Raw genomic sequence first — 72,089 nt, forward strand, 5'->3', positions numbered from 1 at the left:
TTTGCAAAGTTCTCATGTTGACATGGGCCAAGCGGCGATGCCACAAACAACCCACATCCGCCTTTACGAATAGGCACATCGCACTTGACGTGGTTTTCCCCGAAAAGTCCACCACATACAAGTTGTGTTCGCGATACCCAACGAAAGCGACTTTTAGAGTCTTGCTCCACAAGAGGACCACAATATCATTATCAATAAAGACGGCGAAACCCATCTTGCCAAGGGCGGAAACGGAAAGTAAATTGTAACCAAGGGTTTTGACAAGCATGACATCCACAAGAGTAATGTTGTGTGCAACCACAACCTTGCCAAAACCCAATACCTCGGATGTAGAATTATCTCCAAAGGAGACGGTGATATTGTTTATGTTAGGCCTCAACTCCTTGACGAGGTTCTTGCCACCGGTCATATGACTTGTACATCCACTATCAAGTACCCATTTTGAACCTCCGGCGGCATAGTCCTACATGAGATCAATTCTTGGATTTAGGTACCCATTTCTCAATGGGTCCTCTTTTGTTAGCAACAAGGGTCTTTGGGACCCAAATAGACCAAGCAAGATAACCATCATATGGGCCAACATATTTAGCATAAACATCACCATAATAATCTTTAAATAAAACATAGTGAGGGTTAGCAATTCCCGCATCATCATCATTTATGGTTTTGCCCTTGGAGGCTTCACCATTAGTGATGGCTTTCTTCTTCTCTTGTGCGGGCTTGGCCTTTTGCTTGTTTGCCTTCTTTGCCTTGGCATTATAACCAAGGCCCTCCTTCCCATTGTTTGATCTTTGCTTACTCAAAAGATCATCCAAAGAAAGTTTACTTTGGGGAGAGGAGGCCTTAGCAAGTTCATCCTTCAACCTAGCATTTTCCTCAATAATATTTGCATGATCACATGAAGGAGTAGAGGTGCTAGGTATGTCATATGAAGCGAGCCTAATTTGAAGTTGCTCATAAGACTTGGAGAGGATAGAGTATTCACTCTTCAAGGCTTTGTGTGCCTTGTCTAGATCATCTAGATCTCTCACAAGTTTCTCATGATCAACACCAAATTTGGCCTTTTCCTTTGAAAGCACTTTAGCCTTAGCTCTAGCAAGATCTCTAGCTTTAGTGAGCTTGTTAATTTTATCTTGAGGATCTCCAAGATTTTCTAACCTCTCTTCAAAAGAAGCTATGGTTTCTTGGCTTTCCTCAAGGGCATTTCTAAGAGCATGTAGTTCAAGAGCATCTTCTCTCTCTATTTGGCATTTTTTCTCAAGAGTACCATTTAGTTGAGCCATACGAACCATGAGATTTGAAACATGCTTTTTAGTATTACCTTGTAGGTTAAGAATGAAATCATCAAACTCTAGCATTTCTTGTTTCACTTTTAGAATAGCAAGATCAACCCCTAGATCACTTCAAATGATAGGCATAGAGGGGTTAGGAGATGATACCTCGGAGGATTTAGCCATGAGGCAACTTTCTTCCTCCACATGAATGACCTCATTGGGGGATTCACTTGGTGATGAAGAGTTAGTGGAGAGGGAGGCAAGAGCGACCAATCCATTAGAGGTTGCATCTTCTTCATCATCAACATCATCATCTCCGGAGGTATATTATTCTTGAGTTGATAGCACAATAGATGTGTCCAAGGAGGACCTTGCCATGAAGCAATGTGCATTCTTGATGTGAGGATTCTCATTGGGAGATTCAAAGAGGGATGAAGAGGGAATGTTGGTGGTGACAATGGCGGCCACTTCCTTTGAGCTTTCTTTATCTTCATCATCACTAGAGCTTTCAACTTCATCGGAAGAATATTCTTCCTAGTTACTAGCACAATTTTTGAGGGCCTCTTGCCCTTCTTGGTCTTGTTGTTGTAGAATTTCTTCTTGGGGGCTTTTGAATATTTGCCCTTTGAATCTTTGCTCTTGTCCTTGGGGATGAGCCTTCCACCATGAGTTTCCCTATTCTCATAGGGGCACTCGGCAATGAAATGGCGCTTGTCATCACAATTGTAGCAAGATCTTGTCCTTGGGCCCGAACTTGTGAACCCCCTTGAGTTGTTTCTCTTGATGTTGTCTTCCTTGGCCTTGGATGGGTCAACCCAAAAGGAGTTAGCATGGAATGCCATGTGGTCATGGTAGTGGTGTTCCAAGTCTTCCGGATAGGACATACTCCAAGATGCCCTATAAGATTCTTGAGGAATCACTTCTTCAACGGAGTTGACCGCCAAGGCAAGGTTGGACCCTTTTGTCATCCCAAGAGCTCGATTGCGAGAATCATGAGAGTTTTACTCAAGCACCTTGAGAGCTTGCATCTCGTGCACGACTTGTTGAGAGGTGAGAGAGGAATAGCATTCTCTCCCGACAAGAGTCTTGACATCAATGGGTACAAATGGCATCATGCATTCAATGTACTTCTCCTTGATCCAAGAGTCATTGATGTGGGTGGCACCAATAAGCCGGAAGGCATCGGCAACGGTGAGAAGTCTTCCATACATGACTTCATGATCTTCATCCGGTAGCCTCATGAATCCTTCGGCTTTATTCTTAAGAGCATTATACTTGTTCCTTCTCGTGCTCTCACTTCCAATGTAACTAGCGGCCAAACCATCCCAAGCTTCCTTGGCGGTGGTGTAGTTCTGAACACGAGACAAGTCCTTTGTCCCCACACTAGTTTGAATCATGTGCAAGGCGGTGTTGTTGAGTTGACTATCAACCGCTTCTCTTCTAGTCAACTTGTCGGGGTTGTATGGCTTGAAGCCTTCCATGATGATTCTCCAAAGTTCATTGGAGGCACTCGCAAACATGAGAGCGAAACTCAAATTGCCAAGTATCGAAATTCTCAACGGAAAACTTAGGTGGGTCGCCCCGAATGTTCATATGGGGATGGGGAACCGGTATATCGGGAGATAGAAAAGGTGGAGCTACTCGATTGTAGCTCTCACCTCCACTAGTTCCCCTAGGAGATGCAATGGGAGCTTTGATAGTGTTTAAGTTATCACCTTCCACGGGTTTGGTAGAGAAGGGTAATTCCGAAGCATCTCCCTCTTCTAATGCACCCGTGTCCTTTACCTCGGCAATCATCTTTTTCATGCTTTCCATTTGGGCTTCCATGGAGGACTTCAACGAATTGAAGTCTTCCATGGAGACCGTCTTAGCGGCCCCTTCCGAGGGCTCCTTGTTCGGCATACTCTTAGGCGGTTAAGCCCGAAATAAGAGCCGAGGCTCTGATACCAATTGAAAGGATCGTATGCCGCACCTAGAGGGGGGGGTGAATAGGTGCTAACCAATTTTTAGTTCTTTTTCAATTTAGGCTTGACACAAAGGTAAATTCTCTAGATATGCAACTAAGTGAATTTACCTATATGACAAGATAAGCAACTAAGCAAGATATAGCTACGCAATATAAGAGATAGAATAGGATAGAGGTAACCGAGAGTGGAGCACGCGATGACACGGAGATGATTCCCGTAGTTCCCTTCCTTTGCAAGAAGGTACGTCTACGTTTGGAGGAGTGTGGTTGCTACGAAAGCCAAACCAACAACCACGAAGGCTTCACTCAGATCTCCGGTGAGCAACGCCACGAAGGCCTAGCCCACTTCCACTAAGGCATTTCCTCGAGGCGGAAACCGGGCCTTTACAAGGTTCTTGGGGCACACATCCACAACTGAATTGGAGGCTCCCAAATCTGTAACAATACAACAATCAACAACAACACATCAACACAAATCAACTAGGGAACCAAATAGGAACACTAGCATGAGATCCCTCAAACAAATGAGGGGGAAATGAAAAACGCTTCGGTGAGGATGTACGAATCTCCAAAGATCAAGAGCTTTGGTTGGGGGAGGAAGGAGATCTTGCAAATCTTGTGTTCTTGAGGTGGCTCTAATGGAGGTGAAGCTTGGCAGATTTCTTGTGCAATGATTGAGCAAAGGAGGAAGGAAGAAGAAGAGGGGTATAAATACCCCTCCCCAAAATCCAGCCGTTGGGGCTTCCGGGGGGCCGGATATTCCGGCCTAAGTAAGGGCCGGATAATCCCCCCCCCGTATAATCCGGCCTCAGGTACAAAACCGGGACAATGTCCGTCCAAATATCCGGCCTCTATCCAGACAAGCTTTTCTTCAGGTCCTTAGCCATTTTCGAGGGGGGCCGGATATTTCCGAAATGTCCGGCCCGGATAATCCGGCCTTGGGACAAAACCGGGACAATATCCGGGCAAATGACTGGCCCCTATCCAGAAGTGTACTGAGCTGCAATTCCTCTAGTCCTTAGCCGAAAAACTGGGGGCCGAATATTTTGGAAATATCCGGCCCGGATTATCCGGCCTGATGATCTTTTTTGCTGTTTCTTTTTGACAGAACTGACCACATCCAACACACATACAAATGTATCTATATAATCCCTGTACCACTTAAACAAATATTAGTGTATCACATACATTGACATCAAACACACAAAACATAATATGAGAGATGTTCTTTCAAAGGTGCTTTAAACAAGGAAGTTTTTTCCCCACAACTTTATGCCTCATTTAGATTTTCGAATTTGGCATTAATTATTTTTGCACTGTCAGTGAAACCAACATGAATGTTCCAAGCATTCCGCACAATGTTTTTGAAATGACAATGTTCTAGCCAATAATTTTTAAATCTAAAGACTTGAGCTCTCGGGATTTTGGGTTCCAATAGAGATTACACAAGGAAGATGATCTGAAGTAGGTTTCACTAAAGGATACACAAAGGTTGAAGGCGAGGAGGCAGTCCAGGAAGAAGAGGTGAAGAACCAGTCTAATCTTTCCAACAAAGGATCATGTTGCATATTACTCCAAGCGAATTTTCTTCCTTTTAGAGGTTATTCCACAAGACCAAGGTGAATAATTGCTTTAATAAAAAGGAGCATATCATTGACATACCCACTTGATTTATTTCTATCAGAAGGTTGTCTTATAAAATCGAAATCCCCCATAATAATGTAGTCCTTGTCATCTAGCATGTCAAAGTTTGAGAACCAGTCAATAAAAACAACCTTTCTGTCAGCTTGACATGGACCATACACATTTTTTAACACCCAGGCTTCATTGGTCAAATTGCCGATAAAAGTAATGGAAATGGAAAAATCGTTCTGGAAGCAAGTTCATGAGTAAAAAATGGCTCCATTCCAAATAATTATGAGACCCCCAGAAGCACCAACATAAGGTAGGAATTCAATTTTGGTAAATTTCATAGGGCAGAAGTTCCTTATATATTCGAGGTGAAAAGCTTCTCCCTTGGTTTCCCGGAGACAAATGATGTCACATCCAAACTCATCAATTTTACTAGCTAAATTAAGCCATATTTTCTCAGTATTAATTCCTCTAAGGTTCCAGTTCATTATTTTCCAGGTTCTGTGACTATCCATAGGGAAACAATGGATGATGTTTGATTTTTCCAGGAGCAAGAAGTACACCAGGTAGCAGAAGAGTATGAAAAAGAATAATGCATCTCATATGCCAACTCAACACTATATGCAAAGCACACTCTGAACATAATATATTAAGCAAAAGCAACATCCAACCATCATGGTTCATTAGGTACTCATTACATACAACAATTTGCTCTTACAGACACCAAAAGCGAACTTGTTTTACAACATTGGAAACCTATTTGGGTGGCTTTTTCTTGGGTATATGATCCATCTCAGTAGCCTTTCTTGAAATCTTGGGCTTTGCAGTGTTGCTTGTAGTAGCATCAGCCTTACCTCTTCCCTCTTTATGACTAGTGACCTTCATGGAGCCTCCTTCCCATCAGTAGCTACTTTTCTTCTTTTAAGAAGCTTCTTCTCCACATTTTCCTCATCCACCTTACAAAGGGAGGTAGCCAAATTCATGACAATTTTAGAATTTATTATGGCAGGAGCTATTTTATAGAATCTGTCAACGTCAACCAAAATAGAGTCGTGTCCATGTTTAGTTCTAGGCAAGCCTAATACAGAATCCATCCCAATTTCCAACCATGGTGCATGTGGAATTGGTAAGGGAGTATAAAGGCCGAAAGAATTTGAAGTGAACTTGGCTTGCAAACATGTCGAGCATCAGCCACGAAGGCGTTCCATATGGGGCCAATAGTAGTGTGTGGAGAGCATGACATATGTCTTCTCACATCCGAAGTGAACCATGAGTTTCTACCTTCATGTGATTCTTGCAAAATAAAATGACGAAGCGAAGACTTGAGTATGCAAAGTTGGATAGTCTTAAACAAAAACCTTAATGCAGGTAGAAGTCATCAAAACCTTTCTCAAGTTAGCATTTGGCATAAATTGTTCCATTTTTTCGGAAGCTTATACGTCCTTTATCTCATGGGGACTCAAAACATGAAAATCCAAGCACATAAGTAAGGTTGTGTTCTTGCGGGAAAAAAACATATGCGTCAAGTTTCCTTTATCCTTCTTGTATTTTATACGTACGGAAAATACTCAATGCACTCAACCTGTTTTGTGTGTATTTTGTTCAAATATGATTGGATTTTCAAATATTTCTAAGATTCGTGGTCCGATTGTATAGCAAATTGTTTTGGCCAAAGGTAGTCTTGCCAAACCTCAAGAACATGAGTAACAACAATAGTTCTTTGTCATAAATGGAATAAGGGAGACCACACTGTCTAATGTTTCTCTATGATATGTGACGGGTCGTTCGTCTTGCATAAGCACACCTCTGATCATGATGTCACTTGAATCACATTTGATCTCAAAAGTTCTCGAGAAATCCGGTAAAACAAGGAGGAGTTCTCAACCACTTAGTTATTGTATGCGGCTCGGTTTGGGAGTGGTGCGTCGACGATAGGGTCGATGTGGTATTCAATCCCACGTAGAGGAGGAAGCCCGAAAGGACTTCGTAACGTCCTTATATTCCTTCAAAAGAGATATCAAAGAAATGGAATATTGGTCAAGTCATTACTGCTGGACACTTCTCCTTTGCATGTGAGCACACAGTGCATCACATTCGGGTTTTGTTGCACCTCTCGCAACTCACGTTTGTGGCAATTAGAACACTATTATTTTTCTGCCCATATTTTGTGTGTGGACCTCACTCTCGTTTTGGTGGATCTCTCTCACCACTCTTCTCACTATTTTATTTTTCTTCCCGTGCACTCGCTAAAGCCTTTGAATTATCCGCGATGATTTGGCTAGGAGTCCTTGGATGCAAGACAAACATCCTCTCGTTGACCTTGAAGCTATAGACATTGGTATGTCCACCATACTTGGCCTTGCTGTCATATTGTCAAGGTCTTACAACTAGCATATGACGAACCGTAACTAGGACGATGTCACATTCAATCATTTCTTCATAGGGTCCAATCTTGAATGATACAGACAAGGTGAGTTGGGTCTCCACATTCCCATTGTCACTCAACCAATATTGCAAATGATAGGGGTGTCGGTGCGTACATAGAGTAAGGTTAAGTTTTTAGCACAATTCAGTGTTATGAAGGTAGTGGAAACCTTCTTCCATCAATAATTACCTTTATTGACTTCCATTCAATGCTAACTCGGGTTTGGAAGATATTGCACCATTGGTTTCCAATGGATTATGCTTGGGTTGTCAAGACTCATGTGGCAACAAGTGAAGGACATGCATCATGCATACATAGGATGGGCTCTTCCTCTTCATCATAATCATCCTCAATTGCAACGGCCGCTTCCAAAAGGGCTATATATATGGATCCTCACTCAAATAGTCGATGCCGCATTATCCTTGGTTATTATGACTCTTTGTGTATTTTTAGTTTTTCACTCGAAGGATTTATGTTCTTGGGCGTCACACTTGAAGCAAGTAGTATTTCTATTTCCCGTGGAAGCCTTTGATGAATTTTTGGACATGACTGGTTGCTTCATGCAATTTTTACTAGGCATTTGCTTCATAGGGGTTGATTTCGTACAAGGATTGACACTTGTTGGCGAAGTGTTAGAGACAAGCTTGGAGGCATAGTATTCTTTTGCAGTTTTTTACTTGATGTGTTGGAGACCTTGTCGTTCAACCCTTGTCGCTTGATGTACTAGGTCCACAATGGTGGCATATGGGAGGAAGTCCACAATCTTATTTATTTGGTAAGTGGGACCATTGTAGAATGTTGCAACTGTTTTTCATTCGAACACCTCAATGTGTGCTCTCTTCATGGTCACTTCTATTTCCTTGTAGAACTCCTCTACGGTTCTTGTACCTTTTTGGAGTTGTCATTGCAACTTTTTTAAGAGGTACGTCAAATAGTGTGATGCCACAAAATGTGCATGCATCTTAGCCTTCATATCTTCCCATGTTGCAATGGGTGGTTGCCTCTAATCACGCCTTGTAGTCGGTAGATTCGAGTGGAAATATAATACCGAAGATAGCTGAAGTTGCCATTATCGCTGCTCAAACCTACATGATGGCTACACGGCCAACATCCGATGATCCACAAGATGCTCTGCACCGTTCGAACTTAGAGGGTCTCGGCATCATAGGAGAAGCACTGGCAGGAAGAGCTCCAATACAACCCGATACAATACCACGCCGTAGCAACAACCCTCGGCAGGAAGGAGCGGCTCATCGGACCAGTCCACCAAGACAGGGACATAGCTGACAGGAAGGAGATGCGATGAACATCATCACTCAGAGGCGAATCGATAGATCTCGTGGAGAACGCCGAGAGGCGGATGGTGACGGCGAGCCGCGTGGCGCGACCTGCTTTACCCAAAGGGTTTGCAGAACTTCCATGCCGAAAGAATTCAAGGTTCCCAATGAGCGCCAAAAGTTCTATGGACTAAAGGAACCCAAATCCTGGCTAGCTGATTATCTCCAAACTATTCAAATAGTAGGAGGGAACAGCCTGTAACTCTTTCTTGGAGGACCCACAAGATCATGGCTTAGAAAGATACCGGAGAACGCCATCGGCTGATGAGGGGAGTCGGCATATCAGTTTATCAAGAATTTCAGATCCACATACAAGCGACCAACGTCAATCGAGGAAGTGAGAGCTTGTGTGCAGAACTCCAGCGAGTCAATGCGATCATACATTCAGTGTTGGAACATCAAAAAAATTCAGCTAAGAACGTCTCTGATGAAAGGGAAATCGACGCTTTCAGTAATGGATTACGAAGGAAAGATTTCATAAAGGAGTTGGGTCGGTGATGACGTTGGGACTCCAAGTGTAGATTGTTGTGTCAGCAGAGTATTTTCCCCACAAGGGTGACTCGAGGGTTTATATCGAACTCTCGGGGAACTGAGCAAAGAGTGTTCTCTTCTCTCTTCTTCTAGCAATCCTACAATGTAGAATAAAGCCTTGTGTCCCCAACTCCACCGTGTGGTTGTCAAGCACAATGTTTCGTGTAAGTAAACAAAACACAAGCAATAATAAAGCGTGTAAAAGAAGATAAAATAAAGTAACTAAGTAAAAAATAGTAAAGGGGTTGATAGTTTTGGGTGTTTTGGATGCAAATAAAAAAAGTTAATTTTTTTATTTTCAGGTTAAAATAGTGCAGCAAATAGAAAACAATATAAAAGCAAGATAAATGTGCTTCTTATGATAAAAAGTGGACCGGGGTTCATGGGTTCACTTGAATATTCTCTCTTTTAAGTTGCAGTGGACAAATATCAATTCATCAATGAGATATGAGGATGCAAAATAATAACATGTGAAAGATACACATTCATATGGGCATCACGTCGTAACATAGAGATGATGCAACACATATCTTATACTCCACAAGAAAGGAAAACTTCATGCAATCTTGTATTAAGAATTAACAGAGCATAGCCATAAGTACTTTGACATGATGTTTGAATATCAAATATGCTATATTGAACAAACAAGATCATCACTTTTGTCACGTGACGACTATAGCACATGCATCCACTTTAACCCTAGTGAGGTAGCAAAAGAAAAGGTAAAAACCATAATAGATCATGAATTTGTTGTCACTATTCAATCGCTAAAACCATGATACTCCATCTAATACACACATCATCCCACACACGCTCTTGCATAGATGTTGGATCAGAACAAATACTTAAGAATGGGGTACATAATATGCATCTATCAATACATCTTGCACATAATATGATCAGATATCATAGCATAATATCATAGAATAAGGATCCACCACATAGGTATTACAAATATGACCATAATCATGTAGGGCAACTCTTATGGCACTAAGAACTATGAAGAACATGAGAGAAATAGATCAAGCTACTGCCATAAACCCGTAGTCCAGAGGTGTCTTACTCCCCCTTGATCATGGTGATGATGAAGACGTTGGAGAAGGTGGAGATCCCTCGAGCGGTGATACCGGCGGAGTTTCCCCCTCCAATCTTCGTTTGCATGCCTCTATTTTTGTGTTTTGTCTTATGCGGAGCTCTCCTCCAGAGAACTCTTCGTGGACATATATATAGTGATTTTTAGGTCAAAATATGTCGGTGAGCGAAACAATCAGGTCAACTGGACGATCGACGGCTGAAAGAGGTTGGGTGGCGCGCCCAACATGTTTGGGTGCGCCACCTCCCTCTTTTGGGCCTCAGGACCAAGCTAGGTAGCGGCGGTTTTTCCCAATAGTGACAATCATAGGGATGAATACCGAAGTGGAGGGTATCGTGGTAACAATCGAGACGTGCCCGGTCCTAGCAAGTCGAATTTTCAACCTAGACCCCCGCGTGATTTCAATCAGTCATCCGATGACTTCCTCAATGCACCAAGTGGCATGCACTATTACATAGATGCAGAAAGGAGAAGGAGATCCAACCACGCGACGAAGGATTGTCGAACGTTTTTACAGCTGCATGGTGTAGTCAACAGAAGGCAAGTCGAGTATGCTAGACAAGGGCATAACGGAACAGAGCGGAGCGGCGACACCCCCAATGCACTGCCACCACCTCCATTGCCAACAAATGGAGGGCAGTAGCACCAAGCGGGCAATATGGGAACCAAAACAAGCAGTACCCGCCCGCCAAAGGAGCACTCAACATGATCCAGAAGGGAAGACCAACCAACAGAACAAAAAAGTTGATCACCCAATAGGTCAATCTCGCAGTCAAGTCACCTCCACCAACCCCTGAGTAGCTGAACTAGTCCGACCATAGGGCGGAGTTCAGCACGGACGATCACCCTCCAAGTGTTCCCCGGACTGGTCACTCACCGTTGGTTTTGAGTGTACAAATTGTAGGATTCAAAATGAACCGATTTTTCATGGATGCCGGCAACGGCATTAACCTAATGTATGCTGACACCCTGCGAGCAATGAATATATAATTAACCAATCTAGCACCATCGGATAGTTGCTTCCATGGCATGGCTCCGGGAAGGGCAAACATCCCTTTGGGTTAGATTGCGTTAGATGTTGTCTTTGGTACTCGAGAGAATTTCCGTAGAGATAAGACCGAGTTCGAAGTCATGGATTGGCCATCCCAGTACAATGTAATCATCAGAAGACCTGTATACGCACGGTTCATGGCAATCCCCCATTACACATATCTCTTGTTAAAGATCCCAGGACCCAACGGGATCATCACAGTAAGGGGAAATTTTGATCGATCCGACAAGTGTGATCGCGAGTTCCACAAACTCTCAGAATCTTTCGGCATGCCAAGCACGCAGAACTCAAAGGTTCCACCAGTGGCGGGTCAATCCTTGCCTGATCAAGCCTTTGACTCCGATAAAGATACATGGGAAGTATAGATCCATCCCACCAACCCAGTGAAGAAGACTTCCATAGAGGTCAACCTCAACTTCCCATAGGAAAGTGATAGCTCCAAAATTCGATGCATTTTACTACGGATTTTCCATCACCTATCTATTGGTTTCATTGAGTTTTCATTGGATTTTGTGTTTCAACTAACGCTAATATCGCGATCCAAGCGAAACCTTGTTTTTAAATATGCATTTCAGGAAACCATCATATCTGGAGGATCCAGGGACATTTATGGGCTATTTGCAACGAAATAAAGACATTTCCTTTTGAGGCCAAATAGATCATGGCGACACAGGAGCTTTAACGGGCATCGGTACGGGCGGGGCTTGCCCGTACCGTCCGCATGTACTTGCCGGCGCCGCCTTCTCCTTATCAAACCAAACCCTTTCTGTGAAGGGACATCGACGAAAAATACAATACAACAGCCATCATTCACACCAGAAGAGAGGAGATCGGATCTGAAGAAGGAGAAGACCAACCTCGGCTCCATCGATGATCAATCTCATCAATCTCATCACCTCATCCACTACATCCCACTTGTACTAAGAGAGAGAGAGAGAGAGAGAATCATACTTTCAAGATTAGGGATTGAAACCTCTATTCCATCTTGATTTGTATTTGAATTGATCTTCAACTATTATGGCTTGCTACTGTAATATCAAGATGAACTCCATTTACTTTGCTATGATATTGTTATGCTATTCTCCTCTCATATGTGAGTAGATCCCATTGGCGTGGGAGATGTAGGGGGTTGGTGAGATGTGATGTGCCAATTTTATTCCATCTATTTGTGAACTTATGTTTGAGATTATTACATATATGAGTAGGAATGTTTATATGCACCTAATGATGTTATCTAATTTAAGGGCCCATATAGCATGATCTCAAGAACTCATAAACATGAATTTGTTTGCTAGTGAATCGGCGACCCCCGAGTGACACGACGGATATCAAATAGGATCTAGCAATACTTGAGGAATCACAAGGAACCACCGAGTTTAAAGCTTTATTCTGGTCTAACCACCTTAATAGATACGCTGACCATGGCTTTGGTAACATGCAGAAGGATTATTGGAGGAGGATGAAATCTACCAAGAGAAATTAGAGAAACTATTGGTAGCCAAGAAGTGTTTGAATGCTAAGAAGCCAAAAGTCACGTACCCAGAAGTGGCGGCAACCCGCTCTTGCATGTTGTTGTACTTGCCGCTAGGATCTTCCGCGTAGCTGTAGTGCTTCCAAGTCCAAGCCACATCACGGCCACCACTAGGGAGATGGACAATCCCAGGGAAATGCTTTCTAATTAGGCCTCCAAGGATGTTCGAGTACTCACGTGTCGGCTTCCTCGCCGGGTCGCCATTCTTGAACATGCTGCACAATGAAATGCCAAAATCAGCATGTATGTGATAAAAAAATTGGTAATGATAAAATTTCAATTGGAATGCCAAAATCAGCATTTACCTCTTTCCAGCGGGTACGAGAACAACTTCGCGGAAGGGCCAAGTTTTTAGCTTGGGAAGTTTCGTAATCCCACGCTTATACGACTTCCTCTCACGTGGTTGCAGCCTCTCCTCGGCTGCAACGTACCCCTCCTCCTCCGGCGGATACCAAACTAGGTTTGGGTCAAGCTCCAGCGGCAAACCCCCCAGCCCCTCATCCTCCGAGAGGTCCTCCCCACCATCCTCCTCCCCAACGTGCTCCTCGTCCTCCCCACCGCCCCCCTCGTCCTCCCCACCACCGTGCTCCACCTCATCATCATCCTCGGCTAGGGGAGGGCTAGGAGAAGGGCTACAAAATCACCGTGGCTAGGCATTCTTCCTCCATGGTCGAGGGCTAGGAGGATGGCTAGGAGGATGTGTCTGCGTCGAACCACTCGAAAATCCCACAAGCTCAGCCACGGCCTTGATCTTCTTTTTAAAACCTCCCTTTCTTTTTCTTGGCAGCATGTTTCAATCACGTGCAAACACAATGAAAAGAGTGGTTTATTAGTATGCAATGTAAACAGATGAATATTAGTGAAATCAACAATAATGAAAATATATAAGTAGATGAATATTAGTACATAGATCATAGTTTATTACAAATACACATAGTTCAGTACATAGATCATAGTTTATTACAAATAGCACATAGTTCAGTACATAGATCATAGTTTATAACAAATAGGATAGCCTCACAATTACAACTACATAGATCAGTAGCATATGTCGACATCCGTAATCTGACCACATGTTTCGTCATCGTCATCAGGCTCGGCGAACCAATAATTATCGATGAAACCAGGAGGTGGTCCATTTGGAGCTAGGTCAAGGCCTGCTCTGAACGCCTCGAGCAAACTTAGGTCTTCTACGGCACAAACATCCTCAACTTCATATTCTGCATTGTCTTCCTCCATAACCGCATCTTATTCTTGTTCATCGTCTACGGCCATGTCATCAACGGCGAACAAGTCGATAGTGAAATGACCGGGAAGCCCTCCTTCTAGATAAAAATCAACATTCTTTGTTGAGGGGTCTACGCGGCGGTAATCGTCCTTGTTTGGCGGGGGTGGCCTAATGCGTGAAGGAACCATCATCACAACATCCCATCCATGTAGACGTTTTGTCGGGTTTTAGCACGCGTACGGGAGATAGAATACTTGGAAGGCTTGGGTGGCCAAAATGTACATGTCCTCTCCCTTATAAACAGAACTTCTTTCAGCTTCGACCAATCCAATTTCAGGATCCCGTCTCACGCGACGTGGGTCGAACCAATGGCATTTGAATATGACAGGATTTAGCCCTTTGTCAAACCCGTAATTCAGCTCGTATATACCCTCGAATCTTCCATAGTAATGGAGTCCATCATCACCTTGACATACCACCCCGCTATTTATTGTCTTCTTGTTTCGACGGATTGTTTTGTATTGATGGGTCTGGAAGCGATACCCGTTCACGTCATAAGAATTGAACGAGTCGACGGAATGGTTAAAGCCCCTAGCAATTTTTCGTAGCAAGGGATTCATATCTTTGTAAGTTCTTGCCTACAAGATTAGCACGAGAAGTTTAGAACGAGAAATGACCGAGACATGAGTGTGCAAGAAAATTTGGATAGGATAGTACCAAACCACATAACCAACTACTGAAACCGTGACCGCCGCCCTTATCGAAAATATACTTGGATTCTTCCGGGGTAGGATCCCTGTGGGTATACCTCCAATATTTAGCCGTGAATTGTCTATAACAATGAACGGAGGAAGAGTTAGCCACACATGTACGAGTGAATGTTTGCGAATAACTAAAAGGTTAGCACTTACTTGATGTATGGCTTCACTTCCACCATGGTGTTCAAGACATACGAGTGGATCAATTCCCGCTCATGTAACTTCGTTGTGTACGGCTTCGAGCCACTTGAATTGCCACCAAGCCCTATGAAGATGCTAAGCTTGGGTACATCTTCAATGTTGGCGACATTGTAACGGAGGACCGGGTTGTGCTTTGTTGGAATTCTGGGATCATAATGCTTAGTGGTGAAGTTTTCCACCTCCACGTTAAGGACTGCCTCGGCTATGGATGCTTCGATCTTGCATTTATTGCATGTCATCTCACGAAGCTTTTGTGTTTATCTCTCCGGCGGAAACTGCCAACGGCCCCAATTCGGCCCCCCATTTAAGCATTCCTTCGCGAGGTGCAGGATCATATGTTGCATTGGATTAAAGAACCCTGGAGGAAAGCTCTTATCTAGATCGCAAAGCAACATGGCTGCATGTTTATCCAGTTTCTCAATCACTTTAGTGTCTAACTCCCTAGCACAAATCTCGCGGAAGAAAAAACTCAAGCTCGCTAGCACTCGCCAAGTCTTCTCAGTGACATAGCCTCCAATCATCACCGGCATTATCCGCTCAAGCCATACGTGGTAGTCATGACTCTTCAGTCCTTGTACTCGCAACGTTTCCATGTTCGAAGCCTCATCCGAGTTGGCCGCGAACCCATCAGGGAAAAACAAGGAGTCCTTCATCCATTGGAAGACCTCCCTTTTTGGGCCTTTGTGAGGCAGAACGGAGCGTGTGGCTTAGTCCACGTTTTTTGGCACCATGAGGTGGATGCATGTTCAACTATGTCCTATCGCACAACTTTTCTTGATCAATTCGAGCCTTTATGTTATCCTTCGTATTCTCAGTGGCCACCATGGTGCTCCAAATGGCTTCGCTGATATTCTTCTCGGTGCGCATTGTATCAATGTTATGCGGGAGCTCGAGAAACTCAAAGTAAGGGAGCTTCCAGAAGCACTTCTTGTGGGTCCATTGGTGTGTCTCCCCATATCCCAAGAAAATATTCCCATCGGGTCTAGGTTGGAGAGTGTCTAACTCCGTCTTGGTTTCCTGTCCGGTCTTCGGAATTGGCTCCGGGGCATGGACAACACGGCCTCTTTGAAACTCTTTACATCACTCCTGTATTCATGACTCTGCTCAAGGAACTATCGAGCTTAATCAAAGCAGGAATACGTGCCTCCCTTGTCGAACCAGAAGAAAGTCACTGAAAGGACGAGATGTCGCCTAGAGGGGGGGGGGTAGGCATTTAAAACTCTTACGGATTTGGCTTGTAAAAATGCGGAATTAAACTATGTTTATTCTACAAGCACAAACCCTAAATATGCTAGGCTCAACTAAGTGCAACAACAACAACTAGAGCTAAGCAAGATAGGCACAATATATATATGAACAACAAGTGATAGCAAGATATAATAGATACTTCAAGCTCGATGGCTATCACAAGGAAAGTAAGCTCGGGTATAGAAATAACCGAGGCACGCGGAGACGAAGATGTATTCCCGTGTTCCCTTCCTTTGCAAGAAGGTACGTCACGTTGGGAGAGGTGGAGGTCCCATGTAGGATTCCCCAACGCCACGTTTGGAGAGGTGGAGGTCCCACGAAGGATTCCCCAACGCCACGAAGGCTCACCTTCTTCTCCGAGCCAAACCCATGAAGGATAATGACCCTTTCCTTATGGTTAGATTTTCCTCCACTCCGGAGATGGAAAGCTCCACAACCACTTCACAAGCTCCACGATGGAGAAGCCCGGGCCTCTTCACAATCTTCCACAAAGAGGTCACCGGGACAGCCACCAAGCCAACTAGGAGGTCACCCTCCAAGAGTAACAAGCTCACGGTCTCTCACTCGAACTAATCGTGGTGGAGAGCTCAACACTATGCAATGATGCAAAGTAAGAACACCAAAGGTGTTCAAATCATTCACACTCAAATCCCACCAAAGCAACAAATGCTAGGATGAGATTAGAGAGGAAGAACAAAGGAGGAAATCAACAAATGACTCCAAGATCTAGATCCCAAGAGTTCCCCTCAAAAAGATGAGGAATGGATTGGTGTAGTTGTAGATCTAGATCTCCTCTCTTAGATCCCTCAAGAATGAGCAAGAATCATGGGGGGAATCAAGAGATAGGGAAAGTTCTTCAAAGTCAACAATGGAGGAGAGAGAGTGGAAGAACTTTCTAAGCCCAAGGTGGAAGAAGGCCTATTTATAGCCCAAGACGAAATCTAACCGTTGGGGAAATGTCCAGCTCAGCAAATCTTCAAGGAGCCCGGTCAACCAGGCCTGGGGCCGGGCCATCCGGCGAAGGGGCCTGTCAGACCGGGCCACAGATCGAACCGTCCGGTCCAAACCGGACCTGGCGCCGGACCGTGACCGGAGCGGATTGGTGACATACAGAACATGGCCCCGGTTGTCACCAGAGCAGGAGCCGGTCCGTGCCGGGACATTCGGTCCACAGGCCGGTGTGACCGAGCGTGGGGCCGGACCAGTCCGGTCCAAACCGGACCTCAGGCCGGGCCAACACCGGGCGAAGCTGGAAACCTTACTGGATAGTGCCTGGTGTGCACCTGTCCAGGGGCCGGTCGGCGCCGGGCTGGCCGGTGCCACGGCCGGTCCAGCCGGACCTTAGGCCGGGCGGGCACCGAGCGACAGTGCCAGAATACGCATGACCCTGAAGATCGTTTCTTTTTCTTTTAAACAGAAAATGCTCCCGAACTCCGATTGACATGAAACCAATAAGGAGACTCCTCACAGGATATTTTTAGAGATTCTAGAGAGGGAGTCTCCCACCGTCAAGAAATGGTGAAGACGTCCAAACTCGAAAATGCAATAGAAGATGCATGCGGATTCCGTTTTCGATGAACTTGGGCTTGTTGTAAAGCTAGCAACAAGCTCAAGAACCTCACACAGAGAAACACCAAGAAGTAATAGGGATATGCAAAGTATGCAAAGGGTTGAGCTCCCTGAGACGATGTGATCAAGTTACCCAACCGAAAGCCCCTCTTGATAGTGCGGCTATCTATCCTATAACCCGGTCTCCCAACAACCACCTTGAGACCGGTAAAAGGAAAACCTTTGCCTTCCGCATCCCACTTGATCTTGATGATAACTTTTCAAGCTCCACTCAAGCCGGAATGCCTCACTTGATCATTGTTGCTTTATGAAGACTCACAAATGCTCCCCCATACACCATAATGGGAAAGCTCTATTGATGCACATCTTCACATGTCCATTATCACCAAATGGACATCAAGCTTCAAACATATGATCCTCTTGAGATGCTCAACTTGAACTTGCCTAACTCAACCTTGATGACGATCACCACTTGACATCATCCGCTCATGGGCTATATGAGATCTCACTTTTGATGCATGCCCATGGAAAGATACCTAACCCACGTAGACAACACAAGGGAACATATGTGATGTGTTAGTTCATAAAGCATAATTGACACGGCCTACCATACCACATGACTTCTCATGGCACATTGTTCATGCTTCATGTGTTGACCAAACTTGAATCTATTCTTCACTCCTTGTATTGGTCAACCTTGTATCTTCTCATGCTCTATCATACTATCTTGATGTGTATATAGAATTCTTCATTTGTTTGCATGCTCTAAATCTTAGTCAACCATCGCTAAACTTATGAGACTATCATGACACCAACTTAGAGCCATAACTTGAATTCTTCACTTGGAATCAAGTACTCACCATCTTGATCATTCATTGCTTATCACATAAGCTAGAGCATGGCTAATATTGAGTTCCACATAAGAACTCCATCTTCATTTCTTCTTCTTGATCATGTCACATATATATCTTCAAATCAATGATCTTGATGCCAATACACAAGGTATATCTTTATCTTCATGGCATCCGTACTTGAATCCAACACATGGAATACAAGTAGTACCTATGGAATATTCCTTCATATAAACTCAATGAAAACATTAGTCCATAGGGGTTGTCACTAATTACCAAAACCACACATAGGGGCAATATACCCTTACAGTCACAGCTTGCCTGCACACCGGACAAGGCCACTTCCCATGTGTACACCACACGCAGGACAAAGCACGTGTTGGCAAGTCATGCATGGACGTGTGGTACCTGACATACATATCGAAGTGTTCCTTCTTTGTTGCGTCATAAGTTCGGATCCCGCGATCTTCCCATCTAAGAAGTAAGTCATCAATCAGTGGTTCCAGATACACGTTCATGTTCTTACCCGGGTATTTCGGTCCTGGGATTATCATCGACACAAACATGTACTCTGATCTCATGCAGATGCCGTGGGAAGGTTCACGGGAATAACAAACACTCGGCCAACAACCGTATACAAGCAGCCGACATACCATATGGATTGAACCCATCGGTTGATATTGAAATTGCTACGCTCGTCGGGTCACCGGCTTTCGGGGGATATTTCTTGACAAAGTTCTTCCATGCGGTACCATCCGACGGATGTATCATCTTGCCACCGTCCGATCTGATCCCTTCTCTAGCCCACCTCATCTTCTTGGCGTATCCTCGGTCATGAAGAGCCGATGGATCCTCGGTAGGGACCGGAAGATAGCGGAGAATATTCTTGGCAATCGTGGTCCGCCTCTTCGACCATCATACCGGTGTCAACCTCAAAGTACCTAGAGCTATTGCAATGGATGCAATAATTTTTGTTAGCATGCTCCTCTCTGAATAGCATGCATCCCTTTGGATAAGCGTGTATCTGCTGAGATGACATCTTAAGGTCACTGAGCAATTTGGTCGAATAGTAGAAGTTTTGCGGCAAGAGGTGCCCTTTCGGCAAAATGCTGCCAACGAGGACCAGAAGTTCATCGAACCCATATCTGCACAAATTCTTGTGGCACTTAAAGGCCAAAAGGCGAGCGATGGCATCTAGTTGGGTAACATCTGTATTTACGTGTAGGGGTTTCTGCGAAGCAAACAAAGTCTCGTAATACTTTTTTGTGTTTTCCTCTGGCTCCTCACTTTTCTACGCATCCCTAGGTGTCTCCGCCTCTACAAGAGGGCTTTCAGGCACATTACCATTAGCCAAGTTCTCTAAGCACCTATCAAACCCAATATCATATTCTCCCCTAGGCCGAATCTGCCGTACCTCCTTCCTAGCACGTTTCTTCGCCTTTTCTCCATGAAAAGTCCAAGTCTTATAGGACGGTTTGAACCCGGACTTGAGCAGGTGAAGACTCATAGTTTTCTTGTCCTGTGTTTTTTCGTTAGCGCACTTACTACAAGGGAAAAAATTGTCCTAGATCTGCTAGGGATGTCAAATGCCCTGTCCACGAACTGCTTGGTCTTTTCTCCCCATTCCTCAGTATATTTCCACTGACTGATTCTGCCATCGTACATCCAGTCACGATTATTTATCCTCTAATCAGCACCAAAACAACGAACTTAGAATTTATATCAAACATCATCCGCATTTTTATTTTTATTTTTTTACTCATGCATCAACCTGAATCTCTACTAGGTGGGCTCCTAGCAGCCGTCGGATCCGTAGATTGAGTACGTTCTCCCTGCTCTACCCTGATCCGAGAAAGAATTTCGGCAGCACCTCCCCGCTGCTCTCCCGATACACATCTCGCCAAAAAGCCGAGAGGGATGTGCATCCTGAGAACAACGGGGAGGCGTTGCCGAAATCCTGAATCGGATCGGGGTAGAGCAGGGAGAATGTACCCAACTACGCATCCGCCGACTGTCCCGATAAATGCCATAAGAGTTACGGTTCATAATATGCGAGACCACTAATGCATATTTATCCGCGTAACCCTTACGGTCGGGAAAAGACGCCTAGGTAACGCGACATACTTGGTGATCCAGACACACAAAAAAACCTTGGTACATAGGCGCGAGATTTTTACCCTAGACGCATGAGCGAATCGGCGAAGAAGATCCGGGATGCCCCCTCAAAGACCCCCGCGATGCCGCCCCCTGTCCACCTCGAAGCATCGCCTGCATAGCGAGAAAATGAGTTACTCATGCAAGTGAACACAATTTATTTGACAACTTTTACTTAGAATTTTCTTGCAGCAAATTATCTTTTTTTTCTATATTGGCATATTCTTAACCTATTTAAAAAAATCCTACGGTAAATCCTATTTTTAAAAATCCTATACCAAATCCATTTTTAAAAATCCTACACTAAATCCTACACTAAACTACACTAAATCCTACACTAAAACTACACTAATCCTACACTAACATGCAGGGGGATCGGAGGCAGGGGCGCACATGTGGTGGAGGCGGCGAGAGGAGAGGACCTGGCGGCGCATTGACGAGGAGGGAGGAGGTGGCCTGGCAGCGCGTCGGCGAGGCGGGAGGAGGTGGCCTGGCGCGGGGCGAGGGGACCTAGCGCGGCGGAGGAGGGGGCCTGACATGAGAGGAGGGGGCCTGGCGCAGCGGTGGCGGGGGCCTGGAGGCGAGGCGGCGACGGCGCGACGGGGGGCAGGGCGAGGCGGCGGCGACACGGGAGGACAACAGGGAGGAGGGCGCATACGTGGATGAGTGGATGAGTGGCAAGTACCGGTCGGGAGCTGGTGATAGGGTTTCGGTAGCTTTGCCGTGCGCCCTTCTCTCTTTGCCGTGCGAGCAAAGCTTTGTCGTGCGCTTTCGCACGACAAAGACATCTTTTCCGTCCACAACACCTTTGTCGTGCGCCACGTGCAACATGACCTTTGCCGTGCGCTTTGGCGTATAGTGCATCAAAACTGCCGTGCAACATGACCTTTGCCGTGCGCTTTGGCACGATACAATTTCTTTTCACCATTTTAATTGTCGTTAAGATTCAAATCTACTTCAAAATTATATTAAACCTGTTTTTCAACATGTGTACTATATTATAATGTAATTATCATGATATTTTAAAACTACAGGAATGGAGCCTCGATCGAAGAAATCTAGTGGGTAGAGACCCGCTGGGGCACGCATACCGCTGCTTTCGGGGGGAATGACCGCTGGAGCACCGGAATACCACCAAAACTTGCATGTGGACCTAGGATATGTATGGAAGTTTCTTGGAAGGTGTGATTCACCAAATGGTGCAAGGCATAGCTCCCCTGTGTGAGCTTCCTCTCTTTTGGGCAATAACACTTGGAAGATTTCTGGACTTGTAGGCTGAAGTGTCCCGCTGCGGGTATACCGGATGCTATAATGTGCCAAAGGGTGCCAAACCTGGTTTTCCATGTGTATATGGCCTAAAAAACTAAACCTATTAAAAAGTATGTTGGTGGAACCTCGAGCGGTGAAATCTAGGAGGGTAGACCCCCCGGGGAACGCATACCACCGTTTTTTGGGGGGGGGGGTGACCGCCGGAGCACCGGAATGCCACCAAAACTTGCATGTGGACCTAGGATATGTGTGTAAGTGTGTTGGAAGGTGTTATTCACCAAATGGTGCAAGGCATAGCTCCCCTGTGTGACCTTCCTCTCTTTCGGGCGATAACACTTGGAAGATTCTTGGACTTGTAGGCTGAAGTGTCCCGCTGAGGGTATAGCAGAGGCTATAATGTGCCAAAGGGTGCCAAACCTGGTATTCCATGTGTATATGGCCTAAACAAAACTAAACCTATGAAAAATTATGTTGGTGGAACCTCGCGCGATGAAATTTAGGAGGGTAGACCCCCCGGGGGCACGCAGACTGCCGTTTTCGGGGGGGGGGGGGATGACCGCCGGAATGCCACCAAAACTTGCATGTGGACCTAGGATATGTGTGGAAGTGTGGTGTAAGGTGTGATTCACCAAATGGTGCAAGGCATAGGTCCCCTGTGTGACCTTCCTCTCTTTCGGGCGATAACACTTGGAAGATTCCTGGACTTGTAGGCTGAAGTACGTGTCCCGCTGCGGGTATACCTGAGGCTATAATGTGCCAAAGGGTGCCAAACCTGGTTTTCCATGTGTATATGGCCTAAACAAAACTAAACCTATGAAAAAGTATGTTGGTGGAACCCCGCACGGTGAAATCTAGGAGGGTAGACCCCCCGGGGCACGCATACCGCCGTTTTCGCGGGGGGGGGGGGGGGATTACCGCCGGAGCACCGAAATGCCACCAAAACTTGCATGTGGACCTAGGATATGTGTGGAATTGTGGTGGAAGGTGTGATTCACCAAATGGTGCAAAACATAGCTCCCCTGTGTGACCTTCCTCTCTTTCGGGCGATAACACTTGGAAGATTCCTGGACTTGTAGGCTGAAGTGTCCCGCTGCGGGTATACCGGAGGCTATAATGTGCCAATGGGTGCCAAACCTGGTTTTCCATGTGTATATGGCCTAAAAAACTAAACCTATGAAAAAGTATATTGGTGGAACCTCGCGCGGTGAAATCTAGGAGGGTTGACCCCCGGGGCACGCAGACCGCCGTTTGGGGGGGGGGGGGGGGGACCGCCGAAGCACCGTAATGCCACCAAAACTTGCATGTGAACCTAGGATATGTGTGAAAGTGTGGTGAAAGGTGCAAGAAATAGCTCACCGGTGTGAACTTCCTCACGTTCGGGCGATAACAGTTAGCAGATTCCCCAAACACGGTTTGCTCCGAAACCCTGATATGTTGGGGGGGGGGGGTGAGGACTTAGGGTACTTGTCGTATTGCAAAGGTATGGGTATACACATTGTATTAAGATGTAGTACTTGTCATATTTGTCATATTTAAAGAATAAATATAAGTATTAAAATAAGTACAATAGAAAAGAAAAAAGAGAAAATGCCACAAGGGCAAAGGCAAAAACGCACGACAAAGACAGCTTTGCCGTGCGCCCTTACTTTGCATACGGCAAAGAGATTGTCACGGCAATGTCTTTTTTTATTTACCGTGCATGGTTTCATTGCCGTGCACTTTTCTGTGGCTTTGTCGTGCGTTTGTTGTTTGCCGTGCGCCGTATGTTCTCTTTGCCGTGCACTCAGCATTGCCCTGCGTTTTTTTTCGTTCTTTGCCGTGCGGTGTTTGTTTGCCGTGCGTATTTTTGTCGTCGGACGACAAAGGCAATGGCAGGTTGCACGGCAGCGGCCATTTTTCCCGTAGTGAGATACCTCAAAACATTATACAAAAGATGAAGTAGGTTTTACACGTCTCGTAGGTTTTACTCAGGTCCGTTGGCGCGCTGGATCAGTCCCGCTGACGATCAACCCAACCATACGTCCAATCCAAAACCAACAATCTCGTGGGAGATTTTGCCGCCGCCATCAAGTATTATCATGCCTACCTGCCGTATAGTGAATCAAAACTGCCTGACAAGATAACGAATTAACCACGAAAGATCAAACCTAACTAGCAAAAAATACGTAGTAAAACCTTATCCAACATATACGTACGGGCGATGGTTTTCATGCATAAATAGCAGCGTCCCCTGCACTCTGCGTTGCACCAGCAACACCTTCTGCTTTCCTTCCACAAGCGAGAAGATGCGGACCTCTACCTCAATGGCGCGCGCGGCGCTGGCGCTGGCGCTGACGGTGCTGGTTCTCTCCGCCGTCTGCAGCTTCCCCGGCGCGAGCTGCACCAAGGTCTCGTACGACGACCGTGCCCTCGTCATCGACGGCGAGCGCCGCATCATCCTCTCCGGCTCCATCCACTACCCGAGGAGCACGCCCGAGGTGAGTACACGGGCAACTTCTGCTACCTCTAGAATATTTGCACCCCTAGGGGTTTAGGGATGGAAAGGGATTTAGTAAATCTCTCCATTTCACCAGTATTGCGGGAAGTTTTTAATCTAGACAAAAAACGAGAAGGTTTGTGGTGGTTTGTGGGGGGTCTTAGGATCATGACAAACGCACCATTCGAGTCTTTTGGGATCTCGGATAAACTAGAAGTGAACAAACCCTTAACGTTCTTAAGTTCTTAAGAGCTAACTGATGCAACGTTGTTGATTTGCTACTGTTTCTTTGTCGTGCAGATGTGGCCCGATCTGATCCAGAAGGCCAAGGACGGAGGTCTCAACACGATCGAGACCTACGTCTTCTGGAATGGCCATGAGCCACGCCCTCGTGAGGTTCGTACCGTAAACATCACCATATAGAAATCATGCTGCATCGGTCCATGGCTAACGTTATTTTCTCTAAACTAACTTCAGTACAACTTCGCGGGAAACTACGACATCATGAGGTTCTTCAGTGAGGTCCAGAAGGCCGGCATGTACGCCATCCTTCGCATTGGCCCCTACATCTGTGGCGAATGGAATTACGGGTATGTACTCTCTGTACGTTGGCACTGAAATTTTATTGTTAAATCAAGCACTAACTTGTGTGTTTTCATTTCCTGTTTTTCCAGAGGACTGCCTGCTTGGCTGCGTGACATCCCTGACATGCAGTTCAGACTTCACAACCAGCCTTTCGAGGTACTACTCCATTCCAGTTCTTGATCCGTGCTGATTATATGCATTCCATCTGGCAGTGATTCAAACTGAACTATATTGATTTTGTGTATTATTACGTGTTCAACAGCACGAGATGGAGACTTTCACCAAGCTGATAGTGAACAAGATGAAGGACGCCAACATGTTCGCTGGGCAGGGAGGCCCCATCATTCTCGCTCAGGTAAAGCAAAGTCGACCAAATGTACAGGATATTCCTAAAATCTGGAATGACAAGCTTTCTAACTCTAATGTCAACACACCCGCTCCTCCGTCGCAGATCGAGAACGAGTACGGGAACATTCAGAGTGGCTTGCCCGACCAGCAATCCGCCACCAAGTACATCCACTGGTGCGCGGAGATGGCCAACAACCAGAACGTCGGCGTGCCGTGGATTATGTGCCAGCAGTCCAACGACCTTCCACCCAATGTGGTAAGGCCCCCTCTCCAAATTTCACATGAACAAGTGATGTGTTCGTTTGAATGAACCAGATGTTTTATATTTGTCGCCTTCGATCATCAGCTGGAAACTTGCAATGGTTTCTACTGCCACAACTTCAAGCCCAAAGAAAACATGCCTAAGATATGGACGGAGAACTGGACTGGATGGTAAGACTACTTTCTCCGCATATTCACTTTGTCATCTAGCTACAGCAAGAATGAGACTACTTAACTCTCACCAAGTAGGCTTAGCCGACGATAACTTCAATATGTCATTAGGTTCAAAGCCTGGGACAAGCCAGATTATCATAGGCCCGCTGAGGATCTTGCTTACTCGGTCGCCATGTTCTTCCAAAACCGTGGATCAGTTCAAAACTATTACATGGTATTCTCCTCTCAGTGATTGTACTCTTATTTCAACTTAGGCGAATGATTGTTGCATGTTAATTAGTTCCCCACCGCAACGTTGATCTGCAGTATCATGGCGGAACGAACTTTGGCCGTACTACTGGAGGTCCATACATCACAACTTCCTATGACTACGATGCACCTTTGGATGAGTATGGTAAGCTTGCTTTCAGAAGGTTTGCTTCAGGCATGCATTGCAGTCAGTATTCAGATCTAATCAATTTCACTCTGACAGGTAACATTAGGCAACCTAAATATGGCCACTTAAAGCAGCTTCATGCTATGCTGACTTCCATGGAGAAGCATCTCGTCTACGGCCAGCAAAACGAAACCAGCTTCGACGACAAAGTCAAAGTATGATTCTAGTTTTTTTTTTTCCTTTACGGTTTGATCATGTCTGATCTTTGTTGTGGTTTACTCTTCTGGTCAATGTAGGCGACAAAGTACACCTTGGACGATGGCTCGTCTGCCTGCTTCATCAGCAACAGCCATGACAACGAGGATCTTAATGTGACCTTTGAAGGGTCTACTTACCAGGTACCAGCATGGTCCGTCAGCGTTCTGCCTGACTGCAAGACTGTCGCATACAACACCGCTAAGGTAGCTTCCTCTACTACCATGTATAGGGGTTTTTTTTATATCGAGCAATCTAGTATAAGGTAGTCCTGATCGGTACTGGTTGTTTTCTATTGGAACAATGACTCGATGAGCAGGTTAAGACACAGACATCTGTGATGGTGAAGAAAGAAAGTGCGGTCACCCAGGGTTTGAAGTGGTTCTGGCTTCCTGAACTCTTGAAGCCTTTCTGCACCGATCGTAGCGGCTCCTTCAGAAGAAACGAGCTCCTGGAACAGATTGTTACAGGAGCTGATAAGAGCGACTACCTGTGGTACAAGACAAGGTATCTCGGCAAATATCGTAGCAGTATATGTAGCATCTTGTGTCAATATTGTCACTGAACCTGAAACCTAAACTTTGAAATGCAGTCTGACCAGTGGTGCGGAAGAGGAGTTCACGCTGTATGTGAACACCACCGGCCATGAACTCTATGCATTTGTCAACGGGGAGCTCGCTGGTTACAAGCACTCCATGAATGGGCCATATATCTTCCAGTTCCAGGCTCCGGCGACAATGAGAGCCGGCAAAAACTACATCTCCCTCCTCAGTGCTACCGTCGGCCTCAAGGTTTTGGTTTTCACAAACCTAAAAAGATCTAGTATCTTTTTTTTTTTGCATCTCTGCTGTTTCAGCCATGTATGCTTGATAATTTTACTATGCTAAAACAGAACTATGGAGCCTCCTTCGAGCTGATGCCCGCTGGTATTGTCGGTGGGCCGGTTAAGCTGGTTCGTCCCGACAGCAGCGCCATTGATCTTTCCCACAGCACCTGGACTTACGAGGTACTACACGATAGTGTAGATCATGTTACGTGCTTTAGTTAGTTTAATCAATGATGATCTCTAACCTCATAGTAATTGACAAAACTCTTTATAAATCCCTGTGTTTTAGACTGGCTTGTATGGTGAGAGCATCCAAATCCATCTGGACAAGCCTGACCTCGAGTGGAGCTGCCACCCCGTCGTCCCAGTCAACAGGCCCTTCAGCTGGTACAAGGTACTACTTTGGAAAACATACAAACATTTCATGTGGTAATTTGTTTTAAAAACAGTGAGTAAATTTTGATACATCTTTTTCTGTAGGCTCTCTTCCACGCTCCTGATGGTGAGGATGCCGTGGTGGTGGACCTGGCTGGCCTGAACAAGGGCGTGGTGTACGTGAACGGCCGCAACCTGGGGCGCTACTGGCCAAGCTACATCGCGGGCAACATGGACGGCTGCCACCGCTGCGACTACAGAGGGGCATACAAGACCTGGGACAACCAGGAGAAGTGCCTCACTGGCTGCCACGAGATCGGCCAGCAGTTCTACCACGTCCCGCGGTCCTTCCTCAACGCTGGAGGGCTCAACACCATCGTGCTGTTCGAGGAGGCCGGTGGCGACCCGACCAAAGTGAACTTCAGGACGGTGGTCGTCGGGTCGGTGTGCATCAATGCAGAGAAGGGCGACAGCATCACGTTGGCGTGCGCAAACGGTGGGACCATCTCCAGCATCGAAGTCACGAGCTTCGGTGTGGCCAAGGGCCAGTGTGGCTCGTACGAGGGAGGCTATGAGTCCAAGCCAGCCATGGAGGCGCTGTCGGCGGCATGCCTTGGAAAGGAGTCGTGCACCGTGCACTATACTGACGAATTGGACTCTGCTGGCAGCGAGGGATCCGGCGGCGTGCTCACCGTCCAGGCTACATGCTAGTTGAGCAGCCCAGATATTAGTTAGGAAATTATATACCGATAGCCAGGCCTTAGTTTTCACTCGAACTCTAAAACTATGATTAGAAGATCAGTCTCGGTTGCATAGCGAGTTCTTACGTATTTCTGTCCACTAAACAAACAGAGCCGAACTGAAAAGTGTGAGTTTAGTCTCCTGAAAAACGTTTTTCGAGCGAATTCAGAGGTGGCACGGAACAAAACCCGTAATCGGAACCGAAAAACTTGAAATTTAAATTTACAGGGAGAATTTTTTATCGCAAACAAGTTCGGCAATGAAATTCATAGTTCATACATACATAATTTACAAATATAGGTAGTTCCTTTGCCGCGCGACCTAACGATGAACAAAATTCAGCTTCGGGATACTTACCGAGGCCCTCTAGGCGCGGCGCGGCGGAGGACGGGGAGGCGGACGACGGCGAGGCGGAACTGCTCGCGCCTACTCGGCGTCGAGGTCGACGATCTCCTTCTTGACAAGGCGGACGACGGCCTCCCTCTGCGCAGCCTCGTACGCGCGCACCTGCCGGACGGTGTCCACCTCCTCGCGGCGCCTCCGCCTCTGAAATGACGATGACCTGCTGGATCACCGTCACCCTCGTCGTTGTTGAGGACGTAATCGCTGGAATTGAAGACTCCGCGACGCGGCGCCTCCTCCTCCTCGCTATTGTTGATGGGCGGCGCCAGGGTCCGACGCAACCCTCCAGAGGAAGAGCCCTCGCCGCTATTGGCGTAGCGGGCGAGCTTCCCCGGAGGCGTCAGGCCCAGTTCATCCACCGCCGCGCGCTCTGCTTCCGCGCGCCCTCGGAGCGGTTCCACTTCTTCCACTCCGCCTCCGAGCGGAAGACCAGGTGGCGCGGCGGCGAGTTGCCGCCGCCTAATCCAGCAGCCTAGAGCTCGCGAATGCGCAAATACGGCGACACTCAGATTTCTCGTCAGAGTCACGGGGCAGAAGACGGCGGAGCGGCTGAGGGTTTTGGAACCGAGCTCCCCTCCACGGCCTGTATAAATAGGGGCCACGCGCGGAGTTTCTCGAGCCCCCGAGGATCTTTTCGGGCCAGGCCGCAAGTTCAGGCTCTATTCTACGCGGCTTTTGGCCCGAATCCGTAAATCCGCTAAAAAAAATTTAGTTCTGGCGGGCATTTACGGGCAATGTTAGAGTTGCTCTAAATTGGTTGGTCCCTTCCTAGATGATTAACATGGTGTTAAGAGCAGTGGCAAAGAACTAATCACTAGTATTTAGAATAGCAAATACGATCGCGAAACAGCTCATGAAGCGCAAATATATTATAGGATGTACAACAAGCACGATAGCAAAACAGTAGACGGCCATAAAAAATGGATTTGAAAATTGCTCAAATGTATATATGGTATGGTATGCTTCACAAAAGAAATACAAACCCAGAGACTATTTGAATAAATAAATGTAATAATGTATGTTTTACTAGCCTATAGTTGTTGTACAACAGAGCGTTTTGCTTCAGATTCAGTAATCTCCAGTGAGTTTGTCTTATCTTCAGATGTACAAGTGTAAAAGACGCTAAACTAGACGCTTTCAGATACAAGCAAGCTTTGCTTGCTAAGGCTACAACAGTACAACCTAAGTATTGTTCAGCAATATCACCTGCACATGTTTTGTTTTCAGATTCAGATGTTATTCAACCAAGTTAATGAAAGTAAAATCAATTAGTGATGCAAACAATATATGCGAACTGGTTCAGTTGATGTGGAACTGTCTCACACTAAGGTAGTGCATGCAATCAATCCTAATTTCCCATAGGGGATGATTTACAACAATAACAACTATGAGAAAACTATAGTAGTACAAATTAATTGCTCATTTTTTTAACCAATAAACGATCATCTTAATTTTGTATAGGCAAATGTTGGTTCAGGGTTTAATTGCCTATGTTTGATCTCCAACTTTTCCAAAATAAATGTATGTTCACTCCCAAGAGACTAAAATATAAATTATTGGGAGTTCTAGAAAAAGCAAATCGCCAAAATGGTTCAAATACTTGTGTAAAAAAAATAGCCCTGCTATTGATCGTACCTCACAAATAATATGAACAATTCTTCATCTGTTATTGCTCCTAGCTCCATTCTTCTCTCCAAAGCAGTCAGCCCCCCACCATCTTTGATTGTTGTTCTTGCACCCCTGTGAAGAAGGGGACTTGGTTAAAAAAGAAGTACTAAAACAAAAATGATCTGGGAGAATATTTATTATTTTCATGTTCTCCAGAGGCAAATAAGAGAATATTCACAATATTAGGTACATCATAGTACTAAAATAAAGAAACAAAATAGAATGTCTTCTGCATATACTGCATTTCCATGATTGGTACTAGATTATTGAAATGTATCGTATGATGATCTGGAAGAGGCACCAATCAAACCCAAGAAGCAAGTAAAACCACTATACACATTCACAGTGACCTGACCTGATCTACTGGAGGCTATGGTGGCCACTATATTGGTATGAGTGGGCATATTGATTTACGAAGCTTGCATATATGCCATCTTTAGAGTAAAAATGACACACAAGCCTTCATGGTTGCTTTTTACAGTGATCGGTGGACCTGGACATGGGATGATACGTAAATGAATCCATGTATGTGACAAACATACCACTCACATTTGTTTTAAATATTTTAGTTAAAATGATGAAATTTAGCAAACGTATTCTCCCAAAAGTACAAGTAGTCTTTTTTGAGAGAAACAAGTACAGTCTTCTTGTAAAGAAATCAATGAATGCACTTTAACCCTGAAATAAATACTACATATTTAAGTGGAAACAGTGTACTTATGAATTGGCACGAGCAAGCATTACATCTCGAGGCGCTGAATATATTGGAATATAACTAAGCATAGACTATACAGCAGGAACTCAACCTTACCTCTTCAGAAGATGTTTAGTAAGAGCGTCATTACTCTTTTGGACGCAATGGTGCAATGGTGTTCGTCCATGGAAGTCCTGCTTATTAATATCCGCGCCAAAAAGTAGCAGAAGCTCCACTACTAAAGGATGGTCACATTGACATGCTATGTGCAATAAAGAGCAGCCTTGCAGACAACCTTCCGGTTTCCCAGAATCCTCTATTCTCTCGCAAGAGGCTGGATCAAATAATCTCTTGTCTGTAACTGGCTGAACATGGTTAACGTCGTTGTTTAAGTCATCATATGTCATGTTAGGACTCGCATCGGCCAACACAAGAATACGATACACTGCTCTCACATCATTTGTCCTTATAGCTTCCAGTATACCAATAGTAATTTCATTGGCATCTTTGGCAATAAGAAGTTTGTCCACATACTGCATAGAGCATTTACAATAATGAATTACAGAATGAACACTGCTGAAGGAACAACAACATAGTGAATAGTCTATATCATATCATAATCCATACATGGAGCTAAATACTATCTATCCTAAAAGGTCAGCATTACTTCACTGTATCTCTATGAAAGATTGAAGTCTATAGTCAGCCGTTAGACTAATAACGCAAGTTGTAAATATCAACAGAAAGATTATCAGTCAAACAGGCAAGTCATCAGCGATCCATCAATTTTTGTTTATGTATTATACATGCAGGTTATCTCTCCCCTACAGCGCAGTTAAGAATTCAGATTTATAAACAGGTCTTAATTTAGTGGTCCTCCTACCCAAGCAAACCAGCCTCCAAAAGGTAAGAGGGTCACCCAGATTGGGTGGTAGCCCAGCTGGAATTCAAATGTGGCCTTCTTTTGCCGGGATGATAAATAACTGAAGTGCCAGGAATCAGGTCGCCGACTGAACTTTGCCTCCAACTTTAAGGAATGCCCAAAGATTACATACTTGCGTCATAGAGGATCCCCATGGTCTACTCTACAAACGGTTGCTAACTACATTCTGCAAACACAGGATGTCAAATTTAATAGCAGGATTGATCTGGATGTGGAATTGTCGTGGATATTAAATCTTATGCTAGCACATCAGACTGCTAGGCTTTTCCAACAAAAATACTGGATAACATATACTACATCAGAATAACAACCACTAATGTCATGCTCATAAATGCAGAAATAATGCCTTTTGGAAACTTCAATCAGTAAATGCATGGCTGGCCATACAATAGTCTTTGAGAATATGACACTAGGCTTAGTACTAAAGACAGCACAGAAGAGCTTACCTTTGATTGTATGAACCTTTCTTTTATTGAGAAAGCATCAGTAGGTTTAGGCTTTTCCATGAACAGGATAGCACTATTTGACTCATCCATTCTGCATGGATACAAATTAATATTACGCAGACTGTCAATGTCAACAATTAAATTAGACAGGATCACTGGAGAAAAGAGCAAAGTTGCCAGCACTCGTATCATATAGAAATATATTTGATGTAGTATTAGATTCAAAGAGTCATTTTCCATCTACTTGGTAGAAAATTAGAATAAGAAAACTAACAAAACTCAAACCCACAGGCAACAGATGAGGAACAAAGTAATCTTATTGCCCCCAGACAAGTAAATACTCCCTCCGTTCTGAAATGTAAGACGTTTAGCTTTTGTAGTACAACTTTCGTCACGTTACAATATTCTCCCGCTTTCCAAAAATACCCCTGACCGACATGCACACTTGCTCGCTCGCGCAGACTTCGCCAAGCTCTCCGTCCCCTCCGCTCCCTCTCGGTCTCTCCCCGTCGCCACCATGTGGCTCCCCGTCGCCGCCCTCTTCCTCACATCTCCTCATCACCGGCCTCTTCCAAGCCGCTCCCCACCACAACCTTTCTCTCCTTGTCCTATTGATCCCCACACACCCCGAGTGTGCCTCAAATTTAGAGATCAAAGGTGGCAGATTTCTTCGCCGGCGACGAGCTTCTGGACGACGGAGGCGCTGGATCTGCGTGCCCCGCCCGTATAACGGAACCTCGTGCCCCGTCACGCTCATCCTGGGCGACGACATCGGACCCCTCGTCCCCGGAGCCGTGCACCAGGTCATGGAGCTCGCCCCTCTACTTCAAGACCTGCTCACTGGAGACACGGAGACGCGCAGCAGGTCATGGAGCTCGACCGTCTACACCATCCGCCCCTGGGCTGCCTCAAGGATGCGGAGGAACAGCGAGATCCGCATGGTGCAAGTGCGCCAGATGCACCGCGAGGTCGCACAGCTGCTCGACGGCAACCAGATCAAGACGACGGGAATCAGGGTAATCTCCATGCTCCCCAATCATCCAGTATGTCCATTTCATCCCCATACACCTTCAGCTTATGATTGTAGCACAGTTCATCCGATTGGTGATGCTATTGTGTAAATGGGTCTCAGCTGCAACTGAAATTTATTGGAAAATCATTACAGCATTAGCTCTCTGCTAGATGAACCGAGTGCAGCTCTGCAATAGGATGTCCTTTGTTCCAAGAATCAGTGTTTCAATTCTTCTTTAGGTTTAGATGGCCTACATCAGTGTTGTATCTTCCAACAATCAGTCCGTGTGATGTCCAATTCTTTCCCTAGCTTTGTACCCGATCTCTTCTTCTTTCATTGGTTTCTGATTAAAATTTGTTATTCATTTGGTAGGGAAAGCTGAAACTGAGTTCAGTCTGCTAGCACGTGTAGTCTGATGGATAAAGGTATTTTTTTTTTACAATCAGTGTTTCAATTATGTGTCCTTGTCACTGTTTTGGATTAAGCATTAGCTTGTTTTTAATGGACTAATTGAAGACATGACCATTTCAAAAAAAAAAAAATTGAAGACATGAAAGTATCAAACTGTATTGGGGAGTACCATTATTTGATTCATCCATATTCAGTTCAGACATCCATTAGCATGGCCTGAATAAATCTCTCGTCTTTGATTTGTACATGGGATTTTGATCTATGTATGAGAATTTTTGTTTGTTTACTCAGGTCTAGATTTTCCAAGATTTATTATTCGAACTTGTTGACCCTTGTGCATAATTATTCATGTTATTGGGGACTAATGGACTATGAACCTTCATCAACTTCCCCGATTTTGATACTGTGCTTTAAACTGAAAGTAACTCATGACGGCTCCTACAGCACCGGAGTAGCGGGAGGACGCCACTTGCGCATGGGAGCACCGGGCCGCCGTCAACTTCAAGTTCTTATCGGAGCAGCACGATGACCACCACCACTACCGCGACCAGTAAGTCCATCTTCCCTGAACTTACTCTAGTGTAGTTTCACTCTAGTTCTTCTCTGAATATGTTCCATGTCTCTGAATATTTTCCAGGTAACTCTAGTTCTTCTATGAATATGTTCCATGCAGCGGCCACGATTCCACGTTTTATTTCAGAGGTCTGATTGACCAACCAGCCCGTTATCTCAGAGTCTGATTGACCAACCAGCGTTGAACTTTGTTTACTTCAGTCATCTAGCAATGGTCATTTTCTTTAAAATCAGTACTGATTTTGCTGGTTGAGGGAATCACGGGCATTTCTGATGAGGTTTTTTTTTTTTGGTTAGGTTCCTCTCTGTCTGTTCTCTATTCTTGTAGATAACTATTCTAGTCCTTATATAATATGGTGTTAAAGTAATCAAAACTCTCCATTCCCTGAATTTGGTAATGTTTGCTCAATGCACCTTGATGGTGACAAGTTATCAGTCTGACACTCTACAATTGCTGATAAGGAACAGTCATTTGCGACCAGGTTTCTGTTATTTGCTGATGGAAAATTGGTTCCCTTATGTCTTGGCCTAGTTCTTGTTATAGGGAATGAAATTGTTAAAGTAATCAAAACTCTCTATTCCATATATGCGCCTAGTACTGCTTCTATTATTTGAATGACAGCTCCAAGCAAGCGATGTGTGTTCTTTAACTTATCCCCAACTTCCTCATGTGTGAAGTGGAAATTTTAGTACTTATGTGAAAGATTAATTTGCTCTCACATCTGAACTAGAAATTCCTCTTACGTTTGTTTGTCCTAACTTGACTGCAGTGAACTGAATTTGAAAATCTGCTGATATTTTCTCTGTCAAAATCTGATGGCTATTTGCAGGTGCTTCAGGGAGATCAGGGCCAGGTGTTGCTGGGGGATGGAAGTGGAGTAGCTGGGCGGAGGAGAAGCAGCCGGAGGTGGAGTAGATGCCGAGATCGGGAGCATCCATGCGAGCAGTTGAACATCGAGGCAGAGCCGGCTCTTGGACGAGCAGCTGATGGTTGCCGGGCAAAGGGGAAGCAGATCCCACGTGATCGTGGCTGGGCGGAGAAGAAGCAGCTCCCAGGTGCTCCTGGGCGAGGGATCGTGGTGGAGGCAGATCCCAGGGGTACCTGGGCGATGAGATCGTGGTCGAGGTGCTCCTGGGTGAGGAGATCGTGGTCGAGGACCTGGGCGAAGGCGAGTCGAGGAAGAAGATGCGCGAGGAGGAAGCGAGGAGGAAGCGATCGCGAGGCGGTCTTATACGAATCAAGGGTAGGAAGGACTTTTTAGCGGTTTTTCACCTGGTCGGAACATTCCCCCAACGTCTTACATTTCAGAACGGAGGGAGTAGTAACTACTACCTCCGTAGGTATTTAGTATTTTCCATCTCGATGGTAGCAACGGCGCCACAGGTGCTTCATAAAGCATCAGCACCTCTGCAACTCTGCTCCACTATTGGCTTCTATCTACAATGGATAATACTGATATTTCCAATCAAGAGCTTTCCCTCACCCAAAATTATTCTGATACTTCTCCATTTGTATCAGCACCAGATGCATATCAACTGATAATGCAACTCCACAGTATACTGGGGTAACCTAGCTAATGCCTTGAGTACCCCCACCTATAACGAATTTCAGTGCACACTGAAAATTCAATAGAAATTCAAGCCCAAGTTCATTCTGTATATAAAAGAGTCCCAGTCTTCCAGAGAGCTCAAATATTTGTAAAATTCCTCAACATACATGTAAAAGTATAAATTATCTGTACAGTGTACACATGATCCATGTTAGCCCAAACTGGTCGGCTGGGATATTAGTCAATCTACCACAGCTTGAAGATGGAGGTGTGGCTAGGATGAGAAATGCTTAAAATAAATGTAAGACAAGATATATAGACATACCCTTGATCTTCTTTCGGAAGCAGAGCTTCCCAAATAGAATTATTGTAATCATTTCCAAGTGCATGAAACAAATCAATAATTACTGGCTCCCATACTTTCACATCTAATCTCAAGGATCGAACCTACATCAAGTAAGACGATAAGCTGAACTGTTGAAATATTAACCCCGCTAATTTATAATCTTAAAAGCAAAAAAAAACTACGTATGAAAAGCCCACAAGGTAGTATATATGGCAAAAAAAAAAATACCAAATACAACTGAAGGGTAGAGCTAGACCAACAACGTAGAGATCTTAAAGTGTAGTCCTAGGATGTTCCCAATACTAAATTGCACAAATCAGAAGTATAGCTTGGAACTACATGCATGTATCCTGTGCAAAAGACCACCGTCCGGGCGTTGTACATAATCTCTCTCGTTTAATTGCAACTGGCAATGCCTAGTTGCATTCTCCATCTCATAATCATCCATCACAGTGAAAAGAGCACGAGTTCTTCCAATTCAATCAGTGTAGATAATGATGAAAACCATGATGAGAATAGTAGATTCATAGGTTGATTACTGTATAATGGTGGATGATTGTGGTGCTAGGGTAAGTGCCAGTGGAATGGTATAGACATAATTAGAGAGAGAAACGAGAAACTAACAGGGGCACTGCCTTTTAATTAGAAGAAAGAGAATTATGATTTACAAAGTGGTTTGCTTAGGGGGCAAGGCTTCAAGCCCACAAGCGGCATGTGGACTACTCCCCAAAGTAAAACATTACAAGAGCTACGGAGGCGAATTTCCACCTAAGTCAGGTCTATGGGCTATGGCTTCTGGTATGTGAGCCTTTCCGGTAAAGGCGTGGCGATTTGTTCGTAACTGCATGAAGGTAACGATTGATGGAGAACACCAGATGAAACAAGGAAAAGAGGCAGATCATTGCTTTATGTTCTGGTGGCCAGCAAGAATCTAGATCCTTTAGTTCAGATCTAGCATATGTAGTTTTCTTTACACCACAAAGATACTTTGCAAAGGATACCAAGTACTACCATTGCAGCAAAAGGAAAGGCATAGTTAACACGAGTTCTGCCAATCATCTTCCACAACGACCGCTAACACTAAGTTAATGTTTCCAATCATTTCATAAACAAACTTTAGTGAAAGACAGGACCAACCCAATGTAATCACTAAGTAACATAAATACAGAGCTAAATATAGATTAGGATATTGCACCTTCGAAATATGGACTCCAAGATTCCTGTGAGCCCCAGAGCACTGAATACAAATCAGAATACCCAAGTTTAGAGATGCCCAATCAGGATCGGGAGCACGGCATTCTGCACAACAGTCATTTCCAGGGATAGTCCTGAGATGGTTAAGTGCATCATTCTGTGCCTCTGAACTTTTACTCTCTTCAAGAGATGCAAGGTCAGCGGAACTTGCAGAACTATGACTTTCTGCCGCTAGATTTCCATATGGCAGCTGAAATGAGATGAAATCAGGATAAAATCAGTATTGAACAGTACTACTAACTTGACAAGAATAAATTACATAAAAGCACCACATTTGGGACAGCCTTCTACTCTTGGGGCAGATTGTGACATATAAGGCTGATGATTGGGTTCAGTGGTTTTGAGACCATGTACCTACACTCTTTGATCCCCTCGAGCACTTAGCTTACGTGGGTTGAGCTGTATGATGTGGTGTTGGTCCGGTTTCAGACTTGTACATAACCTTTCTATTAATGCATCAAAACACAATGTTTTTTTTTGTGTTCTTGCGAAAAAAGTGGTCTTGATGGTAAATCTGACATGTCATGCGCACATGTCAGACCTCATGTGGCTCACAGGCGTGCCACACACCCAATGGAGAGGTGGCACTGCAACCGAGGTGTGGTTGATTTGACTCAACCCAAGCCCGACCGAATGCCTCTTGTGGCAGCGTGACCGATACATGGCCAGTCCTGGAAGATGGGGAAAGCAAAGGTGGAGCTCGCTGGATCCCTAAACGTTGTATGTGTAAATAAGGGAGCAAGGCTGCAGCCATGGAATCATTGAATTTGTCGAGGGTAGCAGTGCTTGGGGTGAAGGAGAGAGAGAATATACACAGGGAATCGTCCTACCACTCAACGGAGATCATCGGAAGATGTGGTGGTCAGAGTGGAGTGGCTTGGCATGGCCAGAACGCTGGCAAGGACGTGTGGGAGAGAGAGGTCAGAGGCTGAGAAGCGGGAACAAGAAAGGCTGAGAAGCGGGAACAAGAAAGGCTGAGAAGAAAATGAAAGATGACAAGTAGGCCCCAAATCCATCTCAACATAGAGTCCACATGAGCTAAGCTACGCCCAGCTCTGACATGCAAGCCCGATCATCAGCCTTATTTGTCAATCCTGTCACAAGAGTCGTGTTCTTTAGCAGCAATTTTAACAAGTGGTAGGAGTAGTTAGTTGTGTTTGAAGGTTTACCCCAGATGTAGTGGTTTTATGTAATTTACTCTCCTACAAAAAAAAATCAGATGCATGTAATAATACATTAAAATCAAGACAATCTTATGGCAGGCCAAACACTATTAACTTATAACACGATTATGAAAAATAGATGCTGCAATTAGATATCTCAGCAGTTTTACTTCTACTAAACAGCGGAGTGTTTCTGTAGAATGTAACAAAAGAGAAGAAAATGGAGCAAACCTGCGGTGGGAGCGGCGAATTCAGCAGTGATGCAATAACTCCTGTTATTTTTTCGATCCAGTCCTTTTGGTCAGCCTCTGTCTCCGCCTGCCATCAACAAAGTTAGAACCTATTAGTATCAATTATCAAGAAATATATGGCATCACTGTTCAAAAAATAGTTTATCATAACAACGTGTTTTTCTTCAGACCTTCAGAAATGTGTTTTCAATCAAATTTAAAATATGGGCTCTAACAGAATGTTCAACATCTGAGGGGGTTACAATTACCTGTAAAGTGTATGCCTTCATGGGAGAGATTACTCTGAAGCAAAATCTTAAATCATTTTCTTCTGCATCCATCTTAATTGTTGAAGTTCTGAGATTAATTGTACGACATGAAAGAGGATCGTCTCCCTGAGATGAAGCTTTCTGATTTAAGAATTTGAAACGACTAAAAACACCAGTCCCTTCAGTTGTTTGCTGTGATGCCACCCCTTGCTTCCAAAGAACAAAAGGTAAATGTAAAATAAACAATGTATGCCTCCTTAGAGTAAATTATAAAACACATCTACGGCATAACTTTAAACACCACACTTAAACAATCTATCACATCTTCACTATAATCACCAATTGCGCAGAAACTTTTCAGAGCATTTTACTATAGCAACATGGCCCTCGGGAAATCAATCCACTTGATGGAAAAACGATATACATCAGTCTGAAAATCCTCCCATAGAGAAAGATTAATAACTAAACATAACCAAATAGACCATTCTAATTGCTGGAAGAGAAAAGTAGCAGAGTATATAAGTGCGATGAAAACCAGGAGCAAGGATATAAGCTACTATAAAAACATAACATTCATTACAAATATCAATGAATTACACAAATATGACTGCATGAATAAGACAAAACATAAATTCCTACAAAATACAAGTTTACAAACTCATGCAAGCAAAATTAAAAAGCTCAGGAGATCGCCAAACTATAAATATATAACTGCTAATTAAGATTGCATACTGATTGTTTATTTACCTTGTTCCCATAGTAATACAGAGTCCCATGACTGTCAAGAACAAAATACCTCCGCTTCCACTCTCCTCGTAAATTTTCAGAACGCTTAAAGAGATAACCTTGTTTAATTATTTGAACCTGGTACAAAATAAATATGAGTTAAAATAGAATGAACATGGAGCCTAATTAACTACAATAAGAAGATAACAGAGGAATACAGCCTCTCTAGGAATACAGCCTCTCTAGGAATACAGTACTAGATTTACGTGTGTTGCGTGTGTTATATCCAGTGTCTCTAGGCTTGTAAGTACTCTCCACTTTTCAATGAAACAAGACACAATCCTCTTGCCCTTTCTCGAGAAAAAAAAAAGAGAAGGATAACATAGGAATACAGTACTAGATTTTGAACCCAACATCATAGTTATATCTTGTCAGATCCCTCTTTCAGGAACAAGTGCATATACAAATCAAGCACCATATTAGAAAGAAAGGTCGCCGGCATTTGGACACATTACATCATACTATCTATTGGCGATAGGTTCTCTTCAAAGCATTACGTGGGGAAGCAATGAACAATTAACTACCTGGCCATTGGCAGTTGACTGCATCAAGGCTTCAATCTTTTTATAGGATTGAAGACCAACAACATGGATACCATCACCACTAGTAGATGTGTTTACATTACTAGCCATTCTCAAATTTGCTATTTCTTCTTGAGTTCTAAACTCTTGAATTCTCTTTGCAAGTTTATCTTGCTCGTTCATAGCCATTTCCTTTGATTGTTGTGCATATGTCAGAACCTGCATTAAGACATTACTGTTAGCACATTCATAGGTAACTTATTGATAACGGTTATTAGAATGTACATTATCGATTAAAACCAATATAAGGAACAATTACTGAACCTGGTGAATGAATGGTTCCATTTGGCTCAGTAGTTCAAATCCCTAGAACAAAGAAGATAATCAAGAAGGTCTCAAGCAACAAAACAACGATAATCGCTTAAACTGTAGAGAGTATCCATGCCTGCTTAAAATATCTCAGATGGGCATCCATCACCGCACTTATTGATTCCAAGAACTCGTACTTCTTCTTTGCTTCAATGTTTGCAAGGGCGTGCACCTGAATTCCTTACATTGCAGGAGGATCATTGGCGTGTTATATGATTTCATAGCAATGCTAGAAAGAAGAAAAAATGATGATACATACTAAGTTAAAGCGGGATCTTTCGAAAGCTGACTTGCCATTGTGTAAATCCTGTAAACATGGGATTAAGGAGCTGGGATGCACACTGCAAATCTGCAATTATATTTGACTATGAAAAAAGCTGTCATAGTTTACCTCTTCAAGTCCTGTCACTACTTCTGCTCTAGTCCCTTTCCGCACTGACACAAATTTTTCACGTGCCTGGAAGCAAGATAGAGATACGACATTAAGTAGGGCACAAATTGTATAAATTTAGAATATTAAAGAAAATGTTGCTTAGGAATGGGCTGAATTGCTGCTTTATTTGTGGTGCACCACATGCCAACAGGAAGAAATAAAGAAGAAAAGTAAGCAATAACATAGCTAGAAGTCAAGACATTACCTGATCATAGCCCACTGTAGCCTTATCCAAACGCTGTCGACAGTCCTATATATAGGCTGAAATGTTAGCACATAATATTAACTTAACCCATGTGTTAATTAACTACATCAAAATCAAGACAGTCAATTAGGACAGTAGGGCAAGCATAGTCAAGGGAGCATCAAGCATTGAAAATAATTTTAAAACCATGTCAGATTTATTTAGTTATTGAAGTTTGGGTTCAAGGAGCAATTATTAAGGCATGAAAAAGAGGAACATGCAAGTGTGGGTCAGTGAACAATAATACAATATTTTGGTTGCAAAGAGGGGGGGGGGGGGGGGTCACCTTTGCATCATGCAGATCCTCGTTAATAAATTGCGTTAAACGTTCACTGAGCATATGCTCAACCTGTTTGGAGGGAACAAAGTGGTAAGGATGTTACAGATATTCATATTCATTATAGTAAATTAGTATTGTTATTTTATTACTAGTTAAAAACCAGAACACCATACACCATGGACAAATAAAATTTGCCAGTTTCCCATAAATCCATACATGAAGGTTTTGTGAGCCCAAATGGAGACTTCGTTACCGGACCAAGAATATCCTCTTTCAACACATAATTCAGGTTCTGGATGTATGCAGGTGCATCAATGCCAAGTATATGAAAACATCTTCCAAAAGCTTTTTTCAACTGATTAAAGACCCTAGAGGCCTACTTAGAGACAACCTAGCGCTTCTACTGATGTATATTTGTCATTCCAAAAGGATTCCTTGGAACTTACAAACTAGTTAAGGCTCTATAATTGAGGACAAATGCTGATGTGTTTGAACGATTCTGTGGCCAACCTTCACCATTTAGCTGTTCGGCCTGCAATTGCGACCCTACAACCAGGGGTGTTCTACAATTTACTCGTTGGTAAAACAGTTCATATCTGACAAGATAACTTCTGTTTTTTCAGAGAAGAATGGAGAACCTTCTGACTGAAAGAGCAGAGATTATTGTATCAATATGAGGCCCACATGACATATATTACAGGACACCCAAACCCTACACAGTATGCAATAATACACTTGACATTATAAACATAATGGAAGAGAAGATTGACTCAAAGACCCTTTTGGCATTTCCTTCCAATGTTCTATTTCTTGCAACTAAAAGATGTACAAACCTTCACAAATTTAGATATCCTTGGCTGGTAACTATATTTTCATGGTTTTGCCAATGCTCACATTTAACTCCGCCTATGCCTTTTAGGAATAGCAGGTCCCAAGCCCGGGTAAAGCAGGAGAGTTGTGATAGGCTTGGCGAGCGAACGTAAAAACCAGCCACTCCTATGGATATGAAACCAATAGAATTTCGTTGGGCCGTAAACCTCTCAGCGACACGCCATATCGGAACCCGGGTGTGGTGTTAAATGAGCAAGGGCTGGGCCGCCACCGCCTTAGTGGCGCGCCATATCGGAACCCGGATGTGGTGTTAAATGAGCAAGGGCCGGACCGCCACCGCCTTAGTGGCGTGCTACATCTTCGCCCAGATGTAGTGTTAAGTGAGGAAGGGTCTTTGCATCTCTCTTGACAGATGCGAAGGGCCAGGAAGCTAGCCGAGGCAAATAGGTTGCGGGTGGGTAGTTGGAATGTAGGATCCTTGACCGGGAAGCTACGGGAATTAGTGGATGCTGCGATCAGGAGGCGTGTAAATATCCTTTGTGTCCCGGAGACTAGATGGGCGGGTCAGAAGGCGAGGGAAGTCGAGAATACCGGCTTCAAGCTTTGGTATTCAGGTTCAGTAGGTACTACGAACGGCGTAGGAGTCCTCATAAATAAGAGCCTTAAGGATGGAGTAGTGGATGTTCAGAGAAAGGGGGATAGGATCATCCTAGTCAAGCTAGTTGTTGGGAATGTTGTCAGTGCTTATGCCCCACAAGTTGGGCTAGACATAAGCGCTAAGAGTTGGCACCACGATAGAAGCACAAGCAACATGGTGAAGTACAAAGAGGCCACGAAGAATGCCAGGTGAGTTGTGAGTGGAGCAAGGGGGCAGGCCCATGAGGAGCTATATATGGTAGACTAGGTACAAAGGAAGGCGAGAAGGATATCTATAAGATGGCGAAAATTCATGAGAGGAAGACGAGGGACCTCAACAAAGTGAAATGATCAAGGACGAGGCTAATCGACTTTTAGTGAAATATGAAGAGATCAAGAATAGATGGAGGGAGTACTTTGATGGGTTATTCAATGATGGGAATGAGGGCACTATGCCCAAGCTAGATGACTCCTTTGATCACACCAATAGGCATTTTGTGCGGAGGATCCAAGAGCTTGAGGTTAACGAGGCCCTCAAAAGGATGAAAGGAGGAAAAGCCCTTGGCCCCAATTGAGGTGTAGAGAAGCCTTGGAGACGTGGCAATAGTGTGGCTAACTAAGCTTTTCAACCACAGTCTTCGGTCAAACAAGATGCCGGAAGAGTGGAGAAAAAGCATATTCGTACCTATCTTCAAGAATAAAGGAGATATTCAAAGTTGTACTAACTACCGAGGGATTAAGCTTATGAGCCATACTATGAAACTTTGGGAGAGAATCATGGAGGTTCATAGCCAGACTTTGCCAAGACTCGCAAGTGTGTCAGAAGTTAGCACAAAGTTCACTCTACGACAGGTGGACCATATGGATAATAAAGTGTGGCAACGCTAAAGTGTGGAAATAACCAAACACATACTAAACTGCCAAACTTAGGCTTGGCAAAGTGTGGCTGGAAACCGAACACCCCCTCAGTATCAGCTTCTCGGGTTCGATCATGTCGAGCCCTCCACCGAGTTCTTCCCACCCGCCGCCGCCGCACTCCGCCGTCCCCGCCGTTCTCTCGGCGGAGATCACCGCAGCCCTCCACGATCTCACCACTGCTATCCAGGAGATCCGCCTCTTCCTGGCCGGTCCCTATGGGCCGCCGCCGGCGGCGGCGCTGCAGCCGTGGCAGCCGACGCACCAGGCGGCCTCCGCCGCGATCGCCGGGCTGCTGCAGCCAACGCTGCTGCTGTCGTCGCCGCCACCCGACGCCGGGCTGCTGCAGTCCCCGCTGCCGCTGTCCACCATCTCCGGGCCGGACCCTACCTCGGCGTCGGGGGTCCCTCTTCTTCAGCAGCCGGCCACCTTCTTCCCCACCGGGACGCTGCAGCAACAGCAGCAGCTGCCGCCGCCACCAACGCCGCCGATGCAGCTGTTGTCCTCACCGATGCTGTCCCTGCCGTTCGGTGGGCAGCTGCAACAGCAGCTGCCGTCGCCACCAACACCGCAGCAGTGGCTGCTGCCGCCACCGACGCCGTCCCTGCCTTTCTTTGGTGTGGGAGCGACCTTGGCCCCGGGCTCTACATCGACACCGCTCGGGATGCCCTTCCCCCAGGTCCTTTTCCCTCCGTCGCCGTCACCGCCACGTGTCGGCGGCGGTGAGATTGCAGGCTGTTGCGCGCGGTCTCCTAGTGCGTCGGCATGTGCGGGAGATGCGTGATCTGCAGCTGCAGCTCCTCCAAGTTGCGCTTCGTTGCGCAACGGACCTCGATCTCGTCCGCTGCGTTGGGGATCTTGGGCGTGCGGTTTCCCCCACGGGCGGCGGACATGTTGTTTTTCCCGCGGGCAACGACCTCAAAGTCTGTGCCATCGACAGTCATCTGGCGGGGAGAAGGCATGCTGTCACCGACAGGAGCGCACCGCGTAGCACCACTGCATTCCACCGCCGGCCGCCGCGCGGGCTCCTTTTGTCCCACTGGTTTCCATGGGATCCAGGTGGTTGTACAGGTGTACGTCCGACGGGAGGATGGTGTCCACTTTATGTTCAGGGGTCAACAATAAAGCGTCCCAGTCTATTTCATGTTGAGAGTAATAAAACAAGCCGAGATGTAAAAGGCTCGTTTTTAGGTGTTAGGATTGTGTTGCGTCGAGTCATGGTTTGTTTAGGTTGCAGCTCGAGGACGAGCTGCATGTCCAGGTGGGGTGTAGTGTTAGAGTACGTCATGGGCCTGGCCCGTTAGTCTTATGGTTTGCTTAGGGGTCAAGTAAGCCTTGCTTGGGAGTCAAGTAAACCTCTCTATATATGGAGAGGAGATGTATCAATCTAATCAAGCAAGAATTAAGAAGGAAATCCCTTCCCTCTTGCCACCGGCCGTGGGCAAGGCCCCCGGCCGGCCTTCTCGCACCCTCGCAGCCCTCTCTCACCCTCCCAAACCCTAGCAGCCACATAACAATGCTAAACATTGCACCGCAGGTGACAAATTGTCATAATTTCGGACTGCAGATTCAAATCTGAAAATAAAAGGAAAGCATAGGTACTGCAGAGGTAAATGCTACCTCCATTCCGAAAAAGAGGACGTATAATTTTTTCCAAAGTCAAATGGTGTAAACTTTGATTAAACTTGTACAATAAATGCTACACATGATATGAATGTATATTGGATGATGCATCTAATGATATTAATTTTTATTATATATATTGATAAATTTTTCTATGAGCTTAGTCAAACTTCAAGTTGTTTGACTTTTAGAAAAATTTATACGCCTTCCTTTTTGGAATGGAGGTAGTACAAACTAGAATGGTACAACTCATGCCATGACTCAGATGGATAAGCTTAGGATGTGCGAGCTGAGAAAATACTAACAGCAATATTATTTTCCAGTAACTTATTTTCCTGTGGGTGAAGTGAACTACAGATGGAGCGAAATGGTACATGTCAATGCTATATGATGGTAGTACCTGAGAACGAAGGAGCTCCTTGTATGTTCCAAGCTCCCGAAAAGCAGTAGTGAACTTGGACATTACAGGCCCTGCAACATAATAAGAATTTGGAACTTGAGATTCCCCCCAAATCTTAAAGGTAACATGGAATCACATTTTATTGAGGAAAATTGTTGAATCTAACTCGTGAATATGCATGGTATCGATCATGTCTCCGGTTGCAAGAACTGTGATTTAAGTAAATTAAGTATACTACCCGCAAAACAAACAAAAAAGTAAATTTGAGTATACGGAGCACCAACCACTAATAAACAAAGGGGCACAAAATATATAATTTAGAGGGATAAACTCAATGGCTTTCGTACATATAGATGAGAAAACAGGTAGAAGTAAGCAAAAGAAACATCAGGGATTTGTCAAATAACCTCCAATGGCAACACTAACAGGGTCATCTCGACCAGCACCAAATGCTTCTAGGGCGTCGGCAAATAGTAGATCTCCAGCATATCCTTCATCAAGTGATCCCCTGAAACTAAGGCTATTAGGAAACAAAGCTATACTAAAGCAGAACCTTGACCATAAGCCTTCTTATTAATCTTTTAATCCTAGAAATAATTTAAACTGCAATAATTATATACGTAATATGACAACAAATATAGCTAGAAGCAGCAAAGCAAGAAAGGGGCAGAAGGTGGGACTTAAGGAGAGAATTCATTAATGCGGTTACTTTTACAGGCAGTAGAGGTTGCTATAGTTCCTCTATTCTACAACATCAATCAGTACCTTTGTGCAACATTTGAGGTTACTGCTTTACATTTACACATAAGATATTTACAGTTATGGAAAAGGAGTTAGGAGAGAAATGTACATGAATCTTTTACACCCTTTATGAAGATTTGAGCACCGTTGTTTCAGTTCATCGGTAAGTTGTTCCAAAGAATTGACCTATGGATCAACAGAAAGAAGTCAGAAATAACTTAAATTTATGTCTAAGTTTGATTGACCTTTAAAGAAGAAAGGAAGTTCTGTGGGCAAAAACGAGAGAGAAGTTGAAAGGAAGTTTTGCACTCCAATTTATATTTTCAAACATTGAGACCAATGTCCAGAAAGGCTTGATTCAAGGTGGACTACTATCTTTGTGAACTCAGTATTTCTACAAAACAGCCATTTTAGAGAAAAGTGGTTTCTTTCACACTAACTATAACAGAATTTAATCAGGAGTAAAAGTAGCCAATGAATATATATATATCCAAAGAGCTGTAACCAAGGGCATTTTGATTTACAGATGAAACCTATATGTCAGATAAATATATCACTGTCAATTGGTGATGCTGATCCAACAGCACGATTCGATAATTCAGAGAAGCACCATCGATATTGCCAAGGCAAAGTACACATTTGTTCTTCTACTTTACTCCGAGACTAATTTTGCCCCCGTGCACTACGAAGGGGCTTGGTATGAACAGATGTTGATTTCGTGTGGGCAGTCGGCTAGTCCCTGGATGACCTAGCAGTCAAGTAAACATCTATTTGTCCCACCACGTCAATGTGCAGTATTAAATGACCCAAATTTGAGTGCAGCAGGCCTCATATATTATTAGTGGAAGTATTGTATCAAAATGAGGCTCAGGCAATAGTAGGAAAAAAATACTGTCTACCAATTAAACGACACCAGCACGGATAAGATTATATTATAGGACGCCGGCACTTTGTGTTCTTGCAAAAGCAAAGTGGCTTACACATAACAAAATTGTTATTTTAGAGTGCTATTTTTATGACTTCAGGTTTTGCGATGGCCTCCAATTTATTAAACAGTTCTATAGTTGCATATATATAATTTCCTCTACAGTTATAATTTAACTTTTAAGCGACAGGGTGACATTGAACTTTTAAGTGACAGAGTGCTATTTTGGATATGCTCAAATTAAACATTTATTAAAGCCACTAACAGTAAATAATATAATCAAACAAGTAAAAATACATCGTTGTAACTCAGTAGGTGGCACAATAACAGTCCGGACCCATCATTGCAGATCAAAGGAGAGGCATCACAGAGCTAGCAAATTAATACGGAGTATTTGGCCAGCAATAGAAAGCCTCCCAATTCACTGAACCTACAAATTTTGTTCAAACATGATCTAATGTTCAAGAACGTGACAAGCAACAAAGTTTGATCCAAGACACAAAAGTGCAGCAGCTTTCCAAGTAAACACTGTCTATCAGGCTGCACCACGAGGGCAAAAAGGTGACAGAAACGCAAAGTCCTCCTACTTGGTAAGCAGACTAGAATGCGATCCACTCATGCATCTAACTCAGCCACAGCCTACTGACTTCTCTCGATCCAACACGGAATCTTATCGAGCAGCCACTCAAAGAACCGCCGCATTGCTAATCCTAACATATGGACACCCACGGAAGCACGCGATCCAGTCGAGATCTTCCGAGTAAAAAAAGACAGTGCCGAATCCCCATAATATCCGCCCCAGCTCATGACGAATCATCAGAGCTCGAAATACAGCTCAAACCCAAGCACGCGGATGCCGTGAATCTAACACATATGACCAACCGAAACCCAGAACCAAGCGGGATCTCGCCAGGCCAATGGGAAGCGAAAACGATATGCCGGAGGGAGAGGGGACCCGATCGGGCAGGGAGAGAAGAAGGGGGCACCTGCTTCCGGAACATGGGGGAATCCTCGAGCTTGGTGAAGGCCGCCATGTGTGAGGTCGTGGAGTGCAGGCTGCTGCTGTGGAAGGGAAGGAAGCTCCCAGAGATCTGCGTGGGCGGGAGGTGGAAGACAGGAAGAGGAGTGCGGTCCGGCGGTTGCTGTCTCTGCCTGTCGCTGCTCCTTGGTCGGTGTACCTAGGTTCCGTTTCCGGGTTGGTTGGGCTCGGCTGGGCTTTGGGCTGGAGTATGGGCTAGGCCGGTTCTGATGTAGCGTGAGGCTCCCCAGCCCATTCCCCACAGAGAACGAATCCAGCTCTCGGTCCCCTCTCGAGCGAAAACGTTCGCCTTCAGAGCCGGCCCTCGGTCTCTCGAGTCCTCGGCCGGCACTTGCAGCGCCGCCGCTCCTCCTCACCGTCATCACGCCGCGCCGCACTTCGCCGCCAACCGGTGACAGCGGTGTAGTGGATGGCTCATGCCGATGCGAATCGGTACGCTCCCTTCTCCCCGGCAATTTTTTGGTAGCATATGGTGTTGGGCTAATGGCTCGTGTAGTCGTGTGCATAGCTAGGCTCGGGGCGGAGGTGCTAATACTTCTACTAACCCTGACAATGTGGCACCGTCATTTGAAAATTTTGGGTGTAGATCATGATGTGCGATCCCGTGTGTCTCGTGTTGTGCTTCCGTGGAAAGGATTCTGTTTATATGTAGTATCTGAACTTCACAAATTTGCAAGTTCAGTTCTGCAGAGTGAAATTGTTTTGCGAATGAAAAGATGCCAAGGGCCGGTGTCATTCTGCTACATTTCGTGAACACGTGCAACAGAAAAGTAACATCCCGTGTCCACATGTTCTGGTTCTGTATGGCTTTGCCTACTAACTCAGTGTTCCTCACTTTCAAGCAATTAGTCATGTTGTTACAAATGTTATGTAAAACTGCGGCAACACGGAGTGCTTATGTTGTGGGGTTAAATTGGAATACCATGAAATCACTAAATTAGATATCTGAACCTATAATGTGAAAGCCACCGGTAATGTGTGGTGGAATTAAATGAGCAGTGGCGAAGCTAGACGAGAATGACTAGAGAAACGTCTTTTGCGTGAGTGAAGACAGGAAATATGCAGTGGCCATATACCCTCTTGTCTCAAATGTAAACCTAAATGTTACTTGATTAATTAAGCAAAATAATTTAGGCTGTGGTGGCGGACCCTCTCACTTTGCACATAGCTCCGATGTTACAGATAAGTAATGACTTTGTAGGCAACGTTGTAAAATATCTTCTTTTCACAAACATAGCTTCAACGCAACAACTTGTCATCTTATTAGGAATTATACATGTAAAATAAGCTACAAGCATAATATGAAAAGTTACATCACATACTTTCATATAAATGGACCGCGTACATCACCTAATTCTTTTTTGATAAAATTTTATGGTACTGACCAAATGTGCCCTAGGAACTTAGCAAGCACTTGATCATGCTGCTATGCATACTTCGCTAGCGTGGCAAACTGGCTGAAGACATAAACTCTTGCTCCAGACTATACCTTCCAGAGATGCCTGCAGGTGTTAAACCAACATTATTGATAATGTTGATCCTGGCATTTGGACACCAAGATGACTCAATCTCTGCATCATTTCTGGGGGAAGTTTGGCTCCTTAATCTTGTAGTTCTAAGGATTTGCAACTTCATTTCTACCTCTTTCATGGTAGGTCTTTCTCTGCCTTTAGTTTTCAAACATGCTGCTGCGATAGAGGCCATATCATCAATTTCATTCTGCTTAGCTTCTTCGATAACTTGGGGATCCATGATTTCCATTAGAACTCCCTGTTGAAGTCCTTCCACAAAGTAATGAGCCAAGCTTTCTTTTCTATCTTGGTCATTAAGAAAGATTGGCTTCTTTCTTATCAGAAGCTCCACTAGTATAACTCCAAAACTATAAACATCACTCTTCTCGTTCAGTTGACCAGTGTGGTAGTACTCGGGATCTAAGTAACCAAATGTGCCTTGTACAATGGTTACTACATGTGTTTCATCAAGTGATAAAGATCTCGAAGCACCAAAGTCAGAAACCTTGGTAGTAAAGTTGTCATCTAGGAGTATATTGGCAGATTTAACATCTCTATGAAAAATTGGTATTGCAGCAGCTGAGTGCAGATATGCAAGAGAACCTGCAGTTTCTACTGCAATCCTAATGCAATCATCCCACGAAAGCAAGCATTTAGTATTTACGTCAATGTGAAGAAGATCATGTAGTGTGCCATTGGATATGAACTCGTAGACCAGCAAAGGCACCTCTGTTTCAAGACAACAACCAAAAAGTTTCACCACATTCCGATGAATGATTTGGGATAGGATTGCAACCTCGTTAATAAACTGGTCAATCTCAGTTTGCTCCACTAGCTTGGACTTCTTAATTGCCACCACGCGTTGATCGGATAGGATCCCTTTATAAACTGTGCCATGTCCTCCACGACCAAGAACACGGCTGGCGTCGAAGTTGTTGGTTGCTTTATCTAATTCCTCCAAGGAGAATATCTTTGTTTTATCTGTGGCAGTTTCATCTAATATTAGTTGTTCCAATAGAAGGCCTTGATTTTTCTTGAAGTGTGTTCTTCGAATTCTCTTTTGTATGCCTCTTTTCCAATTCCTGGTGAGTATGGTTATACCTATCCCAAGAAGTATGGAACCAAAGCCAGAACCAATTCCAATTGCGATACCTATACATCATGTAGTTGTTGTCAAAGAGTTGCACATTTTGAAAGTTGCTGTTGTACCAAGGTGCTTAAATTTTGCTTGAATTTACCTAGAAGAAGGTTGCGTCTCTTAGCTGATGTGACACATCTTCCTTTTAGTGGATCAAACTCTTTTCCGTGAGTGCACCTGCTGCATTTATAACCTCCAGGATAATTTTGACATGTTCCGTTGCAAATATTTATCAGCAAACACTCGTTGACATCTATAAGTAGTAAGTAAGTAAGCACCCAATGATACCCAAAAATAAATGGTAAGCAGGATGAAAACAATGCCATGGTACACTTGGTCTAGCACCCATCCTACACGTACGTTTAATTATCGTTTCTAAGTGCATGTTACCAAATACTAACATTTGTATGCAAATAAATGTCTGATGTCATATATGTTGATATTATTACTTGAGGCGAAATCTACACAATATTGTGTATACTACGAAAGTTTTGTCAGTTTGCATGCACGCATTCTATAAAACGTCATATACAAGACACAATATTTGTACTATAAGATTGAGCACGCACACAGAGAAGGTATTTAAGGTTAGTAAAGGGGGAAAAAAGCTCAAGGAAGATCCTCGTTAATCCCTATTTTGGCATATTTATGGATTAGGTGGATGCTAGTTAAGTGTGCGCTAGAGTCATAGACCAACGATATATCTTCTTAGATGATGAAAAGATCATCCTCATGGCATCTGCATCATGTTATGCACACAGCTCAGTCAAGCCATGGTGTATGGGTATGACTTGAGGACTGGGTTTTCTGTATCCTGCTTGGACTAGGTTTTGGCTAGATCATGTAATTAAACAAAAGTTCATTGCTACATTCATCTCGAAAGTAAAAAAGGGAATCAAGTCGCTCGATCAAGATGATTAAGGAATTGTTGACATGAATCATGTTACATGTTTCGCAGTTAATGTTTTATCCAACCATTTCATGCACTAGGAGAAATCATGTGTGTGTTGTTGATGACAAATTGTTATGAAAGACCAAGTGTTTTTACCTCTGCAGCCATCTGACGTGTATGGATTTCCTTCAAAGCCTTGAGAGCACTCGCACCGATAGCCGAGCTGCAATATTGTATTCCCATGGCCATACGTGACACTGACGCAAGTGCTATTGACACTCCGACATGCGTACATACCCCTTCTATGCTTGCTCATAGCTACCAAGCATGTTAAATTCTCGACAGACCACCACATCTTCATATAAAATTCTTCAGATAAATATAGAAGATCGGCCAGAGGGATGTCTTGTTCTGCCGGATATCCGTCGACGGTAGAAGTACCGACTGTGACTTGTTCATCGTTGTAGTTTGAATTGTTTTGCGTGTCTCGAACACTCAGATATCCCTCATTCACTGAAACATTGGCCACAATGTATTCAACTCCCGATCAAGCATTGTGATGTTTTCTGATGTACAATTAAGTCGAAACTTGTTAAGAGCATAGCAACCCTTTTCGAGCCCAAAAGGGAAGGGAATGCTCATGTTGCCGCATAATCTCTTGCAGCCAGCTTTAGGAACGGGATTGTAACATGCTCAAGGTGGAATGACACATGAATTAATTAATAGTAAGTGCATATGTAAACAAAAAAAAATCCATGTGTTATCTAGAATAGACTAGATGTATAATATGCATGCACATATGATCTAAATATCTCTATAGAAAACAAGCATCACAAAACAATAGTTATGATGATGCTTATGGTTTGAGTCATGTGAAACGTTCAACACAATTTCATAATTTTTCATGCAATGGTTGCGAAGAAACGCAATACCTTCCCATAATCACTCATATACCTTAACAGCATATATCCATACTTGAGATTGGTTTTGTGCTTAGAATTTGATCTTATGTGACATTTACTCAGTAGAGAAAAGAACAGTCTCAAACCTTGATTGCAACCTTCCATAATGTAAGGATTGCCTTCTTGCGGCGCATTGCCGCTGGGGCACGAACAGGAGTATCCTCCAGAAGACAGATTCTGGCAATCGCTGTTATAGCCACAAGCATATGTTGCCATGTTCTTCTGTGCAATTTCACAACTCGGCTGGTCAGTGATGGCTATCTTAAATGATGCCCCTTCGATATGGCTTTCGTCTATCTGACTTGAGTAGATGTCACTTGTATCGAAACTGTAACCTTCTGCCAGGAAAACTTTTACAGTAGAGAGCACATCACCTGATGGTGCCGAGATGCCACCATTGAGGCGGCCAACCATGAAGCCAAAGGCTCGCACGTCCTGCCCCAAACGGATGGAACAGGAGCCCATCCCAGGACCTTCACCCGAGTGATCTTCATTTGCTTTCTTCATAGCCTCTTTGTCATCTGTGCAAATACTCATGCAGGAACCGATGGGATCCTTCGTGTCATTGCCGAACAAGTAGGCACCCACGCCGCAGCCAACAACATGCAAAAAGCTCGATCTTCCACTGACCGTAACACCTTTCACAGGGGCCTCCCATGACATGTTATAGGTGTCCATACCTGATATCATGGTAACGTTGAAGTGGATACCAGGAGCTTGAACTGTATTGTCTCCGGGATACATGCCCTCGATCTGAACTGTACTGTTGCCCAGAAAGAGCATCGGAGGATTAACGCTGTCGTCGCAGGTGAGCTCGAAGCCTTGCCGGAAGCAGCCCGGTCCTATCCCAAATGGGTAGAGGATGCCAGCATACCCGCCACATGTAGAAGGGCAGCCAGACAGAGCCAGTTCGGCAGTGGAAGGGATATGCAAGATGCCACCACCTCCAGCCTCAGCAGCCGAAGCTCGTTGCACAGCTGCCGCCGCAAAGCACAGCAGCACAATGGCGGAGAACATGGCGCTAACTGTCACCCTGGTGGAGCTCATCGTTGTTGTTCCGGCCGGGTTGTGTGTGGTCGTGGTTGGTTTTTCGTGTTATGCGCGTGCGATCCCCGAGTTTCAAACCCAACCCACTATATCTTGCATTACGCTGCCTCTGTATCAGTGGGTGAGTGGGAGGGTCAAAATCTGGATGTGAATGCACGGGATTAGTCCCGTCGGATCGATGCTACGGTCGTCGCCGGGGTCACCGGTACTTAGACGTGCCTGTGACCGGCCGCTACCCAGCGGTCGTCGCTGGTTGCTATCCTGTACAGCTTGCTGATGATGATATGGCGCATGGAAACACAGATATGATTTCAGTATGCTACAGTGTGTTGTGCCTTTGCCTCTGATATTTACCTCTAGCCTACGACTAGCTCTGTGGCTCAGCATGAGGATACTCCGTGTAATGCGGGGTACAGCCGAGAACCACACTCAGCTTCCGGGTCACCTTGACGGCGAGAGTAGTCATAGCCTACTTACAAATCAAACGAGTTATTACAAGTTAAAGTGACATATTTTCCACACGTCCAGTAGTCCTCGTGGAAGACATCCGAGCATGCCGTTAATGTTGAGGATACTAGGGGCGGTAGCCTGCATTGATTTTTTGCACCACTGCGTCAGCGAAATAGGCCTCCCTGCGTGTCGCGAACGAGCCATGGGCATGAAAGGCAGGTTGTTTAGTAGCCTGGGTGACCTTTTCTGCGGCGCAGAGGGAAGCCAGGCCCCATTGTTTGTTACCCGTTTACAGTACTTTCTTCCCTGCTCGTACAGCCCACAACCTGTTTAGTTGCAGATAGCTGAGTATTGTCGTATAGCGCACATCAGATTCAGTTTCATCACAAAAGGTGCTAGTAATACACATCAACTACTTAGTGAGCGATGCATCATGAGCGAAGCAACTACTTCGTGATGCATCACAGGTTCATCACACGAGGGATTAGTATATACCACCTCGAACAAGTTCATCATTACAGACCGGGGATCAGGTTGTAGCAAGTCCTAGCTAATGGAGGGATGCAAGATCCCCTCCCAAAATCAGCAGATCATGACGAATGAAGCAGAAGCACTAAGCAGGAAACTGGTTGCGGAGCCACTCCTAAGCCAGCTCCTCCTCTCCGGTGGCTGCAGCTTACGGTACTCGGCATACTCTGCTTCGTTATATGCAATAAAGTCGATAGCCCTGACTAGCAAGTTAGGCTGGAACAGCTGCGCCTTGCACACAAACCGGAGCGTGAAGATCGTCTTCATCTGAGCGTAGTTCATGACCGGGGTGCCGACGTACTGAGGGTGCTTCGGGTAGCGCTGCAATCCACAAGGAACAATTGTTAGTGTAGACGACATTCACATATATACTTTCAGATCTATGCATGAACTCAGTGAGGCTTCGTACTTGAATGTACTCATTCGCCGTCCCTTCATCACCGCCGTAGAAGCAGCAACCATCTTCGCTCGAGTCCAGAATGCGATCGGATTCATCTTCATAATGACGCTCCACTTCATCCTCCAGTTTCTGATGTGGTTGTATAGCTGAAGAGTGGTGACATGTACGCCAGCGAATGCAAGAACATCCGCGGCTACCTTCTTCATCTGCTGCTCCTTGAATCCCATGTTGAAGCAGACGTCTCTACGGACGAGCTGAACAAACCGGTTCAGCACAAACTCTGATAGCTCAGGTTTCCAAACCATGACTGGTTTGCTTGCAATCAGACATGGCTGGGCATTCACAGTAGTCGCAGATAGATCAGGGGAGCCCAAAGGTATGATTGCCTACATGACAAACACTAGCAGATCAATGAACTACCACTACCACATCAACATCCTTAAGCACTAGCAGATCAATGAACTACCACTACCACATCGACGACCTTAAGCACTAGCAGATCAATGAACTATCACCACTACCAGTACCACATCCACATCCTTAAGCAGTACCACATTAACGAACTACCACTACCACATCAATGAACAACGAGATAAGTAAGAGCGGCCTTACAGTCAAAGGAGCCACACGCAGCACCAAGGTCGGAGAAGCAGCGGACCCTGGTGAAGATGCAGGAAGCACCACCGTCCCAGTGGAAGAGTCAATGGCGACAACAGTCCCCGTGGTAGAGTCAGATGCAACCTGGACAACCTCCACAACCTCGACCGGCGACGAAGGAATGTCCTACAATGGATTCGTTCAGACCCCCCTTATGTGCCCAAAAGATCTAGATCTAAAGCTAGGGTTTGCATAAGCTTACTACAACCAAAGTCATCAACGCAGAGGAATAAGACGACCATACGCGGCCAGTAGCCGCGCCACAGCCGTCGTCGCCGCTGCAAGCCTCACCGACCGTGCGGGTGAGGAAGAGGGCCATGTCGCTAGATCGGGAACGGTGGATGAGCTCGAAATGGGGGAAATTGGGGATTTGGTTTTGCCGGTGAGAGAGCCGCCCCTATATATGGTGGCGAAAAATCAAGCGCGGTGACCGAATTCATCCCGCCGAGATTTCGCAGTCCCGCACGAGCTCCCACGGTGGCTCTGCGAGGACGCGGCGTTCTCCAGTTCCGTGGAAACGGGGGTGTTCTGATGCGGGGTGGCCTTCGGTCACCGCCACACCAAGACCAACAAGTCCCCCAAGTGGACCGATGACACGAGCCCGAGCCAAGGCTCTACATGATGAGGTGAACTCGCTCCTCACTACCCTTGATCTTGGTACCCCTTTGGATGGATTGCTACCTCATGCCGACGTGCTATGTGTCATTAGGTACAAGGCGCATCAAGACCTCGGAGAGGAGGAGGCGCCAAGATCAAGGGAGGGAGAGAAGCAGCTGGACATGGAGATGATCACGGAGCCGAAGCCGACGTCGCTCGGAGCGCTCCAAGGAAGAGACGGACGCTGGCCGGTCCAGGACCCGGTCGGACCGGACCCACAACCGGGCGGCCCGGTCACAGGCCCGGTCGACCGGTCGGAAACCGGACCAGCTCCCTCGTACCGGACGACGACCGGACCCAGGACCGGAAACCTCGCAGGAATCCGGTTTCCGACCGGTCGACCGGACCCATGACCGGACAGCCCGGTCACAGGCCCGGTCAGACCGGATCCCAAACCGGACCTGACGGGAATGCCCCACCAAACTGCCTTAACTTATCCTTTTGCGTACCTGTTCGCCCTTGCTGGCCATGTGTGCCTATATAAGTAGCTGGAACCCCTCATTAGCTCTTTAGACTTGTTTTGAACTCAAACCTACCTTTGAGCTTAGTCTCCCTTGGGTATCATCCCTCTGTAATCAAGGCACCTTGGTTGTTGACTTAGATCTTGTTGAAGGAGATTCTAGTACTTGTTACTCTCTCTCCTTCCCCAAGCTCTTCCTCTCCAATCCCAATCTCTCTCCGGGAATTCTACCTCGTGTCTCTTCCTCGGAGATTCTATTGGCGTGGTCCATCGAGCCACGAAGGTAAGCATCGGGTGTATCGAGTTGGTGTGCGTGCGTGAGTCTCGGAGTTCCTCGTGCCCGTCGTGTTCTTCGTGTTCATCGCGTTTTCCCATCCTCCCCCTTGGTTTCGAAGTCAATCCGCGAGATCGGGCCACACACGGGGTCTTAGACCTCATCATGTTCGCTACAAACGGTCGAACCGGGCGTTCCTCTAGGATCTGGCCCGAGGATGCAGTGAGAAGCGGTCCGTGCAAGAACGCGGGCTCGGCCAGATAACCAAATGGGCAGAAAAATGCTAGGCCGATGTGAGCCAAGGAACATGCAGACTATCAAACGTGGCCTAGAAGGATGCCCGGCTGTTGTCACAGCAATCTCCTTAAGAAATCTGTTGAGCAAATGAAACCGATATAAGACCAAGAAATATGAAATTGTCTCTAGGATTTTGCAAAGGTTTAATTAGTCGTAACAGTCCAGTGGCTAACTTACATCAATGTGGAAATCCCGAAATTGTTGTGTATTTCACAGCTCAGGATCCGTTTGGAAGCAAAGTATTCTTGAAGTTTTCTTTGAATACTATGGTTTATAAAATACTAAAGTTCTACGTATTTTGTGGTGTTTGGTTCGAGCAAATATTGCAGTTTTGAGAACTGTAGTATCCTCAAACGGCTATCATTTTGAAGTATTGAAGGATAAAAACTAAAGTATTGCTTTGCCGGGCATTCAAATACTGTAGTATGGATATGGAAAAACAGAGATTCCAAATACAGCCTAAAAGTTATTGATGTGGATAATTGGATGCATGGATGAAAGAATAGATGGTGTATATGTTCAATAGATTTATTATTAAAGAACATCAGTGGGTGATATGGGCAATTAGATGACTCAAAAAATAATGTGGATAGCTTTCACGTAGTAGAGATAGACTGTCATTAAATAGTACATTTTAGTGAGATTTTGCTTTATAAGTGCTATATCCTCCGCATTCTCTTTTGCTCTGCCGCCACTCATGGTCCTTCTACTTTCATTGATGGAGCCATGTAAGAGCATCTCTAGCGGTGACTGACCTCGTCGAAACTGAAAACGGCGAGTTCAGTCTCCCGAATTTTATGATTTCGTTGACTTTAGTCGAGGCGTAGAATATAAGCCGAAAAGACGAGCTAAAAAAAGAAATAATTTACATAGAACAGCCAAAATAACTACTAATCCTACATCGCGTGCATAGTTTGACCAAAATTTGGCCCCGAGATAGTCGGGGCCTCTTTACGCGTGGTGGCGGATGGCTACGCGCGGCGGAGGACACGTAGGCGAAGACAAGGTCAACGAGCTCAATCACAGTCGCCTCCTCCGCGTAGTTCCCGCTGGTGAGGGGAAGCGCTGGCGCGTCGTCGTTGCTGTCGGGGCGCGGCGGAAGCGGTGGAAGCGGCGGGCTGCACGAGGTGCCGGACGGGAGTTTGCCGTCCCCATTGTGCGCCCCATTGCGCGCCGACCTACGCGGCCACCTACGCGCTGCCCGCTTGCGCGCTCCCTCTGAGCGCATCCACCGCTGCCGCCGCCGCCGATACGGCCGCCTCCCCTACCGCATCTTCGTGCGTGCGCCATGGGGAACCGAGCGGAGGTCGCGGCGGAGCGGAGATCGCGAGGGAGCGGACGGAATTCCTCGCCGGCGCTCCACCGCCTCCGTCAACCCCGCCGATGAGACCCAGAGAACCGCCGCGTCTTCCTCTACCTCCCAGTACCGCGAGTCGAGCCGGGAGACCCTCTGCGCATCGCCATCGTCTTTGACATCCGCCACGGCCACCGGCGTTTTCCTCCGATTCCGGTGAACCCCTGCTTCCCCTGCTTCCGCCGGCTACAGGTTGAGCTTCAGGGCGCCATGGCGCACCCCCCTGACATCTTTCCCCCTCCTCTCGCTTCCGTTTGTCTCTTATCCCGCGGTGACCGCAACTACTTCTTGCAGATGGTTGCCGCCGGCCTGTCTCCGGTGACCGCCCGCTCTCGGCGCCGCCATCACCTGGTCCGTGGCAACGAGGCGCACCCGACGCGCCAAGTCTCGCTTCCTGGAACCCTCGGAGTCACCCGCACGCGCGATGCCGCCCCGCGGTGGTCACCGCCCGCGCCCGGCGTCGAGCACCTTCTGTGCGTGCAGCCAAGCCTCGCCATGTCATCTGCCACGCTGTCGTCCACGTCAACGCGGGGCCTTTTGTCGGCCACTGCGGTTAGATCGCACCCTGGTGAGAAACATCTCCAGATCCATATCTAAAACGTTTTGCACCGAGCCCCCTGCAACCTTTTCTGATTCAAACCGACGCCCTTACCCCTGTTGGTTTTCCACAAAACCCCCTGCAGGTTCTGCTAACCAACCCGCCGTCCCAATCAGCGCCACGTCAGCCCCTAGGCCCGCTCGTCATTCTCCGCGGCTAGCTGCTCCTGGGTGAGGAACGTTCCGGGCCTTTTTCTATTTTACTGAAAATTACAGAAAATGTCTATATCTTGCAAAATTCATATCTTCCAAAATATAACTCGAAATAAAAAGTGTTATATATGAAAATTGATCAGAAAAATATGTTGAACATGAATATGCCATCCATTCATCTATTTGCCTCCCGCATCATGTCGAAACGTGATAGTTATGTATGTTCACCTCACATATATGCGGAGTATTTCGGATATCCACCTAAGGTTTCCCTGCTCCGTTTAATATTGAAGTAGCGAACCCCTGCCATGTTGTGTCATGCTATTCAACCCTTAAATTTTCCGGTAGAAATATGCAACTCCAACCTTAATTGTTTGTCCGGGGTTCCGACTCCGATTAATATGGATAAGTTGCATCGCATCATCTTTGCCATGTCATGCATATCATCTTGATCATGCCGGCTCTTTATCCGTAGTAGTAAGACTTGCATTCCTTGTGTGTTCCAGCATTTGCTTCTTCCCGGATAGGATCGCGAAGTGGTGTTCTGAGATACGACGAGTTCTCCGGATGTTCCTCGGCAAGCTTTAACAGGCAAGCATTTCCTATACTCCTGTCTCTGCAGGAGTCGCTCACCTATTTTATTTTGCCTTCTCCCTCATGCTAGCCTTGAGTTACGTTCTTGTCACGTGTCCTATCCACTTGTTACCTCAAGCAGCCTATATTTGCCACCACCACCCCCAATAGCTGTTGTTTGGTTATCGAGTCTTCCTTGTGAGTCGTAGTGCATGCTAGTGTTGTTTATATCTTGTTACCGTTATTGTTATCTTATCGGGTTATCTGTTGGGAGGTTATCACATGCTACATCAGTTGTTGGAGATAATCATGATCTACTTACTTGTTAACAACTAAAATTGTAAGCAGAGGCATCTGTGAGCCCCTTTGCGAAAGCATCGGAACTTTGACTTGCTAATGTCCCCTAGGACCCGAGTTCTTGTTATCTGTTCCGAGATTGAGCGCTCTACCCATGTGTGGGGACGATATCAGGACCCCCCTCACCCACTACCTTTTCTCAAGTCTGTTGAAAAGGGGGCCACAACCTTGGTTTTATTTGGCGCATGCATATTTATATACTGTTGTCTTCGGGTGTTTACTTCCTGTTGCCGCCGGGTGTTTATATTCTATATTCTACTGCATAATTGCTCGATGACTTATCTAGTGCTTTGCCGTTAGTGCCCGCCTATACGCCTACGCAACCTCTGGGTCCGTCTCGGAGTACGGCCGAACTTCGTCACGGGCAGCTTAGTTGGGTGGCCCCCCTAGACTTTCTTGTTGAAATGGGAACGGTCTTGTTGTGAGACATCGCTTGTAAGAAGCGGGTCGAGCATGCGTATGGTTACATTTGGGCAAACCCTGCAGGGTGTACATCTTATCGATAAGCCGTGTCCGCGGTTATGGACGACTTGGAATTGTATAACTTGATCATAGAACAACTTACACCTTTATGCTGATGTTAATAATTTGCTGATAACTTGCGTAGTAATATAGCATTACTACAATGGTTACCTAATAAAACTTGTCCACCGTGTGAGTGCCTTTGTAAGTACTTCCTTGCGAGGGGGGAACGCATCGGTTGTGTTATGATTGCCGAGTATAGAACTGCTAGCTTATCCACTCTCTCATCTTCTCTGATTAGATGACTGTTGTAGAGTGTCTCTATAGGGTTTTAGTGCTTGCGCGCTGCCGCTTAACCCCACCATATTTCCTATGACGTTCCTCTTGCATCCTCTACCCGAACCTGGGTGATCTATCCATGACCAGGATGAAGCTTGGATGAAACTAAGCAGAGGTCCGAACCGACTGATGTTGAAGAATCAGCGGATGAGTTGTGGTTAGGGCTGAAATGCCACTCGAACCCAGAGCTAGCTGGTTCTCCCCGAAATGCGTTGAGGCGCAGCAGTTGACTGGACATCTGGCCTTGCTCTAGCTTCTTTAGGGGTTATTACTTCCTTAGTAGCTCAACATATGTACTCTTTACCGGCTTATGCATTTATAGCACAAGACTTTACTACTCAGGCTGCTTTATATACTCATCACCAATATATTGCAGGGTTCATTATGACAGGGGCTTTTGCTCAGTCCCCTGTGTGCCTCAAGTACAAAGGACGACTGGTTGACGAATGCTTATACGTCTTGAAGTCTTGTTAAGTACGAACTCGTACTTATTGTTGCTTCTTTGGGACATAACCGGGCAGGTATGAAGTTATTTTTTGATGAAGGCGACGTTAGCAAGGTTACCCTTCCGGCTTGGCCTGGGCAGGGTTATGGACGCCACTGGTTATCTTCAGGACTCTTAGTCCAATTTGTATCTTGTCCGTACTCGGACGTATTTGATCTTCTGTATGATTTGGATCTTTGTATGTATCTATTTGTATCTTGACTCGTTGGAGTCGTTGTTGTAATATATCTGTTTCTTATGGGCTCTATTGTAATCCTGTTGTAATGTTACCGCTCGTGTTAATTCCTGTGGCATCACGTGTGTGATTCGTCGCGCACGTCGTGTCGGAGGGCATCTCTAAATCGATATCGTGCGGATTTTGGCGGGATCGCTAGAATCCTCATGGTACCGGTTCCGGGGCGTCACATTGACAAATATGCATGTGTAGTTCATAGTTTAATTTCTATTATTTCTAGCTAGTTTGTTTAACAAATGCATGATGGTTAATTATATACTTTATATAATTATAATGCAGATGAATCGGCAATGGATGTACGGTAACCGACTCTGTGATGAGTTCATTACGAGTTTGAATGATTTTACTTGTTGTGGCTAATGCGAACAAGTAGGGGGATTTTGTTATCTGTACATGTGTTGCATGTAAGAATCAGAAGGGTTACTCTTCCTCAAGAATCGTTCACTTCCACCTGCTTCGGCACGGTTTCATTCCAAGCTATAATTGTTGGACCAAGCATGGAAAAAGAGGGGTTAGAATGGAAGAAAATGAAGAAGGGGATGATGACAACTATCCTGATCATTTCGGTGATACTTTCATGGAGGATGCTGAAGGAGGGGAAGTAGAAGGGGAAGGTGAAGGGAAAGGTGAAGAAGAGGCACGTGATGAGCCCGCTGATGATCTTGGTCGAACCATTGTTGATGCACGGAGAGACTGCGAAACTGAAAAGCAGAGGGAGAATTTGGATCGCATGTTAGAGGATCACAAAAAGTCACTGTACCCAGGATGCGATAATGGTCTGTAAAAGCTGGGCTGCACACTGGATTAGCTGAAATGGAAGGTACAGGAAGGTCTATCTGACTCAGAATTTGAAAAGTTGCTGAAAATGATGAAGAATATGTTTCCAAAGAATAACGAGTTGTCAGCCAGTACGTATGAAGCAAAGAAGGTTGTCTGCCCTCTAGGTAGAGGTTCAGAAGATACATGCATGCATTAACCACTGCATCCTCTACCGCGGTGAATACGAGAATTTGAATGAATGCCCAGTATGCACGCATTGTGTTACAAGATCAGAGGAGATGACCCTGGTGACGATGTTGAGGGCGAGAAACTCCGGAAGAGGGTTCCCGCCAAGGTGATGTGGTATGCTCCTATAATACCACGGTTGAAATGTCTGTTCAGGAACAAAGAGCATGCCAAGTTGTTACGATGGCACAAAGAGGACCGTAAGTCGGACGGGGAGTTGAGACACCCCGCTGATGGAACGCAGTGGAGAAAGATCAACAGAGAGTTCAAAGATTTTGCAGCTGACACAAGGAACTTAAGATTTGGTGTAAGTACAAACGGCATCAATCCTTTTGGCGAGCAGAGCTCCAGCCATAGCACCTGGCCCGTGACTCTATGCATCTACAACCTTCCTCCTTGGTTGTGCATGAAGCGGAAGTTCATTATGATGCCATTGCTCATCTAAGGCCCGAGACAACCCGGCAATGACATCGATGTGTACCTAAGGTCATTAGTTGATCAACTTTTACAGTTGTGGGGCAGACCTGGTGTACGTGTGTTGGATGAGCACAAAGAATAGGAATTTAACCTACGAGCGTTGCTTTTCGTTACCATCAATGATTGGCCTGCTCTTAGTAACCTTTCGGGACAGACAAATAAGGGATACAAGGCATGCACACACTGGTTACATGAGACTGAAAGTTTATATTTGGATAATTGTAAGAAGAATGTATACCTGGGGCATCGTCTATTTCTTGCCCGACATCATAACTTAAGAAAGAAAGGCAAGCATTTCAACGGCAAGGCAGATCACCGGCCGAAGCCTACGGGGTGCTGATGTATTTGATATGGTCAAGGATTTGAAAGTCATCTTTGGAAAGGGTCCTGGCGGACAATCAGTTCCGCAGGGAGTTGACGGGCACGCACCCATGTGGAAGAAGAAATCTATATTTTGGGAGCTAGAATATTGGAAAGTCCTAGATGTCCACTCTGCAATCGACGTGATGCATGTTATGAAGAATATTTGCGTGAACCTGCTAAGCTTCTTGGGCGTGTATGGGAAGACAAATGATACAAAGGAAGCATGGCAGGACCAACAACGTTTGAAAGACCCAGAAGACCGCATCCGGAACGGTTTCAAGGTCGTGCCAGCTACGCTCTTACCAAAGAAGGGAAGGTCATAATTTTTGAATGCTTGAGCAGTATGAAGGTCCCGTCTGGCTTCTCGTCGAATATAAAGGGAATAATAAATATGGCGGAGAAAAATTTCCAAAACCTGAAGTCTCACGACTGCCACGTGATTATGACGTAATTGCTTCTAATTGCTTTAAGGGGGCTCCTACCGGAAAATTTTCGAGTAGCCATTGTGAAGCTATGTGCATTCCTCAATGCAATCTCTCAAAAAGTAATCAATCCAGAAGATCTACCATGGTTACAGAACGATGTGGTCCAATGTCTTGTCAATTTCGAGTTGGTGTTCCCACCATCCTTCTTCAATATTATGACGCACCTCCTGGTTCACCTAGTCGAAGAGATTTCCATTCTCGGTCATGTATTTCTACACAATATGTTCCCCTTTGAGAGGTTGATGGAAGTATTAAAGAAATATGTTCGTAACCGTGCTAGGCCTGAAGGAAGCATCGCCAAGGGCTATGGAACAGAGGAGGTAATTGAGTTTTGTGTTGACTATATTCCTGACCTTAAGCCGATTGGTCTTCCTCAATCGCGACACGAGGGGAGACTAAGTGGAAAGGCACGATCGGAAGGAAATCAACGATATGTATGGACAACCATTCTATGACTGAAGCACACCACACAGTTCTACAAAATTCTAGCTTGATGGCTTCGTACTTTGAGGAACACAAGAATATTTTACGCTCAAACAACCCGGGGAAGCCTGAATCCTGGATTACAAAGGCCCACATGGAGACTTTCGCCGGTTGGTTGTGAAAACATTTAATGAGTGGCAATGATGTTGAAGATCAGCTGTACGTGTTAGCCAAGTCACCATCTTTGACTATATCGACTTTCCAAGGGTACGAGATAAATGGAAATACATTTTACACGATCGCCCAAGATAAAAAGAGTACCAACCAAAACAGTGGTGTCATCTTTGATGCAGCAACCAAGAATGGGCAAAAGGTCACATATTATGGTTACATAGAGGAGATATGGGAACTTGACTATGGACCCTCCTTTAAGGTCCCTTTGTTCCGGTGCAAATGGTTCAAGCTAACAGGAGGTGGGGTAAAGGTGGACGAGCAATACGAAATGACAATGGTGGATTTCAATAATCTTGGTTACCTTGACGAACCATTCGTCCTAGCCAAAGATATCGCTCAGGTTTTCTATGTGAAGGACATGAGTAGCAAACCGAGAAAAAGGAAAGATAAGAAAATGAGTACATCATGCGATGAAAAGCGCCACATAGTTCTTTCAGGGAAAAGAAACATCGTGGGAGTGGAGGATAAGACAGACATGCCATAAGATTATAATAAGTTTGGTGAAATTCCGCCCTTCAAAGTGAACACTGACCCGTGCATGAAGTTAAATAATGAGGATGCTCCATGGTTACGGCACAATCGTAAGCAAGGGACACAAGCGAAGAAATGATGTGTAATAATTTATTGTACCAAACTTTGTTGAGGAAAATTTGTTCCAAACTTTGTATGGATCATGTGAATTATCTTATCTGTGATGTGTTTGGTGTCCATTTTCGAATGATTGGATTGATTTGAGATACCACTCATGATACATGAAATTTGAACTACAACGAATGATGTGAAGGACATGTCTAGGCCTAGGAGTACATCTTGGAATGTTGGAGTGATTTAGTCATACTCCTGCCTAGGCCTATAATATGCATACTCGTAATCTTTGTAGTCGCCGTCGTTGTACTGGTAGTCGTCACCTTCTAAGTTGCCGCCGTCGTCGTCGCTGTCGTCGGGCGGCGCTCGTGGCTCGAACCTCGACTGGTACTGAGGGTAGCGCAGGCAGGGGATATCGCCGGCCGTGATGTGGTCCATGACGCTCTGTAGAGTCCGGCCGCCCCACCATAGCCGACGGCCGGCCTCGTGAAAGTTCCCAGGAGGCAGACCGTCCTCCTCATACCTGGCGAGCGCCCTCTCACGCCGATTGATGAAGAAGGCGTCCCAAATCTGCTGGTTGTCGGGATGCTAGCGGGGATTCATCCGCTGCTCCGGCGTGAGGTCGAGGTAATAGTGGTTCGTGATGGCCGCCCGGCGCGCAGTACCCTGAGGGACGAGAGGGACTGGCACGCCTCCAGCGCTTAGGCTCCAACCGGCGGGGACGCGGTAGCCCGGTGGGCAAAGGTAGTTCGAGGCGCAAAGCTCCTCCACCTGCTGGTAGGTTAGAGTGGGTACGGTGGAAGCCATGAGAGAGTGGTGAGATATTGTAGAGATGTGATAATGCTGGCCAAATCGGGCTACATATATATAGTGAGAAATGGCGGGGAAAAATGGTGGCAGGAAGAGAGGAGGCGGGAAGACAGAGGCGGAAAGAAATAGCGAGAAGAATTGGCGGGAAGACAGGAGGCGGGGGAAGATAGAGGCGGGAAATGAATTAGTTTTATTTTTCTGAATATTTTAATATATTATTTGTATTTTTCTTATTTGAAATGAATTAGTTTTATTTTTTGAATATTTTGATATATTATTTATAATTTTCTGATTTGAAATGACTTAGTTTTATTTTTTTGAATATTTTGATATATTATTTATATTTTTCTGATTTGAAATGAATTAGTTTTATTTTTATGAATATTTTGATATATTATTTGTAATTTTTTGGCTTGAAATGAATTGTTTTCTTTCTGAATATTTTGATATAGTATTTGTATTTTTCCGATTTCAAACGAATTAGTTATGGAAAAAAGCCTTTAGTCGCGGTTGATCTCACCAACCGCGACTAAAGCCTTTTCGTGCGGGAACCAAAAGCCAACGAAAAAAGGCTTTAGTCGCAGTTGGTCTCACCAACCGCGACTAAAGGGCACCCTTTAGCCGCGGTTGGTGACACGGGCGCACCGCCGCTCTATTTCACTGTTCCATTCTCGAAGACGCCGATCGATGATGAAGAAGAAGAGAAGCCCCTCGCCGCCACCCCTCGCACCCGTCCTCGCCGTCTTCGCCGCCCTCGCCGCGTACATCGCCTTCTCGCCTGCCAGCTGCCACGCGCGCGCCGTGGTCGCCTCTCGCCTCTCCGGCTGTCACGCCGCACCTCGCTGCCATCCTCGCCGCCCTTAGCCGGACGTCGACGCCGCCGTCCTCGCCGCCCCCTTACAGGCCTCGCGGGCCGTCCCTCGCTGCCGGCGCCGCCCTCGCACACGCACAGAGAGAGCGCCCCCGGCCGGCCTCTATTTCTAAAATTGGTGAATTTTTTAAAACTAAAAATCGATTGATTGGTTGTAAATTAAAATTTGTTATTGATGATTTTTTTGTTGTAAATAAACCCCCATCCTCATGTGTTTATTGTTGTAAATAGATTTTTTTATTGTAGTAAATAGAATTTTTTATTCTACTGTTGTAAATAGATTTTTTATTTAATCTTTGGTGATTTATCTATTGTTATTAATTTGTTAATTATTATTATTGTAAATTTTTTAATTGTTAATTATTGTTGTAATACTGTTGTAATTAATTATTAATTATTGTTTTATTCTATTGTTTTAAATATTATTTTTGGTGATTTATATATTTAATTAATAAAAATATGATCCGGAACATATGGCGGCGTTCCACTAACTTTTTTACATGTCTTCTGGAGTGACATATGGCGGATGATAGAGACCCGATTTTGGATTACTATGATCTGGAAGCTGATGCACATATAAATGACATCATAAACGCGATAGGCAGCTCACAAGATCTAAACATGATGGCATAATAGGAGAAGACAATCATCTAGCTACTGCTATGGACCCATAGTCCAAGGATTAACTACTCACGCATCAGTCCGGAGGCGGACATCGTGATGTAGAGCCCTCCGGTGATGATTCCCCTCTCCGGCAGGGTGCTGGAGGAGATCTTCAGAACCCCCCGAGATGGGGTTGACGGCGGCGGCGTCTCTGGAACTTTTCTCGTATTTTGGCTCTCGGTACTAGGGTTTTCCGATACGAAGAAATATATAGGCGAAGAGGCAGCGTCGGGGGAGCCAGGGGGTGGGCTCCCCACACCTCGGCGCGCCAGGAGGTGGGGCCGCGCCGCCCTATGGGGTGGCCCCCCTGCTGGCCGTCTCCGCCTCTTCTTCGATGTTCTGGAACCCTCCGTGGAAAATAGGGCCGTGGGCTTTTGTTTCGTCCAATTCCGAGAATATTTCCTGTGTAGGATTTCTGAAACCAAAAACAGCAGAAAACAGGAACTGGAACTTCGGCATCTTGTTAATAGGTTAGTACCGGAAAATGCATCAAAATGATATAAAGTATGAATAAAACATGTAGGTATTGTCATAAAACTAGCATGGAACATAAGAAATTATAGATACATTGGAGACGTATCACGCTTCCAACCGTCCTGCCAACTGCTGCACCTGATGCAGATTTTTTGTGGTTCCATGTCGAGAATGGCTTTGATTTTTAAGGGGTTGGCTTCTATCCCTCTTGCTGAAATAAAGTACCTAAGTACTTGGCCTCCTGGTACCCCAAAGAAGCATTTCTTGGGATTCAGCTTTATTTTGTACCTATCGAGATTGTCGAAGGTTTCTCTCAGATCATTGATGAGGGTAGCTGCGTTTTTGGTTTTAACCATGATGTCATCGATGTAGACTTCAATATTCCGACCAATCTGATCTCCAAGGCAAGCTTGCATGCACCGCTGATAAATTGCACCCGCATTTTTGAGTCCAAATGTCATAACATTGTAACAGTAAACACCATAAACACCATGCGGAGTTATAAATGATGTTAACTCTTGGTCTTCTTTTTTGCGCTTGATCTGATTATACCCTGAGTAAGAATCGAGGAAGGAGAGACGATCGCTGCCGGCTGTGGAGTCGACTATTTGATCGATACGAGGCAACGAAAAATGATCCTTTGGACAATGCTTGTTGAGGCTTGTGTAATCGATACACATGCGAAGAGCTGTTGTGTCTTTCTTTGGCACCATGACTGGGTTGGCTACCCACTCGGCCTCCTTGAGCTCCCGAATAAAACCGTCTTTGCGGAGCCGATTAACTTCCTCACCAATAGCTTTTCTTTTTTGTTCCGAAAAACGACGTAACGTCTGCTGTACAGGTTTAGCTTTAGGGTCAACATTGAGGGCGTGCTCAGCGAGTTCCCTGGGAATATCTGGCATGTCGGATGGTTCCCATGCAAATATTACCCAGCGCTCACGGAGGAACTCGATGAGCGCGCCTTCCTATGCGACAGCGAGATCTGTCGATGTATTGACTATTTTCTTTGGGTCAGAGGGATGCACTTGTTGTTTCTTTGCTTCCTTTGCAACGTCGAATTCGTTGGATTTTACATTCCGACTATCGGCAGGAGGCTGTGTGTGGTCTGTGATAATGTCGAGTGCATTGAACTCTTCCTTAACTCCAAACTTTGACGCAATCTTCTGGAAATCTCTGTCGCAATTATCAGAACGAGAAAAACTTCCGTGAACGGTTATTGTTGTCCCGTTGTTGCCTGACATCTTTAGCTTCAAATATGCATAGTGAGGTACCACCATGAATTTGGCAAACGCTGGCATGCCAAGGATGGCGTGATACTGTGACTCCCAATCGACTACTTCAAATTCAAGTTTATCCTTCATGAAGTTGCTAGGTGTGCCGAAGACTACATCCAGCGATATTTTGCCAAGGGGATAAGCGGGCCGGGTCGGGATGATGCCATGGAAGCCGGTATCAGATTCTTTTAGCATATCAACCGTTAAACCCATTGCCTTCATCTTGCTTGCAAATAGTAGGTTCAGGCAGCTTCCTCCATCCATGAATACCTTACTCATATTATATCCTCCAATCTGCGCCTCGAGAACTAAAGCAGCGTGACCAGGCCTTGGAACAGCCGTCGGGTGATCTGCTTTGCTAAATAATATGCTTTGATCTGACCAGACGATATACTCGGGTACCTCTGTGATAACCCACAAGTATAGGGGATCGCAACAGTCTTCGAGGGAAGTAAAACCCAAATTTATTGATTCGACACAAGGGGAGGTAAAGAATACTTATAAGCCTTAACAACTGAGTTGTCAATTCAGCTGCACACTGGAAAAGCACTAGTAACGAGGGTGATGTGAAAGTAGCGAGTAATATGAGAGCAATAGTAACGATAACACGAGCGATAGTAGCGAGTAATATGAGAGCAATGGCACCGAGAAAATAGTTGATACTACTTCCAATGACATATAGGACCGAGTATATGATGATGAGAGATGGACCGGGGTTCCCAGCTATCTACACTAGTGGTAACTCTCCAATAAAAAGTGTTGGGTGAACAAATTACGGTTGGGCAATTGATAGGATTGAAATAGCATTAAGACAGAACATCAAGATTATTAATCATGTAGGCATGTTTTCCATATATAGTCATACGTGCTCGCAATGAGAAACTTGCATAACATCTTTTGTCCTACCAGACCGGTGGCAGCTGGGCCTCTAGGGAATCTCTTGGAAATTAAGGTACTCCTTTTAATAGAGCACCGGAGCAAAGCATTAACACTCCAGTGAAAACATGTAATCCTCATATCTAAGCCTTCCCCTCCAGTTATCCCGATTCTCTGTCACTGCGGGGCCTCGGGTTCCGGACATAGACATGTGCAGACAACTTGTAGATACAATCTAAGCAATAAGTATAGAGCTTAAATCTAAGATCATGTCACTCGGGCCCTAGTGACAAGCATTAAACACAACAAGATTGCAGCAACAATAACTTCACAAACTTTATAGATAGACTAATCATAATGTAACAATCCATCGGATCCCAACAAACACAATACCGATTACATCAGATGAATCTCAATCATGTAAGGCTGCTCATGAGATCATTGTATTGAAGTACATGGGGG

The 72,089-nt window shown here is 45.2% G+C and overlaps 2 protein-coding genes and 1 pseudogene across 2 annotated transcripts; 1 reads left to right on the forward strand and 2 right to left on the reverse strand.

The window, feature by feature from the left end:
• Positions 1-24,403: 24,403 nt before the first annotated feature.
• On the forward strand, positions 24,404-28,505 carry LOC124687608 (beta-galactosidase 1-like). Its single transcript, XM_047221382.1, has 16 exons — positions 24,404-24,595; positions 24,895-24,990; positions 25,072-25,184; positions 25,269-25,335; positions 25,442-25,534; positions 25,631-25,783; positions 25,874-25,959; positions 26,071-26,176; positions 26,269-26,356; positions 26,435-26,553; positions 26,635-26,799; positions 26,913-27,100; positions 27,186-27,384; positions 27,486-27,599; positions 27,709-27,813; positions 27,900-28,505. The coding sequence occupies exons 1-16, from the start codon at positions 24,404-24,406 to the stop codon at positions 28,503-28,505; spliced, it is 2,490 nt and encodes an 829-aa protein (XP_047077338.1).
• Positions 28,506-29,858: 1,353 nt separating this feature from the next.
• LOC124692536 (ADP-ribosylation factor GTPase-activating protein AGD2-like) lies at positions 29,859-49,290 on the reverse strand. Its single transcript, XM_047225932.1, has 20 exons — positions 49,187-49,290; positions 47,385-47,461; positions 46,942-47,042; positions 46,535-46,605; positions 42,136-42,198; positions 41,811-41,855; positions 41,564-41,629; positions 41,432-41,479; positions 41,249-41,344; positions 41,128-41,169; positions 40,807-41,022; positions 40,244-40,360; positions 39,497-39,706; positions 39,229-39,315; positions 37,776-38,024; positions 36,560-36,681; positions 32,689-32,779; positions 31,417-31,832; positions 30,573-30,677; positions 29,859-30,143 (listed from the first exon to the last, which is right to left on the reverse strand). Exons 1-20 carry the CDS (start codon positions 49,232-49,234, stop codon positions 30,140-30,142), a joined length of 2,274 nt encoding a protein of 757 aa, XP_047081888.1. The 5' UTR covers positions 49,235-49,290; the 3' UTR covers positions 29,859-30,139.
• A 1,187-nt stretch (positions 49,291-50,477) lies between these two features.
• Positions 50,478-54,807, reverse strand: LOC124692537 (annotated as a pseudogene).
• Between the last annotated feature and the right edge of the window lie 17,282 nt (positions 54,808-72,089).

This window comes from Lolium rigidum, chromosome 2 (assembly GCF_022539505.1).
Source record: "Lolium rigidum isolate FL_2022 chromosome 2, APGP_CSIRO_Lrig_0.1, whole genome shotgun sequence".
NCBI classification, from domain to species: Eukaryota; Viridiplantae; Streptophyta; class Magnoliopsida; order Poales; family Poaceae; genus Lolium; species Lolium rigidum.

What these genes read in the sequence shown, in the direction of transcription:
- LOC124692536 (XM_047225932.1), bottom strand. Translation starts at nt 49,234, where the DNA reads ATGGCGGCCTTCACCAAGCTCGAGGATTCCCCCATGTTCCGGAAGCAG. An exon ending in TGAAGGCATACACTTTACAG is followed by an intron (nt 39,316 to 39,496) that starts GTAATTGTAACC and finishes TGTTGATGGCAG; the next exon opens with GCGGAGACAGAGGCTGACCA. An exon ending in TTGGAGTCCATATTTCGAAG is followed by an intron (nt 36,682 to 37,775) that starts GTGCAATATCCT and finishes TACTTGATGTAG; the next exon opens with GTTCGATCCTTGAGATTAGA.
- LOC124687608 (XM_047221382.1), top strand. Translation starts at nt 24,404, where the DNA reads ATGCGGACCTCTACCTCAATGGCGCGCGCGGCGCTGGCGCTGGCGCTG. An exon ending in ATGAGCCACGCCCTCGTGAG is followed by an intron (nt 24,991 to 25,071) that starts GTTCGTACCGTA and finishes AACTAACTTCAG; the next exon opens with TACAACTTCGCGGGAAACTA. An exon ending in ACGACCTTCCACCCAATGTG is followed by an intron (nt 25,784 to 25,873) that starts GTAAGGCCCCCT and finishes TTCGATCATCAG; the next exon opens with CTGGAAACTTGCAATGGTTT.